We start from the raw sequence: 72,089 nt of genomic DNA, 5'->3' as shown, positions 1-72,089 counted from the left end.
TAATATTGCTACTATCACTCAATCCACATTCATACATTGGGCTTTGATTTCCTTTAACATTCATTTGATGGAGTGTAGAGGTGCCACACTATGATTATATACTTCTACCACTGTGTGTGATTTAGACTATTAAAAGAACTATATAATGCAAATGCATGTATACTTGTGCTGATTCACAATAGGCCCTACTGTAAACATAATTGTCACTTATAGTGACCAAATGAATATCTGAATACATGCCATATATTTCCACATATTTTTGTTTTATATCTTTCTTCGGATTATTTGGGTATACCCAAATATCATAATTATTATAATAAACGCCTACAGAAAAAAAAAATCACAACCAAAAAAGGTAATACTCGATCTATGGTGAGGTGTATTCCTATATCTTTTCTTAATTATATACTTTAGCAATAAGATACGTGACAGATGATGTCACTAGCAGATTCTTGGCTTGGACTTTTTCATTTGTTTTGCTTTGTTTCTGTTGTTTGTTGTTGTTGTTGTTGTTGCCGCATCCATGTAATCTGAAGAAAAGCAATAGAAATTTCATTGAAATAAGATATTTCTTTGGCTACCTAAGTGACGATCAGGGTATTTGTGAATCGATACAAGTCAACATGGATTTGCACTGTTACATATTTCCTTTACATTCACATTAAAGGAGACCTCCGGATGATTTTCAGATTTTTACTTTTGAACAACTATGAATTAGTCATACTAAGGACAGAGTTTCAGAATTTGTGATAATTGGGATGAAGAATGAGAATATTTTCAAAATTTAGAACAAATTGCAATGAACAAGGATGATGACATGGCAGAGTCACCATAAGAATACATGAGTTGGGGCTCAAGGAAGCAGAACAAAAGAAGTAGGCATGCATAGATTATACACAGGTGAACTCGCAAGCAAGCGGTATTGTAATGGAATTACACTGCTACATTTCTTAGATATGTGAACCTCCTATGTCATCACCCTTGTTCAGTGTAATTTGTTTAAGGTTTTTCAAAGTATTGTTTCTCTGCTCAAGAATCACAATAAATTCCAAAAATCTATACATGGAGTTGTCGATTTATGTACTACATGATGTGAAATTATGAAAATCGTCTGGAATGTCCCTTTAAGTGGTTTGCAATGTATAGAGTTATCTTTGTATGAGTTCCGTTTCCTATACCTTCAATTTCAATGCTGTGATCGAAGAAAATCGACGTCAAAGGGATCGTATTTTTTTTGCGTCCGTTGAATGCCACTCCAATGACCGTGTTATTGAAAACCAGGTAAACCATCCTGATGACGAGGTTAGAAGAAAGAGTTAGAGTGAGAGGTAGCATATAAGAGTTATAGGAATTTGAAGAGTGGATCGTAGAAATAATTAGCAAAGACCCAATTTTAAGCATTTTAAAGTAAGTCCATCGGATTTAGCAACATGCAACCTATTCAGTAATATCTTGTATAGCATAACAAGAAATTATTCTTGAAAGAAATAAAAATGTCGGATAGTTTCGCTTCTTTCAGTGTTTGTTAATGAAAACTTAAATTGAAAAGAGCTCAACTCTGCGAACATGGAGGTAACTAGATTTGCGATAAAGCTCTTCATTTTTCACTGCAGAAATCAAACAAAAATTGATATTGTAGACATTATAGTTATTGAATATACAACATTCATAAGAACGCATGAAATCAAAAGGAGTTATCCTTTGACTGTATAGGCCTATACTTAATCTTATAATGAAATGATCTGCATAATATTACCAGTCATTCAATGTGTAGAACACCCAATTATTATCTTGTGTTACATAGGGAATGATCTTTACGTCTTATATTCAGATTTTTTTTCCTTGAGTTAAGTTTTCAAGTTTTAGAAACCCTGCATTCGCTTTTTTCTCCATTTTTCGGTCAAAGTGGTGGAAGTCGAATGGTGTAATGAATAGAACGAAATGATGCTAGTAAACGGGTATTGATTGCGATGATAAAATACTAACAATATCAAGTGATCAATATATTAACAAAATGGTTTCAGAACTAAACAAAAAAACAAAGACAGAAACTTCGAAGTTACCTGCTCGTGGCGTCAAGACGCATCATTGGAACCACACCGCGATTACGAAGCCTCAGAATAGTACGTACTGGACCCCTGTTCATGCCAGTCCGCAAAACTGTCGAGGTATCACCGGTTTTGTCGTAATTAAGCACATAGATGTGGTGATTAGAGTAGTCAAGATTTAGGGAGAGACCTTTGCCCGGCAGACCTTGAAACGATGGGAAATTTCGTTATTCCAAATGGTCTTTAATCTGACATGTCTGGTAATGAAATAAGGTTAGTTATTCCGAAACACAGACACCGTACATTTTTCTTTTTTTTTAATCAAAATTGTATCATGTCTGCATTTTGATAGATAATGTTTATTTTTATTTCTGTAATTTTGTAAGTGCTCTGAACCTCATGGCACTAGCATATCAAACATTAATTTTGTTGTTTTGTATTGTATCATATTTCAGAAAATGCATATTAACTTACTAGTCGTGTGATATACCTGTATTGACAAAATGATAACAAAAAAGAATTTAAAAAAAGTGGTGGGGGGGGCACGAAATGCGTCTTAAAGCCTCATGCCGCTAAATTCTTAATTCGCGTGGTGGTGGGGGGGGGGGGGGGCTACATGCAGAGTAGCTAGAAAAGCTCTTTAATGCAAATTACTACTCTCTCCTTACCTCCAGTGATACTGAGGGTTGTGTTGTCGAGAAGAGAAGTCCGGAAGATCGAGTTTGTTTCCTTATGAATCCAGTACACAGCCTTCTCAATCGGGTCAAAAACCGCGACAGTGCTTGTCGGTGAGGGCGCTGTCCATTCATATGTTCTCCATTCGCCTAACACTGCCACGGATTGCGTCAGTGTGACGTCAGCTGAAAGAAACGAATCGGCCTTGGAGATTACTGCGTAAGCGCGTTCCATCACTGGCGAATCCTTTTCCTCGCAGAGGATCCACGGTTTCATAGGCGACGCCGTGGTAAAGGTAGACCCTCCTAACCTTGACGTTGAGTTTTTCGTCACGAGGTGGACCATTCGTCCATCTGACGTCATTCTCTTACCGCAGATGGTCAAAATGTCTTTACACTGCTGGGAAGCTACACAAGTCATGATGTCATGAAAGTCGGATAGAGATTTTTAAAAAAGAACAAAATATACAAATACCGCTGAGATGTCGATATCAATGATTTTTATTTTCTTTCCTAAATTTCCTCACCCCGTACTCACCCGACGCACCCCCACCTCCCCACCTCCCCCCCCAAAAAAAAACACACATTGAAAAGATCCACTTTTAAAAAGAATGTATTTTAATCACATTCCTCATTCAGTGTCATCACATACGCACTACTCCACTGTGTAACTACAAAATTGTTTGAATGATAATTCAATTCAATTCAAACTTCGCAAATATTCCACAAAACTGTGCACCAGATCGCTAAATTTCAATTCTTAGAATGCAAATTCGCTTCCTCGTGTGGGAGGGGAACGGGTAGCCCATTCCCACACATTGGCCCCCTTCGGTCCACCTTCAAATAGGCCTATTAAGATACGTAAGCGGAGCAGGAGGCGAAAATACCATGATTTAGTCATTGACATTATATCACACTTTTTGATTGGTGAAATCACAAATATTCTTCCACCATATCGCTCAATTTCAATTCTGATAATGTACAAGCTTCCTCGTGTGAGAGGGGGGGGGGTGCTGTTCGTTATTCCGAAGGTTCGCTATTCCAAAGGTTCGTTATTCCGAAGGTTCGTTAATCTGAAACACACAAATTCCCTATATCTAGAGGTTCGTTTAATAATCCGAAAATGAAAAAGAGTTCGTTAATCCGAACATTTTTGGCGTTATTCAGAAGGTTCGTTATTCCGAAGATTTGTTAATCCGAAAATGAAATTTGGAATAACGAACCTTCGGAATAACGAATCTTCGGACTGAAGAGCCTTCGGAATAACGAACCTTCGGAATAACGAGCTGTAACCGTGTTCCCCAAGCAACCAAGGTTCAAATTTTGGACTTACGCACCCTCCATTAAAGAATCCTGGCTACCGGAGTCTGTAAATTTTAGAAAACTTTAATGCGCCCGGCACGTAGTGGTAGTCGACCTTGCCAAGTTGTTTGATTACCATTATATTCAGTAAATTGTGCCTGTCATGAATAATTTATAACAGAAGCCATTAGATCAGACCATCTTCGGGTCATACAAAAAAAAAGCCATTAAACAAGAAGAGAAACGGTTTTACGCATGTAATAAACGGAATGATAAATCGAAAGTCGTAAAATTCATCCATTGTCTATGAAGCAATTAAAGCAGAAAAAGCTATAGGCACTTATTTCCACAAGTGTGCATAAAATCGAATAAGAAGTATACAGTAAGCGTTTACCGCCCTGCCTCCCCTCCCCCCACAAAAGACGAACAAACACATATGAAACAAATCAATATATGCAAAATAATTGAATAAAAAGATTTGGCAAGAAAAGTCCACATTGTCACGACAAGGGTGTATACTTTAAACCTGTAAAATATTAAGGAGACTCTTCAGCGAAGTAAGTAAAAGTTCATCCTTTCAAGCTTATGCGAAATTTGAAGCTGCCATAAAATGATTTAATGACTGAAACAGATTCGATGCATAAGTCTTTGTAATGGACAAGCCATGGAACGTTTCGTGGGGGGGGGGGGGTGGTGGAGCTGTAGAAACAAAGAAAGAAATAAAATGGAACAAGTGAAAGCCAAAAGAAAAGCCATGATATTCCAAATGTTCATCAGCTAGAAAATCGATGATCTCATTGAAGGGACACGAGAGCATTACCCTTAACCCATATATCTAGACTAGAAAAAACAGAGTACTGTTAACTTTTTGTATTGTTGTTGTTCCATTTCATATGCTAGCAAGAACTCGACGTTTTTTTGTGCCTGTTTGATGTTCCTTTTTAGAACAAAGGCTTCCCATACAGCTCAATTTCGGACTTAGTGCAAACAAATACACTGATGGAAATATGTAGGGCCTAATTCTTTTTCCGCACATGGTGCATGAAAAGACGAAAATAAGTCATAGATTTATGTTTTTTTTTTCTTCTGTTTTTCAACCAAAGTCGCAAGTCAGCAAATCATGCAGATCTAATTGTTTTCACTCGCCCTATCTTTTTTGGTCCTGTTCTCACTCACCCAAATTATGAGTTTGAAACTAAATGGCAGTCTAGAGTTTTTGTTAGGCAGAGCAGGCGGCTGTGAGTTTCTTGAATTCTTAAAGTAAATTAGGCAAATATTAATAACGAATAAAGAGCGTTTGAAAACGTTTGAAGCGTGATCCCGTGGACAGGGACCAAGTAATCTGAATGAATATCGGTAGTTATGGCAATAAGACAACAACACGAACACAAACAAAACTAAACGCACATTGCGTCATGAAGGTAGTGACAGAGTTTGCATGTATCTTTTCAGTTTTCGAAAAGTCAGTAGATGACATTTGCCAATTCATGGCATTTTGTAATTTATCAAGTACAGTCATGCAGTCATTTAAGAATTTAAGATTATCCATACCTATTTTTGAAAAATGTTCTATGCACAATGTCTCATCATTATCATACGTACCAGTATTGATACCACTCGCGACTCAGATTAAAAAATAAATAAAATGGAGCTGTAAAACAAAATTCAAGGATCTAGACATAGATGGACCCGTAAAGAAATGCTCGATTATCAAAACAATGGCGAAGAGGGAGTTGTGCAGCTGAATTTCGTTCTAATGAACTGTTAATCCCTGAATACAAAACCGTCATATTATAAGGTATAAGCAAAACAAGAAATCGAGAACAAACATCTGCAAAGTGTGTGCGGATTATCATTAGCACAAATGTTTACAATGATTGTTATCATCATTTTCATTATCAGCTTACTTTTCTTTCATAGCAATTATGCAACAAATCTTTCGCTGAAATAATGCGATTTCTGGTTGTGTCAATGCTTCATAATCAGATTAGAGTCTGGCCCTGATTTGTTCTTTTTATATTGCATGTTGTGGTTTGAAATGCGACAATAAATTATGGTAATTTGTATAGGAGGATGGCATGGCCTGAAATATTTTTCATGTGCAAGCACACCTGGCATGCGTGCTTCTATGTTATGGCGTACACAGAAAGTGATACAAACGCCTTTCATTTATAAGTGTAGAGGATTATGCTCCACTTGGTTTGTACGCTTGGTAAGCATTTTTTTCCTCTTTGTCTATTATATGGAATGTGTCGGCATTGGAAAACAATTGTAAGCTGGTTTTTCGTTCATTTTTTTTCGAAAGATTTTCAGTGCTTTTGATACGCGCAAACCATTTGAGTTCGGCTTTTAAGATTTCTGTGTATCCAAAAATAACAAGTGTACATGTAGTTTCCTTCTTCAGATTGGGAAGGAGAGGTTTCTTTTTCCGAGTGTTTTAACACCACAGGGCGACGCCCCTTTTTTGAGGGTAGTATTGTGATTGGTCTAAAGAAAAAAATCAAGTGAGTTTGACGGGGTTTTTGTTATTTACGTGGGGGTTTGTTCCGGGAAACCTGGGAGAATCCAGTTCAGTAGCCGCAATATGGCCTTAGAGTACGTGATGAATGTATGTGTATTAATTTTTATTTGTTTTGTTCAGCGTTTCTTCTTCGGAATTTGTAAGTGTTTGTCCTCTAGCTTCAGGACTTCTTTTTATTCAGATAGAATTTATGCTCATGTGCACTTCTCTGTTAACACGGTACCAAAGGTAACCTTTTTCCCCAAGGGTCCACAGCACCTCTCAAAGGTGATGTACATTTTTGTGGGTGTATTCGTATCATGTCAAAGCTTATAGAACATCTTTTGTTACGCTCTCCTGTGCTCTCTCCTCGGCGCCTGGGGGGTGGGAAGCTAAACAGACCCCTTCAAGTTGAGAAGTTTATTGTGCGCGTCCTTGGCGTAAATCCATTTTTGTTCAGTTGGCACAAATTGTGCCATGCTTTTTTGGACGTCGTTGGCGCATCAGTGTCAAAGCGCTTTAGGGTATGGTGCTCTGGAAAACTGGTTGGTTTGATATCATCCCTTGGATTGAGATATTGTGTAATCTTTATCCTGCCGTGTTTGATATACATAAGTTTGATTTTTGATGAAAAAGTGGGTTACAACGGTAGTTTATATTCCCTCTCGCTAATTCTTGATTACATTGGCGTGATAATAAGGTTGTATTTGAAAGTGATTATATGTAATTATGGAAGGGGTTTTTTTTTAAGGACACAAAGCTGACTTTTATATCTTTGAATGTTAAAGGTATATGGTCTTATTTTAAAAGAATTAAAGTGTTTTCATGGTGTAAAGATAAACAGGCAGATGTTATATTTTTGCAGGAGACGTAAAGTCTTGAAGACAACGTTACTGAATTGGACAAAACAATGGGGAGGAAAGGCAATATGTGACCGTGCACCTCAAAACGAACGTAAAGTCGCACACATTGATTTTGCGTGAGGACTGAAAATAAGTGAAATGGGTCAACCTAGCCGAACTTGACTTTTTCATATTTTCTGAAAGAGCGGGTCTTCTTTTACATTATGCTAAAATTTGGTATCATAAAACGGGTAGGAAAGTGTGTTTTTTTAGCAGTTTATCTCGAGCATTTTTGGTAGAATAGTGTGATTAGGTGTTTCTTTAGAATCCCTTTTTCATTTCTGAAAAACCTTGTCCACACTCTTCCCTTTCAACTCCAATAACTTTTGAAAGGATGATGCTACTGCTTTGAAAATTGGCATTGATTATGGACAGAATGTGTTAATGAGGCATGCTAAATTTCACTTTAATTTGATAATCCCGTCATTGTTGTTACTCTGGTGATTTACTTCCTGTTTTTTTGTCCCATTCATCGCACAGCCAGCACGGTTTGGTAAAGATTAAGCGCTTGAATAGACACTGTACTTCAGAGCCTCTTTTCTCAGTTCACACTTTTCCTGAATTTGTGCTTTCTTTCCAATATTTAGATAGGTTAGGAGAGTCCATCTGATTTGAGTTATACATCATTTTAAAGCTTAAAGTCTGCTCTTTCAGAATATGGTCTTAACTAAAAAAATCATGTCTGGCGACTTTTTGTTTGTTTTGAGGTGCAGTGTCACATATTTTCACACGGATCTCCACATAGCTGCGGGGTGATGATTTTGTTTAAAGATAGGTCAGATGTTGATATTATTGATAAGTATGTTTCGGAAAATGGAAGATGGCTATAATTATTACGGGTGAAGATAGAAAGCAATGAATATTATGCACAGATCAGAGACTTTATTTTGAGCAACTATACATGAACGTTTGACATCATTTGATGATATTAGTTCTTTGGCTGTTATAATGGGGGGGGGGGATTTTAATACACTTTTAAATAGATATATGGATAGGGATGGAGGTAACCCGGCAGCGTGTAATGTTATTCAAGAGGTGATTTTCAAAATACAACATGATTTTGATTTAGTAGACATTTGGAGATTAAGAAACCCCCTTGTTAGAAGGTATACATGGAGACAGTCCCACCCTTTAATACAAAGCAGATTAGATATCTGGATGATTTCTGATGTTCTTCAAAGTTATGTTAAGGAAACTGATATTATTCCTGGGGTTGGCACTGATCACTCTGCAATTATTCTAAAGATTAAGAATAAAACAAGGAAATATTCTAATGTCACAAATTGGAAGTTTAATAATAGTCTCTGTGATGATGAGTAATTCTGTACTGAGATGTCCCGAGGTATAGATGTTTGGATTAATGAATCATTAGAGTTTGAAGATTTGACCCTACGATGGGATTTTGTGAAGCCCAAATTTCGTTATTTTTCTCGCAAATATAGTATTGAAAAAGCAAAGAAGATGAGGGAGGAGAGACAGGAGTTAGAGAGGCGATTATGTAATTTACAGAAGTTGATAGAAGAGCAAGGAGATCAATTCCTTCAAGAATATGAACAAATCATATGTGATTATGAGGCGCATTTGAATCACATTATACATGGTATTATAATGAGGTCTAGAGCGAATTGGGTTGAATATGGAGAGAAAAATAATAGTTATTTTCTCAATCTGGAAAAGGTGAATAAGACTTATACATGTATTAATGTGTTGAAGAAAGGAGAAGACTTTTTGGATGATAGTGATGCTATTAGTAAATATATTAGATATTATTATTCTGAGTTGTATATAAGGAGACCGAAAAGAACATTTTCTCAGACTGTTCTTTTTTAAAGTCTGATGATAGTCCATCACTGTCATCAGCAAAACGCGATACATGTGATGCAGATTTGACTTTGAGAGAATTCACGGCGGCTCTGAAAATGATGGCTAAAAATAAATCCCCCGGAAATGATGGTTTTGACGGTAGAATTTTAAATTAAATTTAGGAATATTCTTGGTGCTTTTTTCGTAGGAATTATGAAATACAGTTTTATGTCTGGTAAATTATGTTCGTCAAGGAATGATAACGTTGATAGCTAAGAAAGGGAAAGATGAATTATCTATTGAGAATTACCGTCCGATTACTTTATTAAAGGTTGATCACAAGATATGTTCGAAGGTGTTAGCGATGAGGTTGAAGAAGGTTTTACCTAATATCATTCATTCGGACCAGGTAGCCTTCACCAAAGATAGGTATATAGGTGAAGCGGTTCGCACCGTTTCAGAGACACTCTTTTATTCTAGATTGAAAAGTATTTGTGGTTTTATTGTTAGCCTTAATTTTGAAAAAGCTTTTGATTCCCTCAATCATCAATATTCATTTGAAGTGTTGAAATTCTTTAAATTTGGAGAACAATTTTGTAGATTTGTGGATGTGTTTTATAATGATATAGAAAGTTGTCTTTTGAATAATAATAGGTCATCTGGGTATTTTAGGATTGGGAGGGGCGTCCGCCAAGGCGATCCTTTGTCACCTTTATAATTATGTTCATTTTAGCCATAGAGACACTTGCACTCCATTAGATCTAGCCCAGAAATTATGGGAATAAAGTTAAGTGTACAGGAGGAAATAAAAACTTTCTATGTATGCTAATGATATCACAGTTTTTTAAACAAATGATCAATGTTTTCCTAATCTTGCAAAGATTTTAGATGATTTTACCATCTGTTCGTCTTTATCAATTAATTATGATAAGACAAAAGTGATGTGAATTGGTCCATCTGTGTTTACTACTGCACCTAAGACGGACATGCAACAATTTAGGAATGTAGAATTTGTATCTGCTCTCACTGTGTTAAGAATAGATATTTCGTGTTCTTTTCACGACCTGAAGGCACAATTACAAAGAATTTTGATGAATATTAAATCACAACTGCATAGGTGGGGATTTAGAGATTTATCCCTTTACGAGAAAATTCAGATTGTTAAGACCTATGCTCTATCTCAGTTGCTATATATCGCAAGTACAGTTTCAGTGCCAGATTCTTTTATACATGACGTGAATAAAGTTATTTATGAATTAATTTGGAGAGGCCCAGATAGAATAAGGCGCGGTATTTTAGTAAAAGATTATGAGGAGGGAGGTTTGAAAATGTGCTGTTTAGAGTCAATGATGCAAGCTCAAAAAATAAAATGGATGCAGAGGTTATTTGGGTCATGTTCAAAAGGGTGGAAATCCATTTGTTTGAATTTGTTAGCATCTGCAGGAGGAGAATTTTTGTTCTGTGCAACTTTGATGTTTCAAAGTTAAAAGATACGGTTTCACGATGGTTTTTAGAGGTATTAGAAACGTGGTCCCTCCTTCAGAACAGAGAATTAAGCATAACCAATCAAATAATCTGGAATAATAAATACATTTTGTTTCATGGGAAGTCTATGTTTAATACACATATAGTAGAGAAAGGTTTTTTGAAGGTAACTGATATGTTAGATGGATACGGCCGACCTCTGCGTTGGAAGGATTGTAAGGGTAAAGACTTGTAGTGTACTCAGTATTTCACTCTTCTTGATTGCTTCAAGAAGATGCCAAGTGAATGGAAGCTTTTTTCCTTCGTCAAGATTATCATCCCTTTATTAAATCCCTGAGTATTTTTCCTTTAATTTGGATTAAGGGTAGATGGTTGGAATTACATAACGTAACAACGAAGCATTTATATAATATACATCTGCATTTTGATAACCCTGGAAGATCTAGTGTTTTTGATCGTTTTGATGTTATGTATGACATTGGATTTGAAGATGTTCAATCTTTTTTCACATTACCTGCCAGTTTGACAATTGATACAAAATCAAAAATAACGCAATGTAAGATACTGAATAATTTGATCTCCGTTAATTCGTGGCTTGTTCGAATAGGGAGAAAAGATGACTCAAGATGTTCCTTCTGTAAAAGTGAATCGGAGACAATAGAACATTTGTTGTTGTTGTTTTTTTTTTGATTGCCGAAAGGTGTCAGTATTCTGGGAATCATTGTTTAAAAAGGAAAAAAGGAAAATTGATTCCTTGCAAATGTTTTCATGTCAAAAGGTGTTATATGGTGTTATACATCCGAGGAACGATTTTGTTTTTTTTTTGTACAATTTTATAATATTATTAGGTAAACAATTCATTTTAAGCTGTAAGTATCAAAGTTTATGTCCTCAAAGGCAACATTTTGTGCAATTGTTTGATTGAAGAAGAAATAGCTAAAAGCAAAAATAAATTTGATTTGCATGGGGCAAAATGGAGGAAAATAGAACAAATTATATCTTTATAGAAAGTCAAATGCCCTTCCCCCTTTCTTTTTCCTTTCCCTATAGCTCAGATGGTCCTTTCTTCCTCACCGCGGTTTATACTCCTTTTTCTAATTTTCTCCCTCCCTCTCTCTCTCTCTCTCTCTCTCTCTCTCTCTCTTGTCATGGCGTTCACTGCAGTTTATGTTTATGAAACAATTGTTCTGTCCTGCATTATCATCCCAAAGATTGTAGCGTCGAATACCACCCCCCCCCCCCCACCCCAGGCCGGGAGAAGGGACAAAAGACTTGGCATTTTCAGCCCAGGGCTGGGTGTATTATGTTATTGTAGAGAGGAAGTTATTTAACTCATTTAATTAGCAGTCGATTAAAGGGGATGGCTAGTAACTGATCAGTGGGAATCAGTGGGAATGCTGGGGAATGATTGTTCCAATCCTTGTGGGATTCATTTAAGAGTACATTATATATCTATTGTTGTGTGAATTGCTTCAGAATGGTCTCATATTCAAGTAATGTGCAGTTCAATGTTTCCAGGTTAGCATGCCAGTACAGTGTCTGGGCGATCGTTAACGGCCCGTTAACGATCGCCCCGACACTGTACAAGCATGCTAACCTGGAAACATTGAACTGCACATTATTTTTATTTTTATTAAAAAAAAAAATCATTCAATTCATTCTTTACAACAACAAAAAAAATAATCGTAGGCTTGTCATTGCACCAGCTTTAAACCATAAAATCATGCTCAACAATGTCCACTGGTTTGCCATGCGGTTAGGAGTGAATAATCTTCATGCATGCTTTGTTTTGTTTTTTCCGCCTGGGAGGAGAAATGGAGAATGGCACAAGCAACACTCCTGGCAGCTGGAAGACACAGCAACCCACAGTGTGTTCACATTTTCACATAGTCGACCATGTGAAGGCTCAAATTTAACCTTGTGAAGATGGTTTCATATCATGGTTGGGGTTTTTCACAGAGAGTTCCCATGGTAATGCGTTTCACACTGTGAACTGATCACAGTGTGTTCACAACTTTAAGACGCACGAATTTCTAACAGCGTGAAGAGATTTCACACTGTGGGACACGGCGTTCTTTCCAGTAGTTTTATCATTATTTTGACGTCGGCAACAATTCTAGCATATAGGCATAGACCTATGATGCGTCAATGGAAGAAAACAAACAAACAAACAAACAAGGTAACTCACCAGTGAGATGAAATAACAGGACAATCATTAAGAGTCCTTCCTTCGCGGTAGAAGAGATCGCGTTCATGATGGCCAGCGTCTAAACAATGAAGTGAAGAATTTCCAACGTCCGTGGGAGTAATAAAGAATCCATCTGGCCAACGAGCAACGGTCACCACTTGGATCATGAATAATTGATACATAATTCTCATATTCCTTAATCCCTGATTACAGGTCAAACGGGAGACGTCTCTGAAGATGACACGAATCTGATACTTTCTGGATGACGAAAACTGCTACAAGTGCCCTGGGGATAACGTGATCATAATGTGATATCCTTTAGAGATGTGATTGTAATATGCCTACAAGCCTACATGAAAATACTGTATGTTAAAACATTAATCATTCCCAGTTTTTCACCGGCGTTATTTTGTGTTAGTGTCTATATATAGCTTGCAGGAGTGTTGACACACCATCTGTTCATAGACCTATTTACAAATTAGTCGTCTCAGATAAGAGTGAAAGGTTCTAAAAAAATAGATGAAAAATGAACACATACACGGGATACATGTATTCATATAATGTTTGGCTTTATTTGACATGAGTGTAATAAACTATTCATCGAGAAAGTAAGACCATGTAAACATTTTACATGTTAATACATTTATGAACATTGAACAATGTTTAATGATATTTTTAAACATATATATATATATATATAATATATATATATATGTGTGTGTGTGTGTGTGTGTGTGTGTGTATGTATGAAATATACCGGGTGTCCCCAAAAAAGCGGAACGGTGGATTTTCAGTACCTTGCGGTCTAAACGTTATATATCTTTTGACATTATTAGAAAGTGCATCTTCAGCAGAAGACTATGATACCAAAATCATCAAATTTGGTTCAGTACTTTTTATTCTACGCTAATTTCTGAAAATGCAGTCATTGCCAAATTTGGCCGGATTTTTGCGACTTATGACATAATAATTTGAGTGCGACACGCGATCCATACGGTGAATATTGTGTAAGCTCGGTGATCCATGTCAACAAAAGATACAGCTTTCACATTAGGCACGGGCCAGGAAAAAACCGTGTGTGTGTGTGTCTGTGTATGTGTGTGCGCGGTCCCAATATGAAAGCGTTATCTTTTGTTGACATGGATCAACGAGCTTACACAATTCACCGTATGGAACGCGTGTCGCGCCCAAATTATTATCTCATAAGTCGCAAAAAATTGAAAATGACTGCATTTACAGAAATTGGCGTAGAATAAAAAGTACTGAACCAAATTTAATGATTTTGGTATCATGGTCTTCTGCGGAAGATGCTCTTTCTAATAATGTCAAAAAATATATCACTTTCAGAACGCAAGGTACTGAAAATCCACCGTTCCGCTTTTTTTGGGACACCCGGTATATATATATATATATATATATATATATTTGTATGTATGAAATATATATATATATATATATTTAAACATTGTATTTTCTCCGCGTATTGGCAATACTAGAAATAGTAATAATAAATGTTAGAATAAAGGAGGAATGCATTAAATGGCGATTGCCTTGATTTTAATTCAAGGCAATTAGAATTAAGGCAATCGCCATCTAATGCATTCCTCTAACGTGACATTAGTATGTGTATAATATACATATACATAGAGTATATATTAACATTATCATAATTATAATAATGATATTAATTATCATTATTACTATTTTATCCGCGTATTGGCAGAAATAGTAATAGTAATCGGTAATAGTAAAGTCATGATCAAAATTGTACATTAGTTTTTAATGCAAACTCACAATTTTCGTTACCCCCCCCCCTTCCCCTTCATCAGGGATGAAAAATTGAAATAAATTTCAAATAGAATTTGAATTTTAAGCACTTTCATCCCTGAAAACTGAATTTTGAATAAATGCATTTCTCTATCGTGATATTTCTATAATCATATACATGTATATATATATATATATATATATATATATATATGTATATACATATACATATAGAGAGAGAGAGATTGAAAGAGAAAGAAAGAGAGACAGAAGGCGAGGGAGAGAGAGAGAGAGAGAGGGAGGGAGAGTTTCTGTGTTGAATTTGAGAGATTGCACTACCATGGACAATCAATAATATAGACATTGCGGTTGCTATGACACCAAATAAGGTGAGCTCTCTAGCAGTCAATATAACAAATCCCATTTGCTTTCCCTCCATCGAATCTGAACAACGAGCGTTGGAACGTTGGAGTCTCTGTCACTGTACCGTTCGGAGTGAAACCTCTTACGCTTCTACCTGTCTTTATTTGACAAGGGCGGATCCAGGAATTACGGAAAGGTGGGGAGCGCAAAATAAAAATAAAGTATAAAGGGGGGCGCACGCGCCCCCTTTCATTTTTTGTTTCTTTTTATTTATTATATCTAGCACAAAATAAAGGGGCGCACCCGGTGCCCCCCCCCCCTGATCCGTCACTGTTTGATATCAAAGTTTTATCAGGAGAGGTGACATTAGAGCGACTTACATGTCATCTGATAATGACGATCGGTTATCCAAATGCTTAATCCGTCAGCAAACGAGGGTATCTAAAGAAGAGATGATGGGGTTGTTCATTTCGTAGTCAAATATTATAGTCTATATCGTAAGAGAGTTTAATGTAAATAAGGAAACTTTTGAGATTCAAGAGACGACTGAAAGACATGTATCCCTGAATGAACTGAAACTGACGTTTTTAATATACGGGAGGGGGGAAGTAGAATCTATGTTATGTTACGCGAGAACAACAGTCTTCTCGGTCTTTTACTAAGTTAACAACAGAGCTAAAAGTGCAATGATGTAATAATGATTACAATTACAACGATTTTAAGTCCCTACTGGAAAGAACACAGCGTCCCATAGAGTAAAACACAGTGTGAAAAACGGTGTGAACATAATTGTTGTGAACATTGTTTGAAATCCCTTCACAATGTTAAATTCGAGCGTTTAAACAATGTGAACACATTGTGAATCATAAATTCACAGTATGACACAGAACATTATCATATTAACACCCTGTGAAAACCAAACCACAGTGTGAAATAATCTCCACACTGTTGAATTCGAGTGTTTTAACAATGTGCGCACATTGTGAATCATCAATTCACAGTGTGAAACAGAAATTACTACGTGAAATCTCTGTGAAAAACTACACCACAGTGTGAAATCATCTTTACACTGTTAAATTCGAGCGTTTTCACACATATTGTGGAACACTGTATTCTTGGTAGTTTTGATTTCCCGTTCCACAGTCCCTGTCGCTCATCGACTACGCTTCCCTCCGTTCGTTTCGTGAAACATCTGTCGGAATTTCACATCTATTTCACTTCTCTCTTATCTCCATGGTTATCCAACCTCCAACCTCTCCCTCTCCTTTATGTTTCCTCTTACTCCTTTCAACGATTTTCGAACCTTTCAGCTGATTTTCACTCTACGTATTCTCCTTTACGACTCTTTCTGTCCCCCAGTCCCCCGTTTCCACTATGGTGCAACTTCAACTTCCAGCTCACCGCTGCCCCTCTATTGTCACTATTTGCCTTTACACTCTTCCTTTGTCGCTTTCCTCCACAACTCTCCTCTTTCCAACCTCTTCTCCTGCCAAACAACGGTCCCAAAGGCAGCGTACGCATGATGTCACCGCATATCTCTCTTCCAATTCCATATTCACTCTCATAATTTTTTTTTTTGGTACGATCCTGGTATTATATCCACGCAGAACTTTAACAAAATCTGTTTTACCGTGGTGATGAATTAATAGGGATAAACCGCTCGCAGTCAGACAGAATCTTGTGTTGACTTCGTTGTACATCTTGCAAAATTTTCGAGTAATACGACAAAGTTATATGTTGTTGGAAATATCCAAACATCCGCATATACTTTCAGCTGTTGTCTTGGTAACGGAGGCAGCTTTGTTCTTTCTGGTATAGCTTCCATTGATGTCGTATGTATCGCCGATTCACCTCTTTCTCTTCTTGTTCTGAAAAAGCTCATCAGCTGCTGCCGAAACTCGACGAGTCGAAACCAGTAGACTGTAGGGTTCCCAACCAGGTTAAGGTCGAGCAGGATGAGACTGGCGTCAACCAGTGGTTGAACACACATCGAAACAAGATTTGGAGCCAAGAACACGATCAGGAGAACGCAAGGGAAAACTTGCCCATGCGACTAATGTCGTCCCGACCACGAGACCAAACGCGAGCAGGATTTTCCGGTTCTTCACGTCGGAGGGCAGTGCAACTTGCTGAGACACCTTTTCCACCTGTTGGTAAATAGCATAGGGTCGTAATAAGCAGAAATATGAAAGTCACGGAAGCTACCGGAACAATTCCGGCCGGCGAACACCAAGTCTCCACTGGTCTTTATGAGTTTTGGCATTGCGATATAACCGACGAGGACAATGAACCAGCTAGACGATCACGCAAGCCGCCACTGACCTTGGAGCAGTGACAATTACCGAATGGATCGAGACGGATGACAACGAAGTGCTGGAAGGCGATGGCGAGAGAGCTGAATATCGACGTGATCATCGCCGGAGCCTGCATATCACCAATGATAGACGTGAACTGTAAAGGGGGGGGGGGGGGGGGGGGTATGAAAATACTCATGTCACATCAAATTTTATTGCACTTCCGAAAACATTGATATTGGCATGAAGGATTATTATTGCGAAGAAATGCGATTTTTCACGACATTTCTATAGCACATCGATCAATATTTATTCATGAACTTATTTCAGTTCAGTTCAGTTCAGTTTTGTGACGTACATGTAGCAGGAGCTCCTCTTTTGGTGCTCTGATTTTATGAGGCACTTTATTTAAAGGTCCTGTTTACCTTTGGGAGCAATGATTTAAAAAATGTTCAAGATATCACATTTGATGCATATATGTGTAGGGCTGTTGTATCACAAAACATCGTACCATATAAAATTTTCACAATAAAGCCTAAAAATAGGTAGATATCAGCATTTTTCTCAATAAACCATAACTGTAGACTTTTTAGTTTGGAAGCATTCTTGTTATAACTATTGTTCACATTCTGCGTACTTAACAATACTTAACATCGATTGTACGGATTCAAATTTTTACAGCGGTTGTTTCCATCCCTAACTAACATTTTAGAAATATTTCAAAACACTAATGCTGGTTTTTGGTTTCATCTGCAAAAAAGTAAATTATGTCTTTAAGTGCCTTTATCAGGTACTGATATTCATGTGAGGCAATGTATTTATTTGAAACGACCCAGAGGATCTTTTTCTTTTAAGAGTGTCTTTGTAATTACGACTTTTTTCTCCTTGCTCTGCAGGACTAATAATAATAATAATAATAATAATAATAATAATAATAATAATAATAATTGTGTTGGATATAAACTCCAAATTTTATTGTCCGAAAATGGAAATTCTTTCTGCCCAATTGATCGTGGGCCCGGCAGCCACTGAGCAGCGCCAGATCGACGTTGCTCTAACCTTTTCAACTGTTGAACGGCAAACAAGGTAGCAGCCACTCCCATCTTTTCGCGTCGTTTGTAATGACGCGGCCGGGGTTTGAACCCACGACCTCCCGATTGTGAGGCAGCCGCTCTACTTACTGAGCCAACACTATCTTCGCATGCAAAATCTGCAGATATCATATATAAGATTAACGAGTGCAGTAGAGTTTAGTTCACAGCCTGAAAACCCAAAACCCTTAGGAATGGTTGATGAGACACATTTTGTTTTATTTTTTTGACTATCATTTCATTTCCAATGCAAAACTCGTTTTAAATTTCCTACCTAAAGTCTCCAGATAACCAAATTATTTGCATCACAAATGTTTCAATCATTTCCGTTTTTAGTTTTCGGTTTTTTTTTTTTTCATATCACGTTTTTATTTCTTATATACAGTGTATATTGTTTCATACATGTTTGTTTATTGGTTATAATTGCCGTGCCAGGTCTTAAGATCATTGGCTATATAGGAAATCGATGATCATCGTATAAAATACTCTGCACCCCATATTCATATTATTGCCAGTATTATTGAATAAAATGAATTGATCGTTGAAATGAGATAGGTGTCATACGTGCTACATTCCATCATGATACATGCTATACTCAACCAATGTTTGCTTTTCAAAAACTGAACATTTATGATGTATTTAGTTTAAAATTTGCTACAAAGTATTTCCGTTTTGAAGCATATTTTCTTGTAGGCCTATTTATGTGTAAATATTATGTTCAAAGGGCAGTGTATGTGTACACAAGAGCATAACTAATAGAAGATAATTTCTTTGTTATTTTAGTCGAAGAAGCCCGAATTTATAGCCACAAAGAATGGCCTTGTGTGATTGACACAGATAATCCCCCCCCCTCCCCCGGGGGGGGGGGGGGTCTCATCTCTGTCTTTCTACATATGCTTCGTAGAGACGTAAGTGTGCATTTTGATGTAATTTCAAACTTTAAAACAAACCTTGGCATTGTTGAATGATTTTTAGATGTTGTCAGGATGAAACATGTATTTCCTTAGGTTTCCAAGCATGTATTGACAGATCATGATAGTTGTTGTTTTATTATTACGGAGAACAGTGTAAGCTTAGATCAATGGAAGTATAATAGCCAAGATATAGTGGGTTTGAAAATTTGCGTAGTTGTTTGTTTATCGTATGCAAATCAGTAGACCATAGGTAAACAGCTGACACGCGACCACATTCCGTGCGCCGTGGTCTCTATAGGACGTACTGTAGTGTCGTACATTCGGTATGGGAGGTTATGCATTTTATAGTCGGGAGATTGGTAAGGTAGACGTGCGGGGGATTAGATAGAACTGAGGGGAGAGCATAAGCAGGAAGCATGGACGACCACGATAGGCAAGTCAGCTCTCATCATGGACAATGACCGTGACGCTCGTTGTGCTAACGGTTTACCAGTGGAGGTCGGTGAGCTCTCATCGAAGACAATGATCGTGACGCTCGTCGTGCTGTGCTGAGGGTTTAGCAGTGGAGGTCGACGATCTGGATCCGGCTGGGGAAGGATGGACGATGTCGAGACGTTTTGTGGGGACATCTTGCGAACACAGACAGTGCTGTATTGGACGTGTGGTGTATTAGGCCAAGTAAAAAAAGAAACCAGTTTCTCGTCCTCGCGCGCATCGATTTTGGCCGCGGCATCGATTTTTTTACTATTTACTATTTTCAAAATGGCGCTGAAAATACCAAGAAATTCATAATTCTCTTCCCAGCCCGCTCCCCGCCCGCATCGATTTTCAGTTGCCGCATCGACTTTTTTGATATTTACTATTTTTTCGGCCGCCGAAAAAAAAAAAAAAATCAGCAATTCACCTACCAATCGTGATGTCTTATTTCTAATTACGCCTTGCGTCCTATACTTAGCTGTAGTACAGCTGTAGCTTCTGTAGTGCGTATGTAATAACGCACGCATTTCACACTGCGAGCTCGGCAAGAAGGAATGACCCACAAAGCAGTTGAACTGTAGTTGGTGCATGGGCGGGCCTGGGCTGTGATGTACAGCGCACTCGGTACGTCGTGATGTAGACAGGACGTTGAGCACCTTCTGTACATTTCTCTCGTGCTGTTGCCTGCTTCATGTGCTGCTAGATTGATTGCGCAATGTAACCACAAACCCCGTTATAACGAGATCCGTGGGACCGGCGATATTACCTCGTTATAACCGGTACCTCGTTATAACCATACTCATTAAAAACAAAGAAAAACATAAGCATGACGTCATACACCCATCAATGAAACTTAAACATATCCTTTGCGTTGTTATTACACAATTATTGAGCGTTATTATTGAGAGAATAAAGGGAGATTTTGTGAATTAGACGAAGAAATAGAGGCTGAAATGATAAGTTAATTCTTTACTGTAATTCTTGTTTGTTAAGCTTTTTCTAAACACCAGCGCAAATATGGGGGCAAATATATATTGTAGAGTAACATACAGGCCTTGTTTACCGTAACTTGCTAGGTATTTTTACGCTGTTGGTGCCCAGCGGGAATGCGATGATTTCATGAATCATTTCGTCTGTAATCTTGTACACATGTACAATGTATGATCGTTGCGCCCAAATGGATTAAAAATGCGTTCTTTATTTTCTTCCGAAAATCTCTTCGCGTTTTGTACGACCGTTCTTGAAAATATGTGACAGGATTGAATGTGGGAGGTTGTCATCCTGTTTACGCAAATCTGTACCAGATCTATTCAAACTAATACATGCGTTTGTTTCTTTTTCTGATTTAGGTTAACATGCGTCATTCAACTTTTTTTTTACGCTACTGTCACCTGGCGAGATCGCGATGATTTCAGAGTAACATACGTGCGTTGTTTACCGCTAACTTGCGAGGTATTTTACGCTGTTGGTGCCCAGCGGGAATTCGATAATTTCATGAATCATTTGGGTGTAATTTTATATAATGTATGACCGTTGCGCTCGAAGGGATTAAAAATGCGTTCTTTATTTTCTTCCGAAAATCTCTTCGCGTTTTGTACATCCGTTCTTGAACTGTTGAATGTGTTTGAGTCTATTTCCGAGCACCGATTAAGTAGGTTAACATGCGTTATTCAACAATTTTTACGCTACTGTCACCCGGCGAGATCGCGATGATTTCATTCATTATTTCGGCTTTAATCATACTCACTCATATTTTAATTATCATTCGTTAAATGATAATGAACACATCCAGATCTATTCAAACTAATACATGCGTTTGTTTCTTTTTCCGAGCACCGATTAATATAGGTTAACATGCGTTATTCAACTATTTTTACTCTACTGTCACCTGGCAGGATCGCGATGATTTCACTAATTATTTCTGCTTTGATCATACACACTCATATTTAAATTATCATTTGTTAAATGATAATGAAAAAATCCAGATCTGTTCAAACTAATAAATGCGTTTGCTTCTTTTTCTGAACACCGATTAAGTATATAGGTTAACATGCGTTACTCAACTATTTTAACGCTACTGTCACCCGGCGGGATCGGGGCGATGATTTTATTATTTCGCCTTTAATCGTCCAAACTCATATTTGCTCAAAACCAGCAAAAGAACTGGAAGTCGGAACTAAAATTGGAAAGGATATAATGATGAGTTGCACACGCATTCCAATTGTCCGTTTTTGGTCAAATTTTACTGTCGCTATAACATACATGAAAAGTTTTTGAATGCGTTATCTATTTTTTTCTCGTTGCGCTGTGGTCTGACCTCATATCACGCACGCGTTTCTCGCGAAAAAGAAAACCGAATGATTATGTTTGATAATTAGTAGGAACATCGGAAGGTGTTCCTGTGTCTTATCGCGTGATTAAGAAGAAAACATGGAAGGAACGGTTCTCTGCAAAACGGGAAAAGACGTGGATAGCGAGATTTCGGTTTCCAATGTTTCATTTGTCGCGTGTTTGAAAGCGGCAATTTGGTCAAGAAATGGAACCTCGTTGTATCCGATCAAATTGTTTATGTTTTTCTTTATCATGATTTACCGAAATTGTCCTCGTTATAACCGGAATCTCGTTATAACCGAACACGTCATAACCGATTCGTTCTGCCATTACACCCAAAGGAAAACGGGACCGACGCGATCACCTCGTTATAAGCGGTTCCTCGTTTAACCGAACTCGTTATAACGGGGTTTCCCTGTAGTAGAGGAGACCAGCCAGCCAGCATAGCATGCGTTCTGGAGCTGGAAAAAAAAATCGTGGAGTGATGGAGAGAACCGATCTCAAGCGCACGTGTGCACAGCGAACGGCTTTAAATAGTGAATAAAATACCCGGTAGTATTCAACTGGTTCGTATTCTGTCTTTCAGTAAAAAGGAAATCAGGTGGTTGTTTCACAGGGTTGACAATTGGCAGTATACTGTCTGCGGCATTTTAAATCCTTGAGCGAATAAGTTTTCATATGAGAAAAGATCTAACTCAGTAAGTTTGTGTTGTGTTGACAGGCAAAAATAATGCTATGCATTTCCAGAGATAATGGTTGGATTCATAGGTTCAACAAGTGATGCATAAATGTGTATATTTTATGTTAAAAAAACGTGTTTTTTTTTCCATACCCTTGATATGACTGAATGAATACAGTCACAGTGTAGTTAAATTGGTATACTTGTCATGCATAAACAGCAATATACGCAGATTTGGTATTAATTGTGCATCACTCAAATGATAAGTGGTTTATATCACAATATTCACACATATTACTTTCATTTTGAAAATCCTCGAAAAAATAGTAAGATATCAAATAGTAAGGACCTCCCTCATCGCCTTGCTCAAAAAACCCGGACGAGAAACTACTTTCTTTTTTTACTTGGCCTTAGAGGCTGCGTGTATTGGTATAGCCAATGCAGACGTCGACTACAGTATCTAAGTTGAGTGCTCACACTAATGATAATTTTTATGTGATTGTATAGATCTAGACTTAATGCCAAGCTCCTTCACAAGGCATCATTACCCTGTTGTAGAATTTACACATGAGTAAATAAACAAAGTGGTGTCAAACGGTCAGTCAAACATTGATTTGTGTGCACGTGAATTCAATCGTGTTTACATCACGGGCCTATTCAAGTTTTAGTGTGGCTGTGTAGCGATAATGGTAGTTATTATTGCTACTAGTAGATGAATTAGCAGGTCTAAAAAAAAATAAAACCACAGAGTGACAAGGTGCTAGGTCACTATGTGACAATTTTGGAGGTCCCACCGAGACCTGCTAACGTTAAATCTATGTTAGGTGGTGTAAGACACAGCCATAGGCTGGTAAAGAAAATTAAAGGCTTCTTTATCATGTGGTTGATTTAAGGTGCTATGTAGTTGAGCATGGTATTGTATGCAGTGTATGCATGTATTAAGGTGTGTACTGGTTAAGGGTAGACCTGGTTGAGGTGGTGTCGAATTCGCAGCTAAAAGTCTGAGCGGAGTATTCAGTGAATTGTTGTGAATTGGGAGTGGATTTTTCTCCTGGTTGATGTTCTTTTGGTGGGCTGTTGTTGGATGATACGATGGCAACTCCAGAACAAATTAGAGACTTTGCCACCCTTGGTAGGGAACTTGGTTACTCCGGTGGAGAGTTGAATAGTTTCGTGAATGCTCGTTGTGATGAGGCTGCAGAGAAAATGCGGGCTGAGGAAAGAGCCAAGGTCCGGGAACATGAAATGAAAATGGCTGAAATGAGATCGACAAATTCCAGTAGTAGTACGCATGTGGATTTGAGTGGTTTGCACTTGAAAATAGGCAAGTTTGACGAGAATCGGGATAGGTTCGATGCCTATATCAACAAGTTTGAGTTGTTTGCTGACAGTCAGAAGATCCCTACTGAATTCAAGGCCTTATATCTGATTTCAAATCTGAGTGGCAAAGCCCTTGAAGTGGTGAACAGAATGGAGCCTGCTGATAGAGATGATTATGCAAGAGTAAAACAGGAGTTGATGGTGCATTTTCAGTTGACTGAAGAAGGGTATCGCAGGAAGTTTAGGACTGCACGGCCAGAGAAAGGAGAAAGGCCACATCATTTTGCGACGAGGCTCAGAGGGTATCTGGTGCAGTGGATTGAGTTGTCAGGGATCGATGAAGAGTATGATAAGTTGTTTGATCTAGTCCTACGGGAACAATTTTTGAATAATTGTTCAAAGGAAGTGGTGGCATTTTTGAAAGAAAGGGATTGTGATTCAATGGAGGCGGTCAGTAAGAATGCTGATGTGTATGTAAATGCACATGGTGTGCACACATTTGGACAGCAATCAAAGACATCTGATCAGAATCAGAAATGGGGAGGTTCAAAGCCCTCACAAGGTGGTGTGAAAAACACACCAGGCAGTCCGAAACCCCCACAGCGCCCATTTGAAGTGAGGGGAAGGAATCAGCCATCACAGGGTAAGAAGACCCAGTATGGGGCTGGGCGCGGAGATGGCCCGAGGGGTTGTTATCAGTGTGGGAGTCCTACACATTTGAAGAGGGATTGTCCCATGGTGCGTGTGAAATCAGCTCAAGCAATGGTTGGTACAGAGGTGCTAACTGAAGGATCAGAAATGACACGGTCAAACATGGATGCTAGCACGCCGTCAGCTGGCAGTCCAGGAAATTCAATAGGTAGTTTGAGGTCAAATGACGGGGGTGGCAAACAGCCACAGGCAACAGGGCAATCAGCTGCGTGCATGCCTGTTGGAAATCATGTGCCCTTGGATGGGTATCAGAAAGTTGAAAAGCTGGGAATGGCTTACGGACAAGTAAGTGCGATGATGAATCGTATGCCAGTTGTTTCAGGCAGGTTATATCCTGGTGAAGTTCCAATTTCAGTACTCCGTGACACAGGATGCAGTACATGTGTTGTTAAGTCCAGACTGGTTGAGAAACATCAGCTGACTGGGAAGTGTCAAACAGTGAGGTTGATTGATGGAACAGTCAAGCAATTTCCAGTCGCCAAGGTAGAGTTAGACTCTCCATATTTTTCAGGTGAGATTGAAGCATTGTGTATGCCGGATTGCTTGTGTGAAGTGATTGTTGGGAATGTCACTGGTGCACGTGAGCCCAATGATCCAGATTTGAAGTGGGTGCCCAGAGGGGGCAAAGCATTGAGTGACAATGCTGATCAGGAGGATGATGGTGGTAGATACGTCATTGGAGATGGTGAGCAAACTGTAGATACCAAGGTTGATGGCGTTGACAAGGAAGAGGTTGACAATCTTTCTGAGGTGAAAGAAGATGATCCACAGGTGATGGCAGTCGAAACCCGATCTCAGAAGGAAGACCAGGTGTTGGGCGAGACAGAGTGTTCAGTCAGGAATGATGACAGTGGAGTGCCAGCTGTCATGGCTGTGGAGACACGGGCCCAAAAAGCACGCAGTGCAAAACCCAAGAAGGGGTTAGTTGTGGTCGATTCGGTCAAAGTCGCAGATCCGCCAGAGTTTCGTCAGAAACAGAAAGATGACCCCACTCTTCGAGCATCGTGGAATAAGGTTGGTGTGACTGATAATTCCAGGTATCTGTTCCGGGTAGATCAGGGGTGCCTATTGAGGCAGGAAAGAGATCCGGAAAACCCGACAGAGGGGATTGGCCCAAAACTTGTTGTGGTGCCAAAGGCATATCGTGCTGATATCATGCATTTGGCACATGAATCATTGTTTGGCGGTCACTTAGGGATCAACAACACATTGTCAAAGGTAAAGACACAGTTCTTTTGGCCGGGCATGTATGAAGACATTGCCAATTTCTGCCGATCATGTGATGTATGTCAGAAGACCATCAGCAAAGGCAAAGTACCCAAGGTGGAGTTAGGTAGACTACCAACAATCGAGGTACCATTTCAGCGTATCGCCATCGATTTGATGGGGCCGTTCACTCCCTCTGAACGTGGTCACACCTACATATTGACAATTGTAGATTATGCCACGAGGTATACGGAAGCGATTCCGTTGAAGTCAATAACGACAGTCGATGTCGCAGAAGCACTGGTGTCAGTGTACAGTCGAGTGGGTATACCGCAAGAGGTTATGTCTGACCTAGGACCCCAATTTGTCTCTGACTTGATGAAAGAAGTCTGCCGGTTATTGTCAATCAAGCAGTTGACGAGTTCCCGATACCATCCCATGTGCAACGGGCTAATGGAACGGTATAATGCTGTGGTGAAATCGTCTTTGAAGCGGTTGTGCACAGAGGAGCCACGCCAATGGGATAGGTATCTTCCTGCCCTTTTGTTTGCTTTGCGAGAGGCACCAAGCTCAAGCCTGGGTTTTTCTCCATTTGAATTACTGTACGGTCGGCATGTGAGAGGACCCATGGAGGTTTTGAGAGAGCTGTTGACAAACGATGCTGTCGAGCCAGAAAGAAAGAGTGAGTATGAGTATGTCATCGAGTTGAGAAAGAGACTTGTTGAGTCATGGCAGATGGCACAGGAAAATTTGAAGCAGTCGGCAAAGCGGTACAAGACCTACTATGATCAAGGTGCGAAGAAACGGAAGTTGAAGATCGGAGACAAAGTCTTGGTGTTACTGCCGACGGAGCAAAACAAGCTCTTGGTCAAATGGAAAGGGCCATATGAGGTGGTCGGTGCCAAGTATGACTATGACTACGTAGTGGATGTAGATGGCGTGAAAAAGACATTCCACATAAACATGCTCAAGCGATACTTCAGCAGGGTAGCAGAGGAAGAAACTGCTGGAAGTTGTTTCGAGGTGTGCCATGATGGTGGTGTTGATGAGTTGTGGAGTGACGAAGGCATGGAAAACAACGATGATGTGTTCACTGAGATACCAGAAATGCCTTGTCCGACTCAGAGAGAGTTCGTTGAGGATGTACAGCTGGATGTTTCCCTAGATGAGGTGAAACAAGAGCAGATCAGACGATTATTGTGTGGGCCATTCGCAAGTTCGAGTTCTATCTGTGTGGCCGGTCTTTCGAAGTCCACACAGATCACAAGCCGTTAACGTACATACAGGCGAAGAAAATGCACAACAAAAGAATCATGCGATGGTGCATGAGCCTACAGGAGCACAGGTTCAGGCTCGTCTCTGTAAAGGGCAAAGACAATGTGGCTGCAGATGCCATGAGCCGCCTAGTGTGAACCTACAACACAGAGTAGACGGTCAAATTCAAATGGAACATAGTAAAGCCAAAATAACAAATTCTGACAAACCATTTTTTTTTTATATACAGTGTTTATTGCATATATTTGGCATCAGTACAGTATTATAAGATTTTTCTTCATGTTACAAAGATGCATTATTATGGAAGTCTACTTTAAATGTACAGGCAACATGGTTGGCTGTAGACAGGTGTTAATATGGACATATACATGCAGAAAATTCAATAAGTTCAGTAACTCCTTTGTACATGTTTTGTTTGCTAAGAACAAAATGCGCGAAGCAAAGAATATGATGCTTGTTTTTATTTCTGTTATTTCTTTCAGCGTTGCGACAAGACTACACCCGCACTACATCAACGTCGCTATTGGTTAGGTGTAGGGCAATCGCGTTGTAGTGTGTAATTATGTACATGTACAGATTGTAGTTTGAGTTGTTATCGCATATGTAATGTTTAATTACATAGCTTGGGTTATTATCCAACTATTACTGGATACTACTACACAGGATCATATAGGTGATAATTCAGAGTTGAGGAGTGAGATAGGTTTAATGTCTCTCCTTAGACACCAGATCTTCAGACAGTCGAGAGGTTGCAAGGTTAGCATTGATACTCTGTAATTCTATGGGGCATCATTGACACATATACATGTATTATCCAAATCTCAAACTTATGTATGCATAGTCACGCAAAGCATGATGTGCAGTGTGAAAAAAAATTATGCTGTTCGTAGAATTGTTTTATGATTATTATGTAAGTTTAATAAGTCTGTTTGAACTTGGAATGTGTCACTCTTATTACCAAAAAAAAAAAGGGAAATTGGTTTTGTTTGTTTTGGAAAGTTTTATTGTAGTTTTAATAATTTTGGCATTAATTAAAGAGAAGTTGTGATATTTGAGAGTTTCTGGTGGTTTATTAAACATCTACACAAGTGCATATAATGTGACTGATTCGAAACGATAGGCACAGTGGTGATCAGTGTATGTTGCAAGTGTTTATCAATTACATCAGTTTTAGGTGAAACCGATTAGAATTATGTGCTACACATGTGAAGTACATAGAGAGCACATTTTATGCAAGCTTATTGTTCGCTTAGTCAGTAGTAGTGAAATCATTGTTTGTCATTAGGTAATGTTTCAGAAAGGAATTAGAACTGGTATGTACAAGGTGTAATTGCTTGATGCACAGGGTTGCATATAATTGTAGGGTATATGGTTGGTTTTTGTTATAGTTTAATAAAGGTGATTTTTAGTTGCTAGGTTTTTCTTTGTGTAGAACATAACTGTTATACTGTACATGTATATGCCAGTGTTTTATAAGGAAAATACATTTTTGTTGTTGTTGTTGTTGTTGATATAATTAAGATTTCCCCTTGAATTATATCTTAAGGTGGGGGATATTGTCAGGATGAAACATGTATTTCCTTAGGTTTCCAAGCATGTATTGACAGATCATGATAGTTGTTGTTTTATTATTACGGAGAACAGTGTAAGCTTAGATCAATGGAAGTATAATAGCCAAGATATAGTGGGTTTGAAAATTTGCGTAGTTGTTTGTTTATCGTATGCAAATCAGTAGACCATAGGTAAACAGCTGACACGCGACCACATTCCGTGCGCCGTGGTCTCTATAGGACGTACTGTAGTGTCGTACATTCGGTATGGGAGGTTATGCATTTTATAGTCGGGAGATTGGTAAGGTAGACGTGCGGGGGATTAGATAGAACTGAGGGGAGAGCATAAGCAGGAAGCATGGACGACCACGATAGGCAAGTCAGCTCTCATCATGGACAATGACCGTGACGCTCGTTGTGCTAACGGTTTACCAGTGGAGGTCGGTGAGCTCTCATCGAAGACAATGATCGTGACGCTCGTCGTGCTGTGCTGAGGGTTTAGCAGTGGAGGTCGACGATCTGGATCCGGCTGGGGAAGGATGGACGATGTCGAGACGTTTTGTGGGGACATCTTGCGAACACAGACAGTGCTGTATTGGACGTGTGGTGTATTAGAGGCTGCGTGTATTGGTATAGCCAATGCAGACGTCGACTACAGTATCTAAGTTGAGTGCTCACACTAATGATAATTTTTATGTGATTGTATAGATCTAGACTTAATGCCAAGCTCCTTCACAAGGCATCATTACCCTGTTGTAGCATTTACACATGAGTAAATAAACAAAGTGGTGTCAAACGGTCAGTCAAACATTGATTTGTGTGCACGTGAATTCAATCGTGTTTACATCACGGGCCTATTCAAGTTTTAGTGTGGCTGTGTAGCGATAATGGTAGTTATTATTGCTACTAGTAGATGAATTAGCAGGTCTGAAAAAAAATAAAACCACAGAGTGACAAGGTGCTAGGTCACTATGTGACAGATGTGGCTAACCTATGTGTTCCAGGATACAGGAGCAGACTTTCAAAATTCATTTTGACATTATGAGACTACCATTTCAAGTACACAATGACTAATCCAAAGTTCACATTAGCTCACATCCGTTCGCAATCATGTACTCGGGATGCTTGAGTATCCTGATTTAACCCTTTGGGTCCTACATTTATTTCCTGTCCATAGACATTCGTGTGGAATTTGTGCACATTAAATTACTCTTATTGGCACAGAAACGGTTAGTAGAGCCTGAGTTTGGTCTGCACTATTAGTGCAGACATCTTTCGATATTTGAGTTCAGTACAGAAACTCTGTAAGTACACATCAAGATTATCTATCGGAATACACATTCACGGGTAAGTGCAGTGAAAAATTGATATCCTACTTCAGTTTGTAATTACTGCATGATTCGTCTAAGCTTTTGCTCACATTGACTCCTATAATAGAGTTTCGTCTGCGTATGGATTTTCTTATGTCTCGGAACCACTATTGACTTATTTTCTGGCATATATACGTGTATACTTGTCTTCTTTTTGCGTTATTTCGAGAGCTTTTCCAGCCACTTTTCAATGCCTAGTGATACCATTACTTCTACAGGTCTCTTCTATCTTAGCAGGAGATAGGTGATTATATTGCTTTTTGGGGATAATGTAAGATAATGTTGTTATGCCGTGTCTCCTCACCCCCCCCCCCCACACACACACTCTCTCCACCCACTCTCATCCTCCCTCTCTTCTTCCTCTCCCCCTCTCTCTCTCTCTATCTCTCTCTCTTTCCCCTTTCTCTCCTGTTCTTTTCTTCCTTGATTCCTTTTGCCCTGCGTAAATTTACTGCTGTTTAGAGAACTACCGCTGGGAAAAATAATTATGCAGATCTATCATTATATACGTGATTGCCGGACTAATGTTGGCCACAAAACATTGTTTGGTGAAGAAAGTATACCTTAGCAATGTCCATTCAAAATTCATTTGTTGCACGTTTAGTGGAAAGTGATAATCATGTGTAAGGTATGAACATATCATGGTCGAAATGTAGGCCATATACCGCAAGTCGACTTCACAACTCAAGCAGATGCCGTGCCTCTGTCTGTCGCAGTTTTCGTCTCAAACAATGTTTTGTAAGTCTGAATTTAAAACTACAGTGTATATTCATATCAAATATCTAATAAGCCAGTTCGTAATTAGCTCATGTACACCTTGGTACAAATGACCTTTCTTTTTTCTCAGTTGGTTAGGCACTTCACTCGTTTTCAAAGCGGTATAATGCATAAGCTTGCCCGACATAACAATTTGTGGAATTCATGTTCAAACAAAGAATGAGCTTGTGCTTAGACCAGGTGACCAGATAGTCCATGGGCCAGGCCAGATATTGGTACCATCTGAGGTGGCAAAACCTTTTTGATGTCATTTTGTTTGTCGGGCATAGATATGCTTATCAAGCTATGATAGCATTTCCAAATGAGTAGCTTAGTCATAGTAAATGAATTTTTAACCAATTTGGTCTCGTTGTTATATCCCTATACTTCTGAATCGAAACTAACCGCCATACAGAGAAGAGCACTGTCTTCTGTATGTTCCACAGAGCTGTAAAATGCAGCTCTATGGTATGTTCACAGGTGTCCTGTTGTAAACGCGGTGCGCTTAGTCTTTATTCAAGGCAGCGAAGGGAATATCCAAAGGTTATGATGTCCACAGCGCTTAGTCTTTATTCTAGACGGCAAAGGGAATATCCAAAGCGTATGATACAGTGTATATCCTTTTATGTGAAAACAACAACAACAACAACAGCAATTCCTAGTGAATTTTACCGTATTTTTCAATCATTTATCATTTTCCGGTGAAAACGCTACGGTGAAAACGCTGATACCACGCCAATGTCGCTTTATTTCCCTCCAACAATATAAGATAATGCAAAAACAATGTACCGGTACACTACGATACATTATAATGAATGATATTGTAAATGAACAGAGTGATTTTTGTTTAAAACTGATGTATTTGTTGATAGGGTAGTATAAAAACAGTACAGACAATCCCTTTTATGAGGAACTTTAGATATGATAACTGTACATTGGTCTAGATAAAGAACTAAGCGCACCGCTTGACAGCTGTGGACATCATAACCCTTTGGATATTCCCTTCGCTGCCTTGAATAAAGACTAAGCGCACCGCGTTTACAACAGAACACCTGTGGACATACAGAAGGCAGTGCTCTTCTTTGTATAGCGGTTTAGTTTCGATTCAGAAGTACAGGGATATAAATAAGAGACCAAATTGGTTAAAAATTCATTTATTATGACTAAGCTACTCATTTGGAAATGCTATCATAGGTTGATAAGCATATCTATGCCCGACAAACAAAATGACACCAAAAAGGTTGTGCCACCTCAGATGGTACCAACAACCCATTTTTCTGGTCTTGGCCCATGGACTAAGAATAGTCAGTCAGTTGACACTTTAGCAGGCATCTAATTCATTGTTTCGTATGGAATGCAATAAGATCCTTTTTCTTTTGATATTGCAAATGCCAGGCTTGCTATCAGGTGGATGTGCTGGCAAGCACTAATTAGATAAGGATCACATGAATAATCATCACATCACAGATGCTCATCTCAGTGAAATAATAAACCAAAATACCTGTAGGTACAAATGACCTTTTTTTCTGCTCATCAATAATGCGCAAAGTGGAATTACGAACTGGTCTATTGATGTCAATACCTGCTAAGAAATCTCGTCAAGTGAGAACTAGCAGTAAAAGTGAAGTTTGTGCTTGGGAATGTGAGTTTTCCCTTAGGTCATAGTTAGGTGGGGGGTTTTTTCCCCTCAGAATTCTTCTACTAAGAATCTCGGAACGCGAGATAAGACGGAATTTAAGGAGGGGAGGTAAAGGGTTTACCGGTACCTAAGTACTTGGTCCTGTACATTTTCCTTTTGTTATGTCATACTTAAGGATATTTGTTTGCTTTTTTTTTCTTCAGAATACTTCGCAATGTCTTCATTGGAACAAGCTGTGACGAAAAGTCTGCAATGTCCACTGTGTATCGATCTCCTGAAAACGCCGAAACTTCTGTCATGCGGTCACACTTTCTGCAAGGACTGCCTCTGTCTCTTTCAAGCTTCAGGCGGGAATCCCAGTCATATTTCCTGTCCATTCTGCCGCACGAAGACGGAGGTGAAAGACGGGAATGTATCGAACCTTAAGACTAACCTTCAGGTCCAGTCTTTGGTAGACGAGATGGCAGGAGCCATTCAGCCATGCACGATATGTACCTCGGCGGATCGCCCTAATGCGAAGACCTATTGTCAAAATTGTAAGGTATACATGTGTGACAAATGTCAAGTAAAGCACAATGAGTGGCCTTCACACACTGGCCATCAGATTGTCACCGTTGAAGACATCAAACAAGGGAGGGCGCGCATCAAGAAGAAGGTTTTATGTCATAGTCATGACCAGGACGAAGGAGAGCAGTACTGTTCGGATGTCTGCCTTGATTGCCTGAAGATCATGTGTATGAGGTGTCGAATGCTGGATCACCAACCGAAGGATCACAAAGTCTTGAGTAACGCCGAGTACAGCAAACAGAGATTACAAGAAATGAATGCACTAAATGAACAAAACAAAGTTTATCAAGATGATTTAGAAACTTTCATCAGGAATGTAAGCCAGAAAAGAACAAACGCCATCGCACACATCGAAGAGAAAAAGAAGGAAATCAATAAGAATTACGACGAATATGTGAGGAAACTGACGATGAGGAAGGAGAAACTGATTCGACAGCTTGAGGAACAGAAGACGCAGGCAGAACAAAAATTCAAGGATATATTGGATGATACTAAGACACAGATTGCAAGAATCAAAGGTTCCTCGGAGTTGGCAAACAAAAGTTTAAAGGCGCCGCTAGAGGGCGGCACAATTGCGATGCACCGGTCACTTTTTGACGAATTGAAGTGTGCGATAGGGAAAGATAAACCAGATCTTACTTACGCCAGTTCTCACGAGGCACGTGTAAAAAGTCTTCAATTTCAGTCAAACACAACAAACAACGAGCTCCATCTTGGCAAGCTTCAGAGGGTAAAATGGAAAAAGGTTGTGGAGAAACAGCTTCATAAGAAGGATTGTATGAACAAAATGATTTTAACACCAACAGGTCAGATTGCCGTAGGATCTCGCTTCGGTGGGGCTTATTATTACACGTGCAATGGCGAGCTATTACTGACAAGTGATCATAAGGACATAAATATATTAACTATGGGGTATCTCTCAGATGGTCACTGCATCATTGTTGACTATTCAAATAACATATCACTATTTGCTGTTAACGGTGAAAAGTGTGACGTAAAATTTGACACTTTGACAGACAGTGAAGGTGGATATTGCGATGTTTCATAGACGGTGAAGATCGCATTTATGCCAGCTACAGGAAAGCTAAGCTGATCAAAGTTTTCTTGAAGTCAGGTGGGAAGGCAGTGCGTGAGATACCCTGCAAAGACTTCGAACCTCAACAACACTACACGATGAAATCAAACAAGGAACTTGTCATGCTAACCCATGCTAACTCCGTTTCAGTAATCGATGAATCCGGGGCAGTGAAGAGCACTATCACAAACGAGGCCGGGGGAATCTATGTAGGTTTTCCGGCAGTGTGCAGCGATGGCTCCATCTTGATAGCCTGGGTTAATAAGAAAAAAACATCTCCTTAGCATCGATCATTACACCTGTGACCTGAAGAACAAGGAAACACTCATTGACGGTCAGCGTATTAACATCCCTGAGCGAAAGTGGTGCTACCTTCAGCAATTCAAAAGTTCATGCGACATTGCATTCTGCACGACCGACAAACTCTACATCTTTCGCAAATCAATCATGGAAGTGTGAGATACAATACATTTGTCACGCTGACGATGGTTTTGAGTAACACACACACACACACACACACACACACACAATCCTATGTTATAATGTAGGTGTAGTGGTATGGGATTATAACAGTGATGACACTGGATGATTAATAATGGCATTAGACATTTTGAATGTATTTGAGATAGAGCATTCCAATAAAAGAAGGTGATTCAACAATCATGGGAGGTAAAATACGATATAACAATAATATAGAGATGTAGGCTATAGAGGGAGGCCTATAAGACATTTAAGGCTAATAGAAAAGTCAATAATACACTTTAGTGATGTAGAATGATATTCAAGAATTGTTAGTGTATCAACAACTACACTGCACTATACCTTAACGCTATTAAAGTCAATGAATTTGAACCGCCACAAGGGACCTCTTTCATATCAATGGATATTTCTCTTTAATACTACTTTGTATTTTTACATTGCCGTCGCGGTGATTAACGGTAGAGTGTAGCTGTTAGAGTCCCGTTTAAAGAAAGATTTTATATGTCTTTTCATGGATACTTGAATTGTCTTAATCAATGATATTTCCCTTATGAAGTTTACAGTAAGAGCGACAGTGAAACACAAACTTGTTAACTTTGGTAAATCCAACGCGATCATTAGGTTGTTGAGGTGTTCTAGATTGAAATCATTCTTTGTAACCAACGTAATGCTCCAGCGTATGAGCACAACTATTGTATGTATTTCTTTCTTCAAGTCCCCTTTCATGCTCATGTGATCAATAATCAGCTACGGTCCTTCCTCGGCCTGAAATAATTAGTAGGTGTAGTATATGCCTAGAGTGTATAAAATTAGGCCTACTGTTTATAGTTGAGCGCAACACCGCCGGTAGTTATAATACACGTATACTTGAGCCATATCGAATATACTTATTAGATGTCACAATAATGATGTCAGTGTATGATATATACTATTGTTTGTTACTTATCAATTATGATGTCACTACATAAACTTCTTTGTGTATTATTCATCAATGAAATTAGTAGTGTTTGCAGTATAGGATGGATGATGAGGTCAATAATATATATACACACAGAGAAATTACGGTTCTAATTTGCACCCTACAGGGTGCATATCGTTGTAACACCAGCGGCTCCATTTAGGGTTCTATTTTTGGGGGTGCTTATTTAGCACCCTATATTTAACACCATATATGGTGCATATTTGCACCCCTCCATTGGGTTCCCTTTCTGCACCCAATATGGTTCATATCGTTGTAACACCAGCGGCTCCATTTAGGGTTCTATTTTTGGGGGTGCTTATTTAGCACCCTATATTCAACACCATATCTGGTGCATATTTGCACCCCTACATTGGGTTCCCTTTCTGCACCCCATATGGTGAACAAAAATTCAGGTGCAAATTTGCTCCCTTTCTGGTTCATATCGTTGTAACACCAGCGGCTCCATTTAGGGTTCTATTTTGGGGGGTTCTTATTTAGCACCCTATATTCAACACCCTATAAGGTGCAAATATGGACCTCTATACAGGGTTCCCTTTCTGCACCTCATACCTGCACCCATTATGGTTCATATTGTTATTGTTGTAATTTTGCACCCTATGGGGTGATAAAGTCACCGCAATATAGGATGCAATACAATTTGCACACGTCTCTATATAGGGTTACCTTTCTGCACCCCATATGGTGAAAATTATAACCTTTTTTTTAAACCAAAATAATTATATACTGGATGCCTTCACTGACTTCACAAACAATTACCTAATGTCTACTGGATGCCTTCACTGACTTCACAAACAATTACCTAAGGCAACACTCCAGACATGACGCAAAATAGCATGCATAGATTTACACACAGTTTCTCAGTCAATTAAATCCACAATCTTTCGAAAAATGAAGTCAGAGACTTCAATTCAACAACAAATAGAACATAAACATGATGAATACAGTGCATACTTACATATAAATTATTAACATTTTAATATATGTCTAATGGAAGAGGGACAAGTTAACAGCGATTTTCTTTTTCATGGTTTACTTTAAAGTGAACATCAAATATACATTGTATTTCTACAAATTCTAATACGAGATGCATATTTTGTTATAAAAAGGGCAATGTAAATCAAAAATGTATGAAATTTGGTCAGTACATTGAAAAAGAAAAAAATATTTGTTCTTTCCATCAAATGATTACTTTTTCTTCTTTTAAAGGAAGTTACCACATTGACAAAAAGCACTAATTCTTTTTATTTAAAAAAATCCCTGAAGCTTGTGCAGAGTAATAGTAAACTATGTGACAAATATCTTTCACATTGTCCTTCTACTTCTAGAATGGATCATAGATATGTACCTTGAATTTACCGGTACATCTTAAGCACCTTTATGTGTAATCAAAAGCACCTTTATGACGCTCTTAGACATTAACAGCGATACGTCAACTCTGATTTCTCGTACACAAGTTATTGCCAAAACAATGAAGGGTATGGCAAAGTTCTGTCATATATATTTGAAACTCACTACTTGTACTGACATATTCCATCTAATTCCAAACTTGAGAGCTAGCGAATGTGCGCCATTATACAATTAGTATACTTCACATTTTGTTTTTCATATACAATTACACCAATGATAAGAAAGGTGAAAAAAAAGAATCAAAAAATGAAGAATGCACATCTAAATTTGGTTACTTTTTTATGCACACAGCTAAAGATATGTCCCAGTTATAAATCTTGGGCAGAATAGCACATCTGAAAACACTTTTCATTGCATCAAATTAACATTAACAATTCCACAGAAAATGTAACCTCAGAAAGGGAAAATAAAGTTAACCAATCAGTGGCATGACAAACTGGACATAAAGAGGAAGGAATATGTCTTGTGAGACAAGTTTAAAAACAATTTTTTTGATACATTGTTGTTGTTTTTTCAAGCGATGGAAACAAGAAGCACATTGTACTCAGTAGACCATAAATATAATTACACAATGTATGCAGTTTAGCCCCAACATTCAAAATATTGTAAAGAGCAGTCGATTTTTCACATTCATAAAGCAGGTATTGGTATTGGCACCATCACAAGCATAATGATCAGAAGCAAAATATATTATTATTACTATCATCATCATTATTATTACTATTATTATTATTATTATTATTATCATTATCATTATTACTACATGTATTACCATCAATATTTTACAGATATTTATGATCATGCATGAGAAATACCTCAAGTGTTGATGTTACAGTCTCACAACTCTTCCAATCATTTTAACACTTAATTTTCACCAAACCTTACACAAATATATCAGCACTTTATACAACCTACTTAAAGAAAGCTTAAAATTATAATCAGAGTTAGAGGGCAAGTCCACCTTCATATAGACCTACATGTGGATTGAGTGAATGCGCAGCAATAAGCCAGTCCGGAGATAGCTCATGTGCACATAGGTACAACTGACCTTTCATTTTTCTCAGTTGGTTAGGCACTTCACTCAATTCAAAGTGACATAATGCAGCAGCTTGCCCACCATAGCCATTTATGGAACTCATATTCAAACAAAGAATGAACCTAACCAGTGTAGATGAAGTGACCAGTATGGTTCGTCAATCAACACTTAGGGAATCATCTATTTTATTAAGTGCTGTTTTGAATATGTTAACAAACTTTTTTTGTGTGTTAACATTGTCAAATACCAGGCTTGCTGTCAAGTGGATGTACTGGCAGGCAATATTTATAAGGATTCCATGAATAATCCTAGCATTACAGATGCTTATCTCAGTGAAATTAAAAAACCAACCTGTCTCTCGGTACAAATAACCTTTTTCCGCACATGCTCAAACTGGTACCCCGAACTGGCTTATACTATTAGAACACATCAGTAAAAAAAGTGAAAAGCGGACATTCAGTTCAAAAGTTAATAATCTTTAAATCATTTGTGCAGTCGCAGCAGAGTGAGAAGAGTTTATGATGTCACCTGCGTAGAACGATTCAAGGAAAACCTAAAGAGAATTTCACTTTTTTTTTCTTTTAGGTAAAACATGCACATTTCCTCGACAAGTCACTGACGTATGTAAGGGCAATGATAATACATGTAGTTTCTGCCTTCTTAAAGAGTGAAGTCCAGTGTTCTTTTATATGCAAAAAAGTAGATATGATATGTTGAGTTTTCTCAGGTTTTAGAACAAACTCTATTTTTCAATCCTTATATACATAAAGGGTTTGTCAGAAAATCATGCTTCTGTCAAGTGTCACAAAGCTACTCCACTTATGACATTGCATTGCCAGAGATTGCCCAAAATTGACATGTGTGGCTGTCTACTACAAAAAAACAGCAGGCGACTTATTTTTTTTTGTTCCCTACTTAAACAATCAATTCAAAGTGTGCATGTGTTATTGAAGCACTGAGGCTATCGATGGTGAAGAAATATCTAATATATGAACAATACAAACTAACCCATCTAGTATGAAATATAATGGAAAGCATAATTTGAGTATTTCATATCCATTAGCAGATTCATATTTTCATCCATAATCCACCCCCCCCCCCAAAAAAAAAAGAAAAAAAGATAAAAGTGAATAGAAGTCAAGTTCTCTTTAGGTTGTGTTTAAATTTGTAATTTGCCAGTTCGTTCTCTTGTATTTTTCTATTATATATTTCTTTAGAGTATTCTTGTAAATATTCAAGCCCAGTGCATTCTAAGAAAGGGAATAACCTGACAACAGTTTAGAAGACAGAATAAATAGTTATCGTTATCTATGAAATTAGACATTTTCACATACATTTTGCAAAAAAAAAAAAAAAAAATGCTAATCTTCATTTCATGGAGTGGCTTCATGCTCACCCTCGGCTAAAACAGGGAGGTGATTACTTTCTGGATTAAAATGGAAAGATGTTTCTAGAGCCGTGGTGTTTAGCAATTCTAATGGGGGGGGGGGGGATTCAATGTGACCCGTCTCAAATTTTATATGGTTTAAACATACATGACATAGCCTATGACATAGGAGTCTCATTATTATGCCTCTGCCCTGAATGGTGCCGGAGGCATATGTTTTCAGGTTGCCTGTCTGTCTCCCGGTCTGTGCGGATGTATCTACGGAAAAATTGATGGGCTTTCATCAAACCTGGTTCAGGGATACTACATGATGCTGATGATCTTATTGGCTTTTGGACTATATCTGCTAAAAGTCAAAGAAAATTTGAAAATAACGTTTTTGCTACTTCTCTAGTCAGGGAAATCGGTGTACTCGTGTGTACTGGTTGGTTGGCGCATTCAGTTGGGTACAGCAAGGTTTCATCCTCTGCTTTCACAGGAAAGCCGACTCCCAACTTCTTGTTCTCGTAGTCAAGGTATATCTGATCCTCTGCTTCAGCAACCTGCAGCTTGGTCTTCATAGCTAATCTCATCTTACGCTGCATAAGTCGAAACTCCTCGAGCTCTAGTTTTTGATGCGTTTCTATAGCACCTGCTTCAGCTGCCAAATAGTATGCCCTTCTGGCCATCACTCTCAGAAGGACTGGCATGGCTTCCACACTGACTCAACGAGGAACCAGGATTGACATCCTGAACATCTTCCATCTCCAGCTCTGGCATCCTATATGGCTCACCAGTCTCTCGAGGTTGACCTGCATCACTCATCCTGAAGACCATTATTGAACTTGATGCATAGTGAACTCGATGATGAATAATCACAGGTCCCTTTGGCCCAGTATGAGACCAAGCTAACACCATGCATCAGCATGGATCAGCAAGGCTCAACCTGTAATTGAATAAAACAAAGTTCAACATACAATCAATATTGGAATATCTACCTGCTAAAGTATGGGATCAAGTAGTTGTACTTCTGAAGTGATTTACCGTTTACATACCTTGTTTGTGTGACTTATTTTATGTCATGTCTACCACATGCAACTTCTCCAGTAGATATTATCTAAATTCACATATCGTGTATCATTGCTTATGCTCTGTGACTATGGCATTGCTAATTTATAACACACATTCTATTTTCATTGATAGACAACAAGGAGTCAAGGCCAACCTAAATTTTCTGACTTCAATCTTCATACATGTCTTAAATTCTCCTAAATGAACCAGGAACGCTATTTTTCTTCATTAGGCACATCATACATGCCTACATCGTTCTTCGTGTCAACTTCACAGAAACCAATATCCAACTGAGCCTCAACTCGGCTCAAACGTAATAATTCCTATTAACGAATATGATGCGACTATATCCGGTCACCTATTTACGTACGTACCTTGGTAACTGCGTCCAGCAGCCCCATACGCATAGCGTAATTACGCTATGGCTATGCGTATGGGGCTGTTGGTCGTAGTTAGTACCTTGGTTAAGGCTTTCCGTATTACCGTACACTTTCATTGACTTATTCGCTATGCTTTACTGTATGTACCTGATATGTATGATCGCACTTCTGACATGTTAGTACACATGTACCTCGATACAACTCTTTCGCATCAGTTTTCACCACTCAGCATTCGATTAGCATAATTCACACATATCATCATCGATTACTGTGAAATATTTTCAACGGAATTATAGTACAACTATCTACTCACAACGTTTGGCTCATCAAAAAGATTAATTCATCATCCCAACCTCACGGTCGTCTGTCCATTTCAAACGAGGAACGTCAGTAGTATGCACGTACGTACGTATACCGCGCGACCAACGGCGTGGCGTGCGCATGCGATTTTAGCTTTGCCATTGACCAAGTCCTGAACGGTCCACGCGTGCACGCATAATACGTGTACTCTATGATAACGTCATTGAAATGATATTCTTGATCCCGGTGCGAGAAGAAAAAACAAATGTTTAATTCAAGTAGTAATTTTTTTAGTACAGTATTACTGATGACACTGTTACTCTTTAACAACGTGTAGTTATATTTTCAAATAAAAATATACGATAATATCCAAAAATTGTGTGGCATTTCAAGTAAACACCATTCAACACCCACATGTCAGCTTTCGGGAAAGACTATGGAATGGTTCCAAATTCGAACCCTTAAGACTTGGCTCCCTTTAGGGTTCGGATTTGCACCCCTACACCCATCCCGAACCCTATAAGGTGCCTTTTAGTTAGATTTGCTCGTAGGGTGAAAATATGAACCCTAATAGAACCCTAATTTCTCTGTGTATATATATATATATATATATATATATATATACATATATATATATATATATATATATAGTTATATGTATATATATATATATATATATATATTCTTTTTATTTCATTTCGTCATCCCTCCTCAGCCTTTGTGTGAATATTTTAACAGAAAGATTGCATGATAAGTGATTGTTATAAAAATGCGCTGTATTTTATGTAGAGTGAAGTAGGGAACGTGTTGTTTTTACATACGTTATATCTATTATGGGTATCCTAGTTAACATTGTGGGGGGTTCATTTGAATGAAGTTTATATTGTAACTTTTTTTTTGCAATTTGCTAGCTGTTTGATGTTTTCTACGTTGGTTTTCATTATTTCAGTCTCTTGTGCGCTTTGACAAACAAATAATAACAAAAAAATATGAATGTTACTGATAATTATGTCCAAGTATTATTTCTATGCATCAATGGAACTCTCTAATTTTTATCCCCTCTGTACTGGTGTACGAGAATAGAGTCGACAGGGAAATTCAAACCTTGCAGTATAATGTTTGTCTAAATTATCATTTACCTCTTAATAAAACAAATGTTGCTTTATATTCTGTTTTGTATAGAGGACCTTTAATTTGGAATAACTTGCCACAGCCAATTAAAATGAGTCCATTTTTAAATGTTTTTAAACGAAGATTTAAATTATTCTTATTGGAAAAAGAAAAGTAATCTACACAGTCGGGTATTACTCTGTGTTTGCTTGTTTTTGTCTCTATGTGTCTATTGTAGAATATGTATTTTCAATCTCTTTGGTTTTAATATCTATGCACATTTATTTGTACGACTTAACATGACTTTTTAGGTGATCCGAGTATATCATAAATGCTTTTGTTATGGTGGCAGCTGCTTATAAAACTTTGTTTTTCTTGCTGTCTCCACATTCTGTTACATTTTTATTGTCAATTTGAATTTATTCATATACCTTGTCTGAATGGTTTTTATCTGTTTGAATGAAATAAACGCGAATTGAAATCGGATGGACCAGGGAGGCAGAAATCTCTATGGTTGAAACGATTTACCACGGTCAGCTGGAGGCCATATCAAACAGTCATATTGTGCAGAGCAGTTTGGCGAACAGTGAGGTTTGTTGTATTGGGTAAATCCAACTCGATCATGTGGTTGTTTTAGATTTAAACCATGGATTATAACCGGCTTGATGTTCTATCCGAAACACACAGAATATGATATAAAATTATGATACATGTTTTTAATCTGTTGAAGTCTTCTATGGTGTCATCAATTCGTCGAAATGATACAGGAGGTGTAGTAGTTCATGTAGGCCAAGACTGTATAAAATCAATGTCTTATAATTTATGTCGAGTGCAACAGCGCTGTTTGCACTAATGCAAGTATATATTGGATGTCATATGATAATGATGTCAGTGTATGATACTATTTGTGCATTAGTTATCAATGATGCCATTCAGTGCAATTTACTGTCTGCGTGTTGCTCATCAATGATACCGCTAATGCTGGCAGTTTACTGGATGGTGTCCGTATCCGTGTCGGTATCCCTCCTCAGCCCTTGTGTAAATATTTCAAGAGAAAGATTGAACGATGAGTGACTGTTAAATTATGCAGTATATTACTCTGTATTGTGAATAGAGATCATGTTATTACATATATATAATTTGTTCTGGTATCCTAGTTAACAGTATCCGGGGTTAATTTGAAATTGGTGCATATTGTGATGTTTTGTAATGTGTGGGCTGGTTTCTGTTTTTTCAATGTGTTAATTATTTCATTCTGTAACAAAATGTGAATGCAACTTGAGATTTTGTCATCAACAAGAATCATAATGGAGAAACAGGAATCAATTTTCAGGTAGGGGCGACAAAAACTCCGTGTTTGGCTAGGTATATAGCCTCAACAGGTTTTTGCTTTCTCAAAGAATATTGGACTCCTGCCCAGAATCTCAACTGAGCATGTTGGTGAAATATCTATTGTAATGTCCTGGTATTGCACTTAAACCTCGCTTTGAGGAGGAAAGATTTTCACTCCAAGATTACCACAACTATAATAGACATATACAATGGGAGGAAATGACTTGGGGTGGTATTCTGAAATCCTTCCTAGGAAGAAATTTCTTCCTATGTCAGGATTTTTTCCTAAGTGGTATTCTGAAAATCTTCCTAAGTTTCTTCCTAAGTAGACTTAGGAAGAAACTTAGGAAGGGGGCAGGAATATGCAAATTTCTGACTTAGGAAGAAGTTGGTATTCTAGAATGCACTTAGGAAAGAATTTTAGGAAAATATTTAGGAAAGCTCCACCCCTGTCCTAAGTACGTTGTTAAGAATAGCAAACTGCAAGCATCGTGATAGGCGCGCTTGTCAGTCATTGCGCGCACATGTACTTTGATGCGCGAAATGAGCGTGAGAAAGGGGACATGCCGCGCCCTCGTGTATTTGACCCTACGTCATAGTAATATGCGATTGTCATTGGCAGACATCGGTTAGTTCCTTATGATACGGCATTTCGTATTGGCTTAGGAAAGGACGTGGGCGGGAATAAGGATGGCCTAATTTGCATTAAGAAGTGCCTAGGAAGAAATTTCAGAATACCAATTTTGTCTTTCCTAGGCACTTCCTAAGTTTCTGACTTAGGAAGAAACTTAGGAAGATTTTCAGAATACCACCCCGGTCTATAAACTTTAATACCTGTATTGCAACTTTTCCAGACCTTATTTGTATTGTGTTCTTTTCATGTAGTTTGTGCATAAAAAATATCAGAAAGATATATGTGAAAAGTTATCATGATGTACATTGAACTTGAGACAACTTTTGGTTTACAATTTCTGTTGGTTGTTATCTGAGCAGCAGTTGTGAATAATTTGCCGTCTGGTGTGAGATTTGTTGCTGCGATTGGACGCAAACCATGAATATTGAATAAACACACTGATTCATAAATATTCTGGAAAGTTTGAGACAAAAGTTTGAAGTGTAGAGAGCACATTAGCAGAAAGGTAGTCTGGCTTCCAGACCCTCTGCCCATACTCTTTCGCTATTCAGGATATTGACGCCCTCAACGTCGAAAACTAGTATAGTTTAAGTTGATTTTGTCGCCTTCGTCGCGGGGCTGCGACTTCGTCGCCGCGGAGTCCAGTTGGCAAAGGGTCTGGAAAAAAAATTTTATCCTTCAATCGATTTGGGTTGGCAGTCATGCTTTTCGTGTATTGTCTAAGCAAATGGTAAGGGAATAATGTGCAACGATACAATTTACTAGAGAAAGTAAAAATATGTCGGCTTAAAGTTGGTTCACCATCAAAATAAAGCATCGACAAAATCTGACTAATTTGAATGAAAAATTCATGAAATTGTGTGATCAAAAACGAATTTGATCTTCACATTGTGCGATCCGTCAGCGGGAGGGATGAATTTGAATGACAATTGACGATTCTGAATGCTATGTCTTCGAAAATGTTTGACGAAAAACGAATTACAATCACAATTGACGAAATTGAAGTTAGGATTTGCGTTCCACGTGCTTCTCGGGACGAAATTGAATGATAAATCTTTGAAATTGAATGACAAAAGTGCGAAAATGGATGGGAAAACCTATACTTTCCCCTCGAAAGGCTGATAATGCGTCCAATCCTTCCCTTCAACTATGAGAACAAAATACATTTTGACATTATGAGACTACCATTACAAAAACACAATGACTAATCCAAAGTTGACAGTAGCACACATCCGTCTGCCACAACGTACTCGCGATACTAAAGCATCCTGATTTAACTCTTTACATGCGACGTCTATTTCCTGTCCATAGACATGTGTGTGAAAATATTATATGCAAGTTAAATTGACTTTTTGGCGCAGAAACGGTTAACTGCGCCTGATTTGGTTTACACAATAACGCCAGACATCTTTGGATATTTCAGTTCAGTACAGAAACTCCGTGAGTATACACGCCAAAGTTATCTATAGGAACACACATTCACTGGTAAGTATAAAGTGAAAAATCGATATCCTACTTAGTTTGTAATTACTGCAAGATTCGTCTAAGTTTCTGTTCAGATTGACTCCTATAATTATACAGTTTCGTCTGCGTGTAGATATTTTCTTAATCCCGACAACACTATTGACTTATTTTCTGGCATATAAGTGTATACTTGTCTTCTTTTTGCGTTATTTCTCGAGCTTTTACAGCCACTTTTCAATGCCGAGTGATACCATTACTCCAAAATTTTTCATATATATTATGATACCTTAGCAGGAGATACATGATTACATTGCTTTTTGGTGATAATGTAAGATAAGGTTATGTCCTGTCTAGTCCCCGACCCTCTCTTTATCTTTCTCTTTCTCCCCCGTTCTCGTCCTCCTCATCCTCCTCTCTCTCCCTCCTTCTCCCCTTCCCCCTCTCTTTCCCCTTTCTCACTTGTTTTTGACGAGCTTGATTCCTTTAGTCCCGCGTAAATTCGTTGCCAGATTAGATAACTTCAACCGGGAAAATATTCTAGATTGTTTTATATTGCATTATTATGTATTATTGCCGGAATATAAATTGACTAAAAAAACATAGTTTGGTAAGGGAAGTATACCTCGCAATGTCCATCAAAAGTACAGTATTTTAAGCTTAGTGAAAATAATTAGATGATCATAATCAAGGTCGAAATGTAGGCCATATACCGAAAGTCGACTTCACAACTCGAGCAGATGTCGTGTCTCTGTCTCTCGCAGTTTTTGCGTCAAACAATGTTTTGTAAGTCTGAATTTAAAACTATAATCACATTTCATAGTTAGTTTATGTTAATACCTATTAAGAAATCTCTCAAAATGAGGTGTAAGTGTAAAGGTGAAGTTTAAGCTTGGGAATGTAAATTTTTCCTTTTGTCAATATAGTCAGGGATTTCTTTTTTTCTTCAGAATTTATCAAGTAAGAAACTCGCAACGCAAAATTAGACCGAATTAAAAAAGAGTTGAGATAGAGGGTGTACGTGGTCCTTTACATTTTCCTACTGTCATACTAAGGGATTTTTTTTTTCGTTTTCTATTTTTTTTTTTATTTCAGAATACTTCGCAATATCTTCATTGGAACAAGCTGTGACGAAAAGTCTCCAATGTCCACTGTGTATCGATCTCCTGGAAACACCAAAACTTCTGTCATGCGGTCACACTTTCTGCAAGGATTGCCTCTGTCTCCTTCAAGCTTCAGGCGGGAATTCCAATCATATTTCCTGTCCACTCTGCCGCACGAAGACGGAGGTGAAAGACGGGAATGTATCAAACCTTAAGACTAACCTTCACGTCCAGTCTTTGGTAGACGAGATGGCAGGAGCCATCCAGCCATGCACGATATGTGATTTTGAGGAACGCCCCAACGCGAAGACCTACTGCCCAAATTGCAGGGCGTACATGTGTGATAGATGTCACGGTAAGTGGCCTTCACACACTGGCCATCAGCTCGTCACCGTTGAAGACATCAAACAAGGGAGGGCGCACATCAAGAAAAAGGTTTTATGTCCCACTCATGATCAGGACGAAGGAGAGTGTTCGGATGTCTGTATTGATTGCCTGAAGATCATGTGTATGAGGTGTCGAATGCTGGATCACCAGCCGAAGGATCACAAAGTCTTGAGCAACGCCGAGTACAGCAAGAAGAGATTACAAGAAATGAATGAACTTAATAAACAAAGTAAAGTTCATACGGATGTTCTAGAAACTTTCATCAAGAATGTAAGCCAGAAGAGAACAAATACCATCGCACATATCGAAGATAAAAAGAAGGAAATCAATAAGAATTACGACGAATATGTGAGGAAACTGACGATGAGGAAGGAGGAACTGATTCGGCAACTTGAGGAACAGAAGACGCAGGCAGAACAAAAATTCAAGGATACTTTGGATGATACTAAGACGCGGATTGCAAGTCAAAGGTTCCTCAGAGTTGGCAAATAAGAGTTTGAAGGCGCCGCTAGAGGGCGACACAATTGCTATGCACCAGTCACTTTTCGACGAATTGAAGTGTGCGATTGGCAAAGATAAACCAAATCTATCTGACGCCAGTTCTCTCGAGGCACGTGTAAGATGCATTTGATTTCAGTCAAACACAGCTAGCAACGAACTTAATCTTAGCAAACTTCAGAGGGTAGAGGTTTTGGAGAAGTAACTTCATAACAAGGGTTGGATGAACAAAATGACTGTAACACCTACAGGTCAGATAGCCGTAGGATTTTGCGTAGGTGGGGTGTATTATTACACGCGAAACGGTGAGCTACCACCGACAAGTGATCAAGAAGACATAAGAATTAGACCCTCGGGGTATCTTTCAGATGGCCGGCGCATCATTGTTGACGTGTCAAACAACATATTACTTTTTGCTGTAAATGGTGAAAAGTGTGACGTAGAATTTGACACTCTGAAATACAGTGAGGGCGGAGATTGCGATGTTTCAGTAGACGGTGAAGATCGCATTTATGTCAGCTACAGGAGAGCTCAGCTGAACAAAGTTTTCATGAAGTCAGGTGGGAAGCCAATGCACGAGATACCCTGCAAAGACTACGAACCTTCACATTACTGTCCGTTAAAATCAAACAAGGAGCTTGTCATGCAAACCCATGCCAACTCCGTGACAGTAATCGACGACTCCGGTGAGTTAAAGAGCAATGTCACGAAGGATGGTGACATCTATTATGCTTTTCCGACAGTTTGCAGCGATGTCTCCATCTTGGTAGCCTTGGTCAATAAGAAAGAAAATCTACTTAGCATCGATCATTACACCAGTGACCTGAAGTACAAGGAAACACTCTTTGAAGGTCAGCGTGGTGACATCCCTGAGCGAATGTGGTTCTAAACCTTTAGCAATTCAAAACTACTGGGGACATTGCTTTCTGCACACCCGACAACGTATTGTAACTCCAAGGTTCCACAATTATATTTTTCTCAATTTACTTTGTGTTGATTATGCAACCCTATGAATTATTCTCTGTATGCCAAAGAAAGTTAATGTACATGTTCTTTTCGGAAAATGAAATAAAGTTAGAATTGAATTGAATTGAATTGAATGGAAGTGTGAAATAAAATGCATTTGTCACGCTGGCAATGGTTTTGAATAACACAAACAAACACACACACACACACACACACACACGCACACATAATCCTATGTTATGTGAGTGTAATGGTATGGGATGTTGATTAATGGCATGTTACATTCAATGTATTTGAAAAAATCACATTCTTATCAAAGAATATGATTCAATAATCATAGGATATATAAGATTATATATAACAATATAGAGATGTAGGCGATAGAGGGAGGCCTATAAGATATTCAACGCTTAGATCCACCTCGAGCCAAAAAAAAAGAAGAAAAACTCTTTTCCTGATTTAGAATAATATTCACTGTTTGTCACTGTACTACCTTAATGGAAAATTGTAAATTGACTCTGGTTATTTACAGATCTTTAGTTCAGAAATGCATGTGAAGAGAAAATTATTTTTTCCCTCGTCTATTCCTTCAGTTTAGGTCAACCATCAAATTGTTGCAATATACAATGTCATGTGTTGTCAACAATCTTAAATCTTTGTATTGATAGGATCATTGTGTGATCATTGCTAGGATCAATGTGTTGGTCTCTCATTACCCTTTACCGTTTGACTAGTCTTTAACGGCTTCGGTTTTATATTCCTCCTGTACAGAGAGAATACATAGTATATAGGCAATGCCTTTGTATCGTTTTTTTTTTGAAATATAGTAAGCAAATTTAAACCGAATTGTTTTCTGTCGATATGATTGCTTATTGTTATGCAAGTAATATATATATATATATATATATATATATATATATATATATATAAAACTGGAACAAAATTCATGCTGTATTCACCAATGGTTTATTTCTCGCTCTTTCTCAAGTGTTGTTCAATTCCAAATCTTTCTCAGGTTTTTTTTTTTATCTTGTTATCTTGCCAACACGTAGACATCCTACTCTCCCATTCTCCCTCTCTATGTACTCAGTACATATAAATATATGTATATGTATATGTAAATATATATACATATATTATATATATATATATAGAGAGAGAGAGAGGGGGGGGAGGGAGAGAATCAAACAAATACTGAACTTGGCTACTTCATTTTGCTCTTACTGTATCCCTGCAATGACCTCCAATATATGTCAAGAGTCCATTCTATTATAACAAAACGGCTTCATATCCATTACAGCTTTAGCTTTTGGCCACCATCCCGTCTCATATTAGATCTGCGACGTAAGACGAAGCTACTTGGCAGTATGCAGTAAGCAGATGTGTAGTATTCTGCACATGCGCCACATGCGCAACACGCATGTAAGTAGCTATAAACAGATCTTTAGCTCGCTATTATCTACCGTGACTAATTCATCTCCTGGGACGTCAAGCGTCAAAAGGGATTAATCACTTTCGTGCGGTGAAACGTGCACTTAAGCAGCACTGTAAGGATCCCATGACACTTCGAAATTTTTGATATATTGAGTGAATATATCTTATAGAAATCCAAAGACAAAATGTGAGTTGAGTGAAAGCAGCAACACTAATAGAACACATCAGTGAAAGTTTGAGGAAAATCAGACAATCAATGCAAAAGTTATGAATCTTGAAAGTTTTCGTGTTGGAACCGCTGGATGAGGAGACAACTTCAGTTAATGGCGTTATGTGTGAACACAATTATAAACAAATTATAAAGAAAATTCAACATGCTTTCACTTTTCTAGCATAATGAAGCACCACTTGACTAACCACTTTCAGAAAACAGGGGGAATAATTACTAACCTTAGCACAGTGTCATTTTAATTGATGTAATTTTCACGAAGAATTATGATTTTTTTTGTGTGGAATTCCCTTTATATTTTCTTGATATCATTGTCTACACGTGACGTCATTGGGGTTGGTTTCCTGCTTTAATCTATGACAGCAAACAAGGAAGAACCTAACTTTTCGATAAATACACCATATTATGTTCTGTAGAGTACATTGATTTCATTTGACTTCATCTATTGCTTCCTATATATGAAGAGTTTGTTCGAAAAAACCGATAAGTCCATTTTTGAAGATTTTGAAGTATGGTCTCTGTCATAAAGTACAAAATAATGCATTTTAAATGATATATTGGTCACTACATATAAAGGTACATTTTTGAAGTTATGGTCATAAAGAAGCAAACATTTTCTTATTTTTCTCTTTATTTTTCTTGACCTTTAATGTTGCGACACGGATTGTCGCCTCCTGCTCGATAAACATGATAAACATGAAGGACATAATTATATAAAGAGTTTGTTCGCAAAAACCGATAAGTCCATATTTGCCAAATGGAGAATTGTGCGATTAAAGGTCAAGAAAAATAAAGAGAATAATAAAAGAAAATTGTTTGCCTCTTTTGACCATAACTTCAAAAAGGCACCTTTATATGTAGTGACTAATATATCATTTAAAAGGTATTATTTTGTACTTTATGGCAGACACCGTACTTCAAAATCTATAAAAATGGACTTATCGGTTTTTTGCGAACAACCTATTCATATAAAATAAATTTAACACAGTCTTTTGACTTGCATAAACAACGATATGACAGAAAATTAATGATATAATATACAGTATGCATGTCTACGCAGCAGTGATGAGAATAACATTTGTAGTTAAGGAACGATTATGGAGAGGGCCGCCATTTTTTTTTCCTTTTGGGAGTTGTACAACACTTTTGTAATAGCGCGACATGCACCATGTGTTTTAAGCGATAACCGGAATTAGTCTAATAGACAACAAACTAGAAAAGCAATGATTATAAAATCAACCTATTGACAAATATCCCGTGAGCTCCCTGGTCTAGGAAACTGTAAAGCAAACTAATCCCCAAGAAAAATACAATGACCCCAGAAAGTTAAAAGATATTTTGCGATGGTATCATTGCTGCTAAAGATAGGGTAGTATTGTATTATGAAGTCTCTTCTCACACACACACATACAGACACACATAATATACTACATACATTTATACGACTGTGCATTACTAAAGCAACAAAAAGTTGCATGCACTGATTTGGGGTTAGGACTTAAATTAGGTGGAATAGGTCAACCCAGCCGATCTTGAGTCTTTCATGTTTTCTGAAAGAGCAAGACCTAGTTTTCTTTTACATCATACTAAATTTTGGAATCATAAACAGGACTGGAACTTGAGTACCAACTGTTTTGCTCGAACACGTTTTGGTGGATATGTGACTAGGTGTTTCTCAAAGAGTCCCCTAAACTTTACATTCTATTTAAGAAAAAAAAAACTGTCCATACTCTTCACTTTCAACTCCCATAACTTTAGAAAGAATAATGCCGCTGCATTGAAAGTTGGCATTAATCATTTGAAGAATGTGTTGACAAAGCATGCTTGATTTCAGTTTGATGTAATAACCCCCACATTGTTCTTGTTGTCGCTGTTGTTGCTGCTGCTGCTGTTGTTGTTGTTGTTGTTGTTGTTGTTGTTGTTTTGTTCATTTCACACAGCTAGCACAGCTTGGCGAAGACTAAGCCCTCGAATAAGCCTTGTACTTCAGATCTTGCCTTCTCAATTCACACTTTCCAAAGTGTGTTTTCTTTCAAATGTTAGGAGAGGTTATGAGAATCCATGCATCAGCGTAAAGTCTGCTCTTTCAGAATCTGCTCTTGACTAAAAATCAATTTCTGGTGACTTGTTGTTAATCCTTGTGATGCACGGTCATATATCTATGATTATATGATATTGCTTATTATGTAAGTTTTCGAGGTCGATATTTCAATATTGCCAATTGAAGACCTGAATATAAGAACGACCCAAGTCCAATTTTTGGCCAAATTCAGTTTGACATGGGAAATTGTAGCTTATGCATGGACTCATCTTGTGTGTAAATGATAAATCCTAGTTACCCCCGGAAGTGCCTGAAATGAATGAGTTAAATCTTATATCATTGTAAGAATGAAGGACTTGGGTCATTCTTATATTCATATAATAGCGCCCTCTCTCATCCTTCTCTCATCTCTATAGCAGAATATAATCTATATGAATCAAAGAACGACCCAAGTCCATAATCAAAGAACGACCCAAGTCCACCACACAAAATGGCCTCTCCACAATTAATGTAAATGTTAATTGTCATAATTTGTATATACAATGCTGCCTTCCCATCACAGTTAAATAGAATATTATTGGACAAATAAAAAAGATATGAAGTTGTTTTTTTTTTTTTTTTTAGTTTACTCAAAATGGTCTTCAATGGACTTGGGTCGTTCTTATATTCATACACTCAATTCATTGAGCTTCTTTTAAGAAATCAAATTTTATATATTTGACAAAACAAAAATCTGTAGATACACCAGAATTTTACAAAGAGTCTTTGAACATTTGGCAAAAGGGCATACTTTCAGATACATGCGTCAATCCTCAATACACTGACAGAGCGGTATACTGCATAATATGAAAATTGGTCAGAAGTGTATATCTGAGTGAAACGTCATTTTCGCGTATTTATCAGTTGAAGAATAAAATTTTAGAAAAAAAAAACATGTGTGTGTGTATGTGCGCAGGATTGATATGTTCATTGTATTTTTCTTCAGGGCTGAACATAATTATCCCACTTTGGTATAGGCGTAATGACAAATGTGTAATAAAATTATGCTGGAAAGTTTAGAGCAATTTGTACGTCAAAATCTTAATTATATGACGGATATATACACACGTAAACTCCGTGCATTTTTATGACTATATGCAATGATGGGATTATAAACACTCCGTTCACATTACCTAGACATTTAAAGTTTACATAATGATTATTGGAAGGTTATGTTCAAACCCTTCAGAATGATGAAGCGATGTGACTTTGTCCGATTTCTTTGTAAATATCATTAAGTCAAAGTGTTATGTTTATGTTCATTAAGTAAATGTACCATGATTGATTAATGTTTATTAGTGACTCGCCAAGCAGAAGTAAACGCAAGGCGAACTATACCGTCGCTTATGAAACATATGTAGTAGCATTTACAGTGGAATTAAAGTGTAAAGACATGTTTCTTTTTTACAGTAAACCACTTCACCCCGACTCTTCACATCGACACTTCATCAGCACACCACTCCATCTAGTCTAGCTTCTGGGGGGGTGTTTCATAAAGCCGTTCGTAAAGTTACGAACAACTTACAAGCGACTGGTGATCAGTTCTTGTGCTGAATTATGGACATTCTGATAAGTATAGCACATCAGAACTGATCACCAGTCGCTCGTAAGTTGTTCGTAACTTTACGAACAGCTTTATGAAACAGGGCCCTGGACTCTTTTTACTCGTAGCGGTGATTCAGTGTACGCGACAAGCCGTATGAGGGCGTGACAACCGAGTTGCGCCCTCTCTTGGTTTATCGCACCAAGGAAAAGGGGACAGAGCCCAGACTACACTTCATCACGCGTTCGAACCACGACGGGGGATAGAGAATAGTATACAGCGCTTTCATAACAGAGCTTCACGTCATAAAAATGGAACCTTGAGAATTATATCAATCGTTATACATTAGAAGACAAGATGAAATGGTATGATTGTCGACGATTTTTGCAGGACAAACTTTAAGCGCCGAAAATTCATATTGCACTAGCCCTCTGCTCTGCACTGTTGTTAAAAAAAAAAAAAAAAAAAATCATGTGTCAGATGAAAACAGCACAAAGCTGGATATCCTGGCGCAGACAAAGAATGTACGGACATGTTGGAAGAAAACAGATAATTACCCTTATCTAAATTCAAATTCTATTTCTTGTATTTTTTTTTTTGCGTACGATTGATTTCTGGTCTTTTTCTTGAAATCATGTCTCATCGATATTTTCTTTGAATTAAAAAAAAAGAAAATAGAGACTCGCATGATATAGAAACGACAATCGATGGCACAGCGTTGGGATTCCATTGTTGTTGCAAAAACAAAAAAGCCTTGAAACCAAAGCAAAAGAAGAAATGACGAAAACCAAACTATTAATAGTGACTTATTCAGTTTAACCTCGCTGTGGATTTTACAAAAAAGGCAGATTACCTGTACGACCCTGGATACAATGGGTGTATTGTTACACTCATTCTATTGTAGGCATTTTGTTTACACCGACTATAATGCTTAAAATATTTGTCTCTCTGTATTCAAGTGTTCATGCGCGTATAGTGCCAATTGGCACTGGAAATACCACGGCCTTTTAAACTTACACCGAAACCTTCTCTCTCTCTCTCTGTCTCTCTCTCTCTCTCTCTCTCTCTGTCTCTCTCTCTCTCTCTCTCTCTTTCTCTCTCTCTCTCTCTCACACACACATACACACATACATATATATATATATATATATATATATATATATATACATACACATATTATACAAATATTATCACCGGTGCGAAACTGATGTCGTTATGACAAGATGAGATGTCAAAGATAGTCAGGACATTCATTACAAACAGACTTACAAAAAAAAAAGAAACAAAAAAAAACTATAAACGTTCTTGTTGCTCTACCAAAAAAAAAATTGATAAATAAATAAAACGCAACTTACGCGTTCATAACTGCAAGAAGAAGAACAACAAAAAGACGCGTAGCAGTCTGTGGCAGTTAGAATGTGAGAAGAAATTGCAAAGGAATTGATCAACAAATAAATAAGGAGCGAAAGAAGCTTGAACTACATACATGTTCATCTATGTGATTAATTTACAAGTATATATCTGAGAACATCTGCATAGAGACAGCATAAATAATGGCAGACTTACAAACTTTAGGAAATGTCCAAGACAGAGGAAAACAAAATATGTCCTTTAGCCGAAATCGTTGTCGTACTTACACAATACGATGAGGGCAGGAAAATCTCACCACGAATTAATATATAGACATAGTTTGCATACTTTCAGAACAAAGACAATATAGTTAGTATAGGAGTCCCATCTAATGAAAAGTTATTGTCCCCGCCGAACGAGTTCGAGCAGGGGACTATGAAACGGGCTCCGTACGTGTGTGTGTCCGTGTGTCCGTGTGTCCGTCCGTCCGTCCGTCCGTCTGTCTGTGTGTGCACCCGTGTGTGATCAAAATGTTCAATTTGCTACTTCTCTGTAATTTATAAGCCAATTTTAATTGTTTGCTTTATATGATAGCACTATATGGGAGCTTTGAAACTTCTACACAGAATTTCAGTTGTGACCTTTGACCTAGACCTTTGACCTATATTGTACATTTTGCTTCAAAATGCTACTCCTTCGCCATTTCTAACCCGATTTCGATTCCGTTTGCTTTATGTGATGGCACTAGGTGAGGGCTTCAAACCTCTACACAGAATTTTGACCTTTGACTTCTTTGACCTTTGACCTTGATTTTTGACCTATATTGTACATTGGCTACAAAATGCTACTCCTTTGCCATTTCTGACCCGATTTCGATTCCGTTTGCTTTATGTGATGGCACTAGGCTTCAAAACTTCTATACAGAATTTTGACCTTTGACTTCTTTGACCTTTGACCTTGATTTTTGACCTATATTGTACATTTTGCTACAAAATGCTACTCCTTTGCCATTTCTAACCCGATTTCGATTCCGTTTGCTTTATGTGATGGCACAAGGTGAGGGCTTCAAAACTTCTACACAGAATTTTGACCTTTGACTTCTTTGACCTTTGACCTTGATTTTTGACCTGTATTGTACATTTTGCTACAAAATGCTACTCCTTCGCCATTTCTAACCCAATTTCGATTCCGTTTGCGTTATCTGATGGCACTAGATGAGGGCTTCAAAACTTCCACACAGAATTTTGACCTTTGAACCCTTTGACCTTTGACTTTGATATTTGACCTGTATTGTACATTTTGCTACAAAATGCTACTCCTTCGCCATTTCTAACCCGATTTCACTTCCGTTTGCTTTATGTGATGGCACTAGGTGAGGACTTCAAAACTTCTACACAGAATTTTGACCTTCGACTTCTTTGACCTTTGACCTTGATTTTTGACCTGTATTGTTTAATGGCTACAAAATGCTACTCCTTCGCCATTTCTAACCCAATTTCAATTCCTTTTCCTTATGTGATGGCACGTGAGGGCTTCAAAACTTCTACACAGCATTTTGACCTTTGACTTCTTTGACATTTGACCTTTAGTTTTTACCTATATTGTACATTTTGCTACTAAATGCTACTTCCGGCGGGGACATACCCACCGCGTAACTTCTACTTTTCCTTGTTATGATAGAAACTCTGAATCGCTGTAAGGGCAAATTTGCATGGATGCGACAGAAGTTCTGCTTCCTGCCTGGTCGCAACGTGCCGTAACGAGATGTTTCCATTTTACCAAGAGTTGCAATCCTAACATCTTTAGGAAATGACACCATGGACTTTTAGAGAGTTTATCAAGTGAGCATTATTGACATGATTAAAGTTACAGTACATAGTCTCCTTTCAAAACGTTGTCTTCAGTAACAAACGGTAAACAAATCCACAACAAAATTATACTATTTTCATAAAAAAATGTTACAATGTACCATTGAGACTGTTTGAAAGATATCAATTTGAAGAAAAATGAAATTAGTTGCATCTTATTACGAGTCTTATGATAATCATTTTTGAAATCTGCAAACTTCAATAATATGAAAATTTCATTGTGAAAGCTATTCGAATATCGATGACATTCTTTCTTTGTGTGTGTGGTATACAAAAGTTGAAATTAGCGTGAGTGGAACATTCTGTAAGTGCACTTACTACATGCGATGTAGTGAATAGTTATAAACGTAAAGAAGGAAACTTCGTCAAACTTGAAGTGTGGAGATGAGTTTAACTCAAAACGTTTGTCATAACCGAGAAGAACTAATAGTTTATATACATAGTAACACTGATTTTTTTAATAATAATGTACACAAGCACACATACGCACGCACATACAGTCATACACAAACACACGCAGACAAAAATGTGCCCAAGGGCATGTGTAGGCATGCTTAGATAATCTCAGAACGGGGGGATCTTAAATCTGTTGAACAATAGTGTTTACTTTTTTTCCATTCAAGATTTCAAGGATGTCTGTTTATCCCTTACCTTCTATCAAAACGGAACAATTTTAGTGGTTCCACCCTTTTTTGAGTTGGAAGCTATCCTCCAACATACAGCAGAAGTTCGCAGAGCAAAAACACCATCTGGCCACCGGGATAGTATGTTATCACATTGCAAATATCTCTGATTTGAAACAATTTTCTCTACAGACTGGATCTGCAGCAGCTCATCACTCATAAGAAGATATGCCGAACAGGACGACATACAGAACCATGTTTTCCTTGACAAAAGTTGTTTTGATTATCGCTTTCTTCGTGGCGAGACCAGGTGAGAAAACAGATCATTCATACCTCGGTGTCTTGCCCGTACACCTCAGTCTGTGTCTTAATAAGCGTAGGCCTCGACACTTAATATTTTTCAGTTTTGACATGTTATTGGTCCGAATAAAAATACAGTGGCTAGAAAAAAGAAAAGGAGATATGAAATATCCTTCTGAAGATAAGGACCACTAACAGATAACTATTAAGGAATTTTTGTGATCATGCATGGACTACCGGACCTCCGATATATGTCGAGCCATGCATTAATTGATCATAATAGTCTGTTGCACCAACGATATTTTATATATGGGTTTTAACCAACATATTAGTTCATTCATATCTAAGGCTAAGGTGTGTTCCAAATCTCCCGTGCACCTATTTTATGAATAATTACCGCGCACTTCCCAATATGTTCACATCTTTGTTTCAGCACATTACACTGCAAAAGTCCGGTGTTAGATATGAAACACCGAGCTGGTGTTAAATTTCCGGTGCTCATTCATGGTGTGAGATTAACACCTCCGGGTGTCATTTCAAAATGTAAAATTGTTTTTTGAATAGTTTCTTAGTTACTGCACTTCTTGTTAATTTTGAACTTCAACAAAACGATAAAGAATTTTCCGATAAAGTACTTGATTTTTGAAAATATGTGTAAACAAATTTTCACCACAGTAACACCAGTTGGTGTGGTCCCCTATTGAAGCTGGACGCGTGTTAACACCATTGTAATTAACACCACCGATATCAAATCGACACCATGCGGTGTCATTATTGAATTAACTCCAGCGCAGTGTCAAAACTATCACCAGCCACAGTGTCAAATTAACACCACGAAGTGCCAGGCGAACACTTTTTAACACCGTCACAATACATTTTCAACACCTGTAGGTGTGGTCCTCTATTGAAGTTTTAGCAGATTTAGTTAGATTTAGCACCCATGGTGTTAAATCTAACACCGATGTTTTTACAGTGTATATTTGTTCTTAAGTTGCTTTGTGGATCAGGATCTCATCATTAGCGAATTTAGTATCAATGTCTTTTTTTTTCCAGTAGCCGGATACCAATATTAATCATTCCCCATTATATGCAGCTCAAACTTTGTAATCATGCCTTTCCGCTCACCTATATAATATAACACGATATCCTGTCATCAAAATATACCCTGTGTCACTCCTGACGTAGAATAATAATAAGCACCCAAGTTGCGCACACTATGGAGCCGCCGGTGAATATAAATGACAAGGTTTTAATAGGCTACCGACATTGATTTCGATTACTGCTCTCCAAATCAAAACAGCACATTTAACATCACAAAGATGTTCCCTACTCCTCACCACCATGGGCTACTGCAGGGTGGGCGGGAATGACCCGTGATGTTTCATTATCACCCTTCAAATCATCTTCAAATGCCCTAAATGTCCGTTGGTCCATTTGGAAATATCCGTTGCGCAGTGGGAGGAGGGTAACACTTTACTTTGTTTCCTACCCGGATGTCTTCTCTATATGTACGCAATGATTCCGACACTGATCATTTCTCCTTCAATAAAGTTCAAAATCAAATTTTGAGTAATCAAGTCCACACCAACATAAACATTGAACAACGCATGTTTTCACTGATAAGCCGTATATTAGAATTGAAAGGCATAATTTCACATTCATAAGGCTAGGGTCAAGAACAACGGGCTGGATACGAAATGTGGAAGGTAGCCTTCTATTATATAGCCTACATATTATCGTTACACTATCATATAGCCAAATGTATTTGTATTCAAATAATTTAAGTGCTATTCTTACTTTCTAATAACCATTTAGTGTTGATTACGAATGTTCATATTCTTTTTGCAGCGCTGAGCGGTCGGGTACTCATCAGAGATAACCAGCGCATACTTACCGCGACTGTACCGAACAATGAGGTCAATATTTTCACGAATATGTTCACTCCCTTAACACCCGCGATGAGCGTAGTTCCAGATTTCATGGACTACAGTGGTACCGACAACAAGATATATTTCGCGGGTGCTTCGACGGGGATTGCGCGAATGACTCTAACGGGGGGAAATGAAGAAATCATTGTGCCTGCGGCAAACGGTAAGTATCAACGACATTATTCACCGTTTGTAGCTATAAGAAAAAAAAACAGCTCTGCTACTTCACAATAGTTCTAAAATCCACGTTAGTGATAGAATCAGCCAATGCTAAAATGTTAAGATATTGTTAGATATGCGAAATATAACCATAATCTATTAAAGATAACCATAATCTATTCAAGAAAACTGTTCCTAGACTTAATCGTCTACAGTTATGGTTTAATCAGAAAAGTGGAGATATCTCTTTAACCAAGTTTATGAGTTTATTGCATTTTCTTTAATGGTAGGATGGTTTGTGATAGAATTGACCTACACATGTGAATCAAATGAGACAAGTCGAACACATTTTGAGTCACTGCTATCAGTGTTGCCAGCGGTACCTTTAATCTTTCTCTTCTAAAAGATGCAATCTTACGATGTTTTATTAGCGGCATGCTATTGAAGAATTCTAGACTGTCTCGATTTTTAGACAATTCCTCGATTTATGATTTATAGCAGTCGATATATGATATGGTATTGTATCAACGGGCAGGGAAAAGATACGGATTTTATGTCTTTTACTTACATCTCTTCAGTCATTTTTCTCAAAGAGCTGTGCTGTGTTTTTTGGAAAGGCTCGGTCACAAATACCTTGTCGAGCTGGTAAGAACGCAATAAGAACAATTTCTTAAGATTTCGTAGACCTTTCTTAAACCTTTCGTAACTTTCTTAAGCTGGTTGATGGTCTTTTCCAAGATTTTTTTTTCGAACGTCTTAGAGCAACGCAAAAACAACGCAAATGTGTGTAGAATTCGTAGGGTCGCTACACAATTCTAGAAACCTCACATTCTTGAAATGATCGCAAGAATGCCTTAAGTCGTTTATGGAAGGCTCTTATGGTTTTCGTAAGTAAGACTTATGAATGGAGATTTGTACCGCGTTCATATGAACGACTCATAACGATCAAAAACATTGGCAAGCTGCTCGTAAAATACGCAACTTGTGCAATTGCTGCGTATTAGGGTCGCCCGAAGCCAATCACGCGACATGGTTTCAACGTAGTCTATTTTGCGTATAGCGGGGGTAGGGTTGCGTATAATACGTAGGTTGGGCGTATACTCCTCCCTGACTGCGTACAGCTGTTGCGTACAGTCGAGTAAAGTTTCGTATCGCGGGCGTACGCACAAGAGTACGAGCTACTCCAGTATAACTCTCTTCTTCTCGTTTCTCTCATAAATTGTCAGCTGTTCGACTACGTAGCAAAAATAATAATGATGGGAAGGTCAAATCCTTTGCTGGTATCTTTATTGTTTCAGTATTACGTAAAACCTACGTGCCAGTGCTCTCCTTTTTTCGTACATCTCGCGTACTTATGCCCCAGTCACACAGTGCTTTGCGATGGGTTACGTCCGCCGCGGATAGATACGGATGACTGAACGCAGCGTGGACGCAGGCATCCGCAGGGACGTATGGAGACGTAACTGTCCGTAACTCATCCGTAAAGAAACGCAAAATGTCGGCTCCAAGCCTGCAAAATTTTGAAATGTTCAAAATTTCGCAGAGGGATTCTACGGATGCAGACTTACGTAAGTAACCGTAACCAAACGTTATTATCCGTAACTGAACGTAGCCTGGACGCAGACCATCAGCAAAAAATTGTACCTCCCGTCCGTTTGCGTGCATTTACGTCCACCGTAAGTATCCGAAAGTACTGTTACTGTTTATCAACACTTTCGTCCGCTTACGGATATTTGCGGACAGTTACGGATGCTACGGCAGATTACGTCCTTCGATGTTTTCCATTTTCCACTCGCATGGGAACACAGAGACTCGTGGGAAGCCACACAACTCGTGTTGCCAAGCTGCAGCGCATTTACCTGAAAGAACGCTACAACACAGTTGGAGCAGTGGAGAGGCAGAACCGCATGGTCAAATTATGACATTTCTACCACAAATGGTCATTTTAGGTGGCACCCATATACTCATGACATCGGTTGACCCTTTGTGCTGAACTTTTTTTTTCTTACACTCTTTGAATATATATTTTTCGAAAAGGCAATATTTTGATTTTAACAGGGGATGGGGTGACAGCATTTCATTCTGAGTGACTTTTCTGGCCGGGAAACGTGTGTGACAGCGATAACTATATAAAAATTCTCTATGTCAATGATATGTAAAAATTCTCTATGTAGGGGGTGGGGTGAGAGCATTTCATTCACTTTTCTGGCCGGGAAAGGTGTGTGACAGCGATATCTATAGGCCTATAAAATTCTCTATGTCCATGTCAAAATTCTCTATGTCAATGATATGACAACTTCTTCAAACATCCTCTCTTTCTTATTATTTGCGGATGATGATAATGTGTTTATCTGATTCTGATTCTGATCGATTAACACATTATACTTTAAACTGTGATTTAACGAAGTTACTCCATTGGATAAGAGCGAACAAACTGTGAATAAATTTGCAAAAAAAAAAAAAATGCAAAAAAAAAAAAGCATGCTGTTCAGTAATTCGTTGGAAAATCTACCGAGAAATGTTTTCCTGGAAGACACGGTCATAGACGAAATCTCTTCCATCAAATTTCTAGGTTTGATTCTGGACAATAAACTTACCTGGGGTTTGCATATTTATTCTGTATGTCGTGCTATTTCAAGGAATATAGGTATTATAAACAAAGTTAAATTTCATCTTCCCCAAAATGTACGTTTTATGTATATTCTGCTTTAATACTACCTTACTTAAACTATGGTATACTCGCATGGGGAACACTTTTGCTACTTATACAGAAAGAATACTATTATTACAGGAAAAAAAGCTTTTCGTATCATTTGTCACGAATCGTGGAGAAGTCATACTCATAATCTATTTCACGAAAATAATATTTTGAAAATTTGACCTTTATCCTTTGAAATTAGAACAATTCATGTATAAACTCACCAACTATTCTCTCCCCCTTGTGTTTGATTCCATGTTCTTAAAGAATGAAACTGTTCATGCATATCCAACCCGTCAATCCCATGCATATCATTTGCCTTTGACTAGGACGGTTTTTGCAAAATCTTTATTCTCCTTTTCTGGACCCAAATTCTGGAATTCTCTTGATAATAATGTAACAGAAGCTTTAATCTTTAATACATTTTCTTTCAAGTTAAAGAATTATTTAAAAACTTCGTATGCAACAAAATAATAATAATTATTTTTTTTTTTTACTTTTGAATTTCAAAATCGTTGTTGCGTCGGTAACCTCACTACTCTTTGTTTATCAGCGAGCCTGTGCCTCCAGTGCCCTGGTTATGACCCATCATTTCCCTCTCCTTCCCCCCCCCCCCCCCCCCCCGCGGTCCACCTCGGACTTCCTACCTTCCTTACTATCTTTCTATCCTCTCATCAATCTTTCCTTACAAGAGAGCCGCTTTGTGTTTGTTAATGTGAGCTGGTATGTGTGCATGTATGTGTGTATTACTCTGTCTTTTTTTTTACTACCGTTTAGGGAAATTGTTGTTGTTGTTGTTTTTTGCTATTATGTTTTTTTCTGTATGAGGGGACTGCATTCTACAAGCCCTGCTTTTTAGCAGTCCCCTCCATTTCCAGCAATATTGTTTATGCATTCACCACAGCGACGTAACAGTTATTTGTATCGCTGTTGTTATTTATCTGTATCTCTTATACAATGTTATTCTGTTCATCGCATTGTGGTACTGATTTCCTGGCATCTGTGTATTCGAGTGTTTCATTGTATTTCTGATTATTTTGTTTGATGGAAATGAAATAAATCAACTTGAAAAATGAGAACGATTGAGAAAATGAGAATGGTATTTCTCTATCACATTAATGTCTATAGTCTTTACCCACTTTATGCTCCATGGAATGTGTATCACATTTTTGTATATAAATTGTACTTGGGTGTGGGAGGGGTGTTTGAATGTCTTGATGTTTTTTTTTGGAAATTTAATAAGCATTGCTTTATTATAAAAATCTCTTTAATATAACCCAATAAGTCATGAATATCGCTGCACAACGACAGCGTTACCACAGTTTGTCTATTTCATGATTGTAAGTAATAATTTTCTTACTCTAATGTTTAAAGGGTGTGTACAGTTCTGGTTGACGTGAGGATTTAGCTTTTAACGTTTTGCGAGATATTCAGAAACCACTCTATGAGATGTCAAAGAGCATGCAATTCTAAGGGGTATCAAAAGTTATTTGATGAAAATCGGTTTTGAAATGGTTGAGATATCCAAAAACAAGGTGAAACAAAGAGATCCTAATAAAGTTGTGGCATGTCGCCTTTTATTATGAGCATTTTTTTGCATATCTCAACCATTTGAAAACCATTTTCATCAAATAAACGTTGAATCCTTCTTAAAATTACATGCTCTTTCATATTTCATAAGAGGCTTTTGACTATCTCACTTAGGAATGTTCAAAACATGAATCCCCACCTCAACCAGTACTGTACCGTATGTCCCCCCAAAAATTACAACGGGGCCCTACGCAATAATATCTTTAAACATATTGCATCAATCTAAATACAAATTCAGGGTATGAAACTATAACTCATTTCCCACATCTTACAGAAAACCCCATTCGATTTGCTTCAGTGGTCAAAGAGAAATGAGGAATTTTGTAGAGGATGTCGGGAATCTCTTTTGTCCAAGTTCTGTCTATTGTTCACACACAAAATCATCGAAATGCTAAACTTGGAAGAATCAGACTCATGACATGCTTTACTACAATCCCCATTTCTCTGTGACCGCTTAACCAAATCGAATGGGAATTTCTGCAAAATAGAGCTAAGATGTTATATTTTAAGACCCTGAAGTAGCATTGAAAAAAAATAATATGGGATGTTATCAAAGCGAAAATCTTTTTGTAATTTTTGTGGGACATACTGCAGTACGTCCCTCAAAAATTACAATCAAATTTTCGAATTGATGACATCCAAAATGATCGACCTGTCTAAGTGCTGTTTCGGGGCCTTAGAATATAACATCTTAGCTCTATTTTGCAGAAAACCTCATTCAATTTGGTTAAGAAGTCACAGAGAAATGTAGATTGTTGTAAAGCATGTCATGAGTCTAATTTTTCCAATTTTAGCAATTCAATGCTTTAGTGCGTGAATAAAAGACAGAACTTGGACAAAAGAGATTCCCGACATCCTCTACGAAATTCCTCATTTGTCTTTGACCACAGAAGCAAATCGAATGGGGTTTTCTGTAAGATGTGGGCAATGAGTTATAGTTTCATACCCTGAATTTGTATTTAGATCGATTCACTATTTTTTAAGATATCATTGAGGGGGGTCCCGTTGTAATTTTTTTTTTGGGACATACTGTACAGTCCCTTTAAATTATCGATCTATATTGTATTATATTTGTGGTATAATTATGTTATGTATTCTTTACATTTATGAAGTTTATACATATTTGAGTTGCACAAATAAAATTTAAACCTTAAGTTCAAAGTGTCATATTTTATCACTTTTATCACTGTAAAGCAAATTAAAGGATTACAATTTTTTCACAACTTGTACTTAATTCAATTTCAGTTTTCCCCAGTCATGCCAGTGCACAATAACACAGTCCAAAATGTGATAACCTTGCTGTCATAATACACTGACTTAGCAGGGATTGTCACGGAAAACAATACTGTCCATAATTATTTATAACAATCTGTAACTATCCGTAACTATCCGAAAATATCCGCAACTCTCCGCAAGTGTTCAGAACTATCATGTGCCAATTCGTAAGAATATCCGGAAGTGGACGCAAGTATTCGCATCTGGTCGTATTTGTCCGTATCATGCACCCGCACTTTTTCCCGGTATGTTTTGAATAAATTTTCTAGTGACGGCAAAGGATCCGCGGGAGTCCGCAGAAAAAAAAATTACTTTTTTTGGACGTAACGCCGGACGCAGAGCGTTATTTGACTGGGGCCTTATTGTGTGTCCCTCGGCGTACTGTTACTTAGAGTTGCGTACTCACAACGTGTATTAGTTGCGTAGTGTTGCGTATAGTCACGCAACACTTTTCGGCCCCGTTGCTAGAAACTTTGCGTTTAAACGCAATTTGAGTTTCTAGCAACGGGGCCCAGAACTCAGTACGCGACACTGCGCAACTTTACGCAAGGCTCGGAGTCAAACATGTTGCTATCAAAGGTGTATAATTGTCCACAGTACCAGTCAGACCGCAGCACCCGATAATTCGCTCGTATATATTCAACTCATAATACTATGCAAGCCCGCTCGAGGCTTGCATACGTAATGGCTGCGGAAGGGGATTTTGTCCTTGAGCTTTCGGCAACGAAAATACACCTTATATTCACAAATTTGGTATCAAATTCAAGGAAGATATGAAGAGTTTGTTCGCAAAAACCGATAAGTCCATATTTGCCAAATGGAGATATTTGCGATTAAAGGTCAAGAAAAACAAAGAGAAAAATAAGAAAAGTTGTACTTCTTTTGACCATAACTTCAAAAATTTACCTTTATATGTAGTGAGCAATATACAATTTAAAAGGTAATATTTTATGCTTTCTGACAGAGACCGTACTTCAAAATCTTCAAAAATGGACTTATCGGTTTTTGCAAACAAACTCTTCATATGTAAGCTATCGTCTCATGTTACTCAGATTATTGTAAATGAAAAATATTATGACGTAATTTGAGCTTGAAAATGAAAAAAGTAATTCATGTAGTACACGTTCAAGACGCCAATGGAATACAAAATTCACCTTGCGATTCAATGAAAATGCAATATTGGTAGTCCATCTCTTAATATTTGTATCCATGTAAATACCATACAATTTGTTGCTTAATCCGGTCAGGAACCAGTAAAAAATACATCGCTGTCAGCGCTGGTCAGCTTGAAACCGTGCAATCTCAAGAGCGCTTGCATTGCGTCATTACACTGCAAAAAGTCCGGTGTTAAATAGTGAACACCGAGCTGGTGTTAAATTTTCGGTGCTCATTTATGGTGTTAAATTAACACCTCCGGGTGTCATTTCCAATTTTAAACTGTTTTTTGAAGAGTTTCTTAGTAACTGCACTTCTTGTTGATTTTTAATTTAAACAAGACGACCAAGAATTTTACATTAAAATACTAGATTTTTGAAAAAATGTGAAAATAAATTTACACCAAAGTAACACCAGCTGGTGTGGTCTCTTATTGAAGCTTGACGGGTGTTAAACCATTGATATTAACACCAACAAATATCAAATCAACACCATGTGGTGTCATTTTTGAATTAACACCAGTACAGTGTCAAAATAACACCAGGTACAGTGTCAAATTAACACCACGAAGTGTCAGGTGAACACTTTTCAACACCATGGCAGTGCATTTTTAACACTTGTGGGTTGTGGTCCTTTATTGAAGTTTGATCGGTGTTAGATTTAACACCCGTGGTGTTAAATCTAACACCGATGTTTTTACAGTGTACGCTGCTAGTACGGTTTCATGCCACGTGCGTGCATAGCGCATGCTTGCATAGTAGGCCTATAGGTATACTTGTAAATTTCTGTGCTTCGGACAGAAGCTACAAGTGTAGAAGCTAGAAGCTTTGTACAGCGCGCGCTGAATGCAAGTAATGTCCAATGAGAGAGCTCTTTCGCACCACTGTACACTTTGTGTGGAGCATACTTCCGGCTTAGGAGTGAATTTTACGGACATTTCAAAACGTAAAAACTACAGATGTAGTATAGATCATACTTGCGTCTCCTTGACTCCAATATACTCGTGATGAGCATCTAAGTTTCCTTTCTACGAACAAGCCAAAATCAGAAACAACAGTTTCTTAATCCGGTCAGGAACCAAAAACGACTTAATTTTTTAATTTACCCAATTTCAACTGATTATATCGTCAGGATAAGAACCGATATTATACGCGAATTTGGTTTAAAAATAAAGATCAAAGTCTGGTGAACAACTAACTGTGACTTGTAGCCATGATGAATGTACAGATATACAAGTCGCTACAAAGTGAAAAACCATAGCCCTGTCAAACTCTCGCAAAAATCTCGCACGTACGAGACACCTTTCGCGCGTAAAGATCGTCAACGAGAGTGCTGAATAAATCTTGCTGGATTGGCTCATTAGCATACGTGCTGCGGTCTGACTGTGCTGTGACAGGCCAGTTATCTTAGTCGCGAAGAGATGAGATTATTTAAACGCAACCATTTTGGAAGCCGTTTCTAAAGGGCTTTGGAAACGGCTTTTGAAAGCCGTTTAAACAGGGGAAAGTTGATAAACGCAGACTTTGTCACACAGTGGCCACTTTCTTTGCCTCCCCTCATATTGCGGATCGAGAAGGCAATCCCGCACAACCTTGAGCGAAACTGAGAATTCCCACAGAAATTCGTTAACTAATATATTTTCAATATCAGCGTAGTAATTAAATTTGTACAACGACTAAGAATTCTAGCGGTATCGCTTGTACATGATTACTAAAAAATGGCATGTATCATCGGGATAAACCGGAGTTGGTATTAGAATTATCTGAACTTGTCCACGACAAACAAGTAACCACATATCCAATAATAAATGAAGGGGTCGGTGCAATATAGTGATGACTCACACTTTTGTCAAAATTGAGTTACATGCATTTGCATGATCCTTCATTCTAAAAAAGAAAAATCATATTTGAATTCAGCCAATAAGATGGTAAAAAAAAATGCTTAAATTCTTTTTTTTTTTGTTAATGTACAATGCACGAACTTTCCAAACATTCAACAACAATTATCTCAAAATGACCATTGTGTGGGTTAGCACAAGGATATTGCACCGATCCTTTCAGTAATGTTTAAACTCATAATAAGACACTGCTACATAAGACGTTTACCCAACGTTCCGATAGTGCTCCCTGTCTATGTTGCCGGCACAATCGATCATAGCAAATTGCAATCGAACGGTTAAATCGAATCGGTTCCATCGAATTTATTTACAATTTATAATGTACTCTTAAATGAATTCAACAAGAATTGGAACAATCATCCCTCAGTATTCTCACTGATCAGTAACTAGCCATCCCATTAAAGGCGTTCTTACAATCATCGTAAGAATCGTCTCTCGACCTTATAAAATCTTGCGTAGTTCTTAGAATGTTAGTGCAATGTCCGTAGCGCCGCCTCACGAAGAAAGGGTTTCGCACGAATGTAAAAACATAATAATAAAATCTTGGACAAGTCCATCGATCAGGCAACGAACTTACAAATGGTACACTAACGGTCTACGAACGCTGGATTCGTATAAAGCCTCCTTAAGAAGATCTCACGAAATCGTCTAAAAATCGTTCGTACGGCGTTCGTAGCAGTTCTTAATGGCATTTGTATTAAAATGGTTCTCAGATTATTTATCAAACCGTTTTCAATGTACAGTTTTCGGAAATTGTTCCTCACCTTTAACTGCAGTTAATTATGGTGTCCCTCAAGGTTCTATTTTACGTCCTTTGCTGTTTTTGACATGATATTATCGGCCTTAGTGCAACTTGTTTAAAGGAGACATCTCGCCCTTCGCTGCTTACAATAGACGGTGTTAGACTCGTAACAAATAATAGAACATGGAAGAAAGGAGGAGGAGTCGGAGTCTATATGTCACAGATTTTAGACTGTGTCTTTTTGGAAAAACACAGCGTGATGTCAGGAACTATTGAGAGTGCATTTATTGAGGTCAAAACTTCAAATAAATGTAATATTATAATTGGGGAGATTTATCGACCACCAAGCTCAAACCCTGCTGAAATTTCAGAGCTATTATGCAGCCTTATCTCGAGCAGTTATTTTGATAGTAAGACATGCTTTGTCATGGGTGATTTTAACCTCAATCTTCTTAATTACAATGATAACCCTTTATGCGCAGATTTGCTTAACCTTGTGTTGTCGAAATAACTTATTCCCCTTACAAGAAAACCGACTCGAATTACTGGTGATGTATCTACTCTTATTGATAACAATTTTGTAAATAACTCGTTTTCTGACATCACATCAGGCATAATAGTTTCTGACGTCACTGATCATTTTTCAATCTATTCCCTTGTGTCCAATAATGACTGCCAATGTTTTTCACACTCATAACCCTGGTATTGGTGTAATGTCTGAATCCTACTCTCTAAAAAATATCGAGTGAAAATATTCACTCTTAAAAGAGTGAATACAAAAAAGAGTGAATTTCGAGTGAAATTGGAGTGAATTTTGAGTGAAAATGAGCATTTTCACTCAAAATTCACTCCAATTTCACTCGAAATTCACTTTTTTTTTGTATTCACTCTTTTTAGAGTGAAAATTTTCACTCGATTTTTTTTAGAGAGTACTTTAATAACCTGAGGGAGAAATTAAGTTCAGAAGGCTGGTCCACCGTATACAGTCAAAGCGATATTGATTTAGCCTTTGACAAATGTTATTAATATTTTGATTACTAACTATGATTCTAGTGTTCCTCTTCAAAGGCCTCACCATTTTAATTACAAAAAAGTACCACGACAACCATAGGTAACAAAATCTCTTCTCAGGTCCATTAACCGCAAGAATAATCTTTTTAATAAATATCGCAAAGATCCATGCCCCTTTAGACAAATTAAGATGTACTCGATATCGGAATATATTGACATCCTTAATTCGTATTGCCAAGCGTAATTATTTTTCGCGACAGTTTGTTAGATATAAATCTGATGTGAAGAGTACGTGGCAGGTGATTAACGAGACACTCAACTAACACAAAACTAACACCGATCCTCCAAAATATATTTCAGCGGACAGCCGGCAGTCACCCGGTTATCATGGCGGAATCTTTTAATGGTTATTTTACAACTCTTGGTCCACATCTTGCCAGTAACATCTCGAAATCCACAAATGAATATTATAGATGCGTAGGTAATACAGCTGTAGGAATCCTCATTAAATTATTTTTTGAACCTGTTGTTGACGAAGAAATTATTGATGTCGTCAAGCTATTGAATGATTAAAAAAGTTCAGGATATGATGGAATTTCAAATATTCTTGTAAAAATATTTTAAATGAAATCATTTCTACTTTAACATACATTCTTAATCAATCTTTATCTAACGGTAAAGTCCCCAAATAAAGATAAAGTTTTAGAAGAGTGTTCCCTATCTTTAAGAAGGGACAGAAAGATTTGATGAAAAATTACCGACCAATTTCTTTATTGACTTCAATCTCTAAAATCCTGAAAGGTTAGTTTACATGCGATTATTAAAATTTCGCACAAATCATAATATTTTATCAGATTCTCAGTTTGGTTTCAGAAAACATCACAACACCACCCATGCCTACTTATCTTTAAAACTAAGGTAGCTCATGCTATATCTAATTTTGAGCATAACAATTGGAGTTTTTCTCGATTTTTCTGAAGATTTCAATACTAAGACCATGAAATTTTATTTTATTAACTGTGTCATTATGGAATGCCCGGAACACCTCACGAATGATTCAAGAGTTGTTTAACAGATAGAAGCAATTTGCTAACATTAACGGCTATGATTCGCAGTTAAAACCTATTTCACGTGGACTCCCACAGGGCTCCCTCTTGGGCCCACTTTTAGCTATACGTATTATACATACACGATCTTCAAAATTCATCGCAAATTTTATCAGTTATTTGTTTTGCCGATGACACAAGCTTGTTTTGTTTTCATCGAGACCCTTAATTGATATGATGAATACTGAGATCAGGTCTGTGCAATCCTTGATTTATGCGAACAAATTATTTCTGGATATAGAAAAAAAACTCGTTATATGCTATTCAGTAATTCTTTGAATCTTAGCCCACATGACATCAA

Source organism: Diadema antillarum, unplaced genomic scaffold (assembly GCF_040938485.1).
Source record: "Diadema antillarum isolate AM-2024a unplaced genomic scaffold, OU_Dant_1.0 scf00000221, whole genome shotgun sequence".
Classification (NCBI taxonomy): domain Eukaryota; kingdom Metazoa; phylum Echinodermata; class Echinoidea; order Diadematoida; family Diadematidae; genus Diadema; species Diadema antillarum.
The sequence above is the reverse complement of the archived record's forward strand: the minus strand, read 5'-3'. Positions refer to the sequence as shown.